This window comes from Dipodomys spectabilis, unplaced genomic scaffold (assembly GCF_019054845.1).
Source record: "Dipodomys spectabilis isolate Male_0828 unplaced genomic scaffold, ASM1905484v1 ptg000227l, whole genome shotgun sequence".
Classification (NCBI taxonomy): Eukaryota; Metazoa; Chordata; class Mammalia; order Rodentia; family Heteromyidae; genus Dipodomys; species Dipodomys spectabilis.
The window spans coordinates 2,626,825-2,698,913 of NW_024870904.1; the positions used below are offsets into that span (position 1 = coordinate 2,626,825).

Sequence of the window (72,089 nt, forward strand, 5' to 3'; positions counted from 1 at the left end):
GACCCTAAAGGGAAGTAGAAGAAAAGCACAGCAAGGGGAAGATGTTGCTAGCTTCCCTTGCCTATTACAAAAATTGTTGCTACTTCCCTTAGCTCCAGATTCACCTGGTACTCTTTCCTATACCACTGTCAATCACTTTGTGTTGTTGCAAGATTTAAACTAATTTCCAGGAATTGTGATGCGCTGGACTGACGAATAAGCCAGAGCCATGTTATGAGAGGGTACCTGAGGCTGTGGTTTGGGATGGTGGGGTAATTGTTATGACAAAGTATCTATTAATTTAGTAATCCCTAATCCTCTTCTTGATAGTTTATTCAGCCTGTTACCACTATGATTTTTAGTGTGCCAACTTATGTTAAATGTCCCATCTAAGGATTTGCTAATGCTAGCTCTTATTGGTTGGTTGTGCCTGGTAGTAAAGAAAGTTTTGGTCAGGGAAATTTGGCCTTAAAAGAAAAATCACTGAAGAAAACTTGAGGTAATATGTCTTACTCAAGGTTGTATGCTTTGTAGGTGTTGCTTATCTTCAGGTGTGTCACTCCTATATGGAGTATTTTATGTTGTGTCTTTAGGATGGTCAGGGTTCTTTCCAAGACTGTTTAGGGAAATGAACATTAGGGACTTCTCAAACCTGGGTTTGCCTCATCTTTACTCATGTCCCTTTGGCCAAAGCATGTTAAATGGAAACTGCAAGTCATTGCATAGGTGTGCAATGGGTACAGTGAAATGTGCCATTTGACAACCATTGTTGAAATATTATAACACAAGAAATATATTCTGTAGACATTTTTTCTCTAAATTGGGTGAAAACTACTGTGCTACATCATACATGCTTTCCCTGGTGTTAAAATATGTAAATGAATGAGGTAGAACACAAATTCCAATGGATTCCTAGGATACCTTTGCATTAAAAAAAGCAGTTCCTACATACCGAAGTATATTCAGTAATAAATACTTTTAGTGGAAATGTGATATGTTTTTGCTTTCAAGTATTCAATAATATTTGTGGGAACATTCATTTTTTCGAATTTAATGTGTACATAAACATAGAAAATAGTTGGTTTAATAATACCTATCTGTCAGGAAATGGACTGCATTTGTGTTTCTTGGAAACTTTAATGCTCTGCCTGAGACATTAAAGATTCTTCTAAGACAGCTTTATGGTTTTGCAGCCCATGTATCATGTTTGCAAGAGAAAAGTCTGGACCCCAAATCTCACAGATTCATTTCTGAATGTGTCATTTGCCTTATATCCCAGCCGTGCTTCTAGAGTCTTCTGTTCATTGTCAGCAGCAAGACAGAATGAATGGATCTCTGGTGAGTTTTTGTATTTCTCATTTGTTTTCCATTCCATTATATGAACCTAAAGATTTCCAAGAATTACAAACAATACCAACCACACAGATTCAGCCTCCGGAATGTATTCATAAATCAGAAAAAGATGGCTTGTAGATTAGGAGATAAAGATTACTTGTAGGTTTAGCAGATTAAATGGTTATATTCTTTCTAAATTGAATTCAGATTGGCTTCAGAATGTCTAGGTTTCAACTTGTCATAACATGTAGTCATACCTGTTACCTGATGTAGTGCCACTGAGCAGGTTACATCTCGTGGAAAGTGAAGGGTAGATTGCAACCAGATCTCATTCTCATGAGTAACATTAAACTATCTCAATGAAATTTTCCTGGAATTGCTGAAATTGTGTGGTCATACGCACCTTTGTGTGTTCTTAAGGAATGATTAACCTATATGTACTTAAATTACTCTCCATATATACTTCTTGGACTACTTCATGGTCTTGGTCTTACTTGAAGCTGAGGCTATATTTGTTGCTAAAGTTTATGTTCTTTTTTCAAAATCTTGTTTGTTTTCTAAAGTATCCTCACAAGATTTCTTTCCTCTATAATCTCTCTCTACTTTTGGTTTTCTACTCACTTTTGTTGGTTATTTTTCTCTTTCTCTCTCTTTGTATCTATCTTTGAATCATTTTTTCTTACTTTTCTCATTCTCTGTTTCCTCAGTTTTTTCTTTTCTTCAATGATCTATCTGGGAACTGGTTTTTCTTAGTGATCAGCTTTATGTTGCTGACATGGCTCTTAAGATTGACATTTTTCATACCCACTGTATAGGAAAATTGTTGCCTAGAGAGTTCTACAGGATTCCAGAAACAAAGAAAATTAGGGAAACACAAAAACATAAACAGATAGACTTAGGGGAAACCAGGGTTCTGAAGCCTCTCTGGCACTTGGCCTCTGGTTGCCAGCAAGCAAGCATAGTTCCTTGAGTTCACACAGGGAAGATTACCATTGATAACATGCAAAACTGAAGTATCTATATTAATATTACAATCTGAGCCACAACAGGTTGTGAAGAAAACATGTTTCCTTATTCTCCTGAGACAGAAGACTGGCGCCCAGAGAAAATGCAGACATGAAGTTCACCTTACCTAGCCTTCAAGGTGAACAGCAGCTCAGTTTCAGATGCTATCTTTCCAACAGTAAGGAAAAGGCCGGAACTCCAATCTCTTAACCATCTCCAGAATTCTCTTTTAACCCTTCTGCGGCCAGCTCTCAGTTCTCTCAGTGCTGTCAGGCTGGAATTCCAACCTCTCAAACCTTTTCCCCTTCAGCTCAACTTCAGAGTTCCACACAGAAAAGTACATCCTTCCTCCAACTGATAAACTACAAGAAAATTTGATTTCACCTGATTCTGTTATCTTTGGTCTAACTTCATTTGTAGTGGTATTCAGTTTTGTTTTTCCATCCCACTACTTTTAAATATTTTCATTCACTGCCAGTATAAGATAGGTAGTTTTGATAAAAAAAAATAATACAGTGATGAGTTTTTCTCTATTAGAAATACCATTTGTTGTAAAATCTCACAGATATTTGCTAGGAATTGATTTTGATCTCTGAAGAATTTCACTATTAACTAACAAAAGTAGAAATATATCTTTAGGGATCTACTGGAGAAATGACTCAGGAATATTTAACACATTTGAGCATTTGGTCATATTTATCATTTTTGTCACCTTGAGTGTTCTTTGAGTCTATCTATTTGCCTCCACCTTCCATGAAGGCTTATTAAAATGAAAATCTTCTCAAGGTATATTTTATTCCCCTCCCACATATATTTTGTGTTGTAGAATGTAGGTAAAGTTTACAAACCTTCATTGTACCAGTTCTTTTTTACATAGGAAGAAATATCAGGGTATCTAAGACCAGATTTCAATATTTAGTATTTAAACCAAACATGGTTAACCTAGGATATTTTTATGTGGGAACTAAATCAAATCTTTTAAGGGCCCAATAAATCATTAGCTACTTTCTGGAGTACTGTTACAGTTTTTTAACATTCATGTGGACACTGCTTTTCTTTGATCTAGTAATGTTCTATGTTTTGTATGCCATGTGATATCCTGAATGTGTTCTGATTGCTTATGAGAGTACTTGTTAATAGAAGGTCTAAATAGGATTTATGGTGAAGCAATAAATGTAAATGCAGAGAAAATATTTGTTTAATTCATTGTTACCTACTGATATATACTAAAATTTTATCAAAAATAATAATATAATTTTTTAGACACCACCTTAGACTTAATGTCATCATGCCAGATTAATGTCTCCTTAGAATTTTTATCTTGTCTCTATTGCTAGCAGCAGAAATGTGTTTGCATGCATTAGGGAATCTGTAACTTTGTATTGGTCTTGGGGCCTGAATTCTCGGCCTGGTTATTGTCCATCAGCTCTTCAGGTCAAGGTGAGTGCTCTACCACTTGAGTCACAGTGCTACTTTCAGTTTTCTGGTGGTTTATTGGAGATAAGTGTCTCATGGACTTTCCTGCCTGGGCTGGCCATGAACCTTGATCCGCAGAGCTCTTCCTCCTCAATAGCTAGGATTACAGGCATAAGCCACCAGTGCCCTGCAAATCTGTGTATTTTAGTGGCCAGGTTTATGTATTGTCAAATATTTCTAATTTGCTATTTAATTTTCCCAGTGAAAAGATAACATAGCCAGCTGCAAACATTTTATGTAAGACAAAAGCCTACCTGCAGGATAATGACATTCCAGATTGGAATTCTCTTGACCCAGGTCTAATTTCTTGATGGAAATGTGCCATTACAGAAGCTGATGTCATTTGATGATGTGGCTGTGTACTTTACCTGGAAGGAGTGGCAGGATCTGGATCCTGGTCAGAGGACCCTTCATAGAGAAGTAATGCTGGAAACTTATAACAACCTAATGTCCTTGGGTGAGCAAAGGTCACTTTTATTTGGAAGATCAAGTGCTTTTATTTTAGTAGACATTTGACTATGTTATTTAGGTATAAGATTCCAGTCCATTCCCTTGTAAAAAAACTGCTAGTATAAAAGCCAGCCAAATTCAGGTCTGGGAGCTTGATGTTGTTTGCCTTTCACACTACTGCTTGAGCCACCACTCTATTTTGGCTTTTGTTTTGGGGTATATTCTGAATTTCCATGCCCAGGTTGGTTTCAAGCCTGCCTCTTCTGATCTTACCTCCTAAATGTAGGGTTAGAAATGTAAGCCTTTGGACCATTACATTTTGTTTAAAAAAAAAAAGATTCCAGTCCATGGGAAGTGTCATTTCTTCCTAAGGGAAACTTCAACTTCATTATGTGTAACTCATGAGCTAATTTTATTCTCAGTCTTTAAGATTTCTAATCAGTAGTTGGACAAAAGTTCTAAACTATGATCCACTAATAGGAGACTGACTTTCCAGACTTGGGGTGATTATTATAGGTGGATCTACACTCTAGATAGGATATACATTAGTACTGTCAGCATGATCTGGAAATCAGTAGGTGAAAGTGTGAAAGTGTGTATTTGTAAGCCAAACCTGACATAGGTTGCATTGTTTCAAGCTTGGAATTCTAGATACTCTGTAGGCTAAAATCTGAGGATTTTGGTTTAAAGCCAGCAACTGTAGAAAAATGAACATGAGACTCTTATCTCCAATAACCATTCATAAACTAGAAATGTAGCCAAGACACAAACTAGTAGAATGCTAGATTTGAGCAAAAGAGCTGAGTCCAAGCCACACATTGGGAAAATAAACCCAAAGCTGGGGGAAAGTACACCATGGAGCTGTTAAGAATTGAGAAACCATGGACTGGGAAGGTGGCTCAGTGGTAGAGCCCGTGCATTGCATGCTTGCGGCCCTGTGTTCGATTCCTCAGCACCAAAAAAGCAGAAAAAAAAAGCCAGAATTGGCATTATCGCTCAAGTGGTAGAGTGTTAGCCTTGAGTTTAGGAGGTGTGATACAGCTCCTGGGCTCAGAGTTCAGGCCCCACAACCGATCCCACCCCCCAAAAAATAAAACAATTGAGAAACCAGATTTAGGAGCAACCCAGTGAACAGGATGTCTGCAACATTACATTAATGATGACCCAGCAAGAGCAATAGTTCTCCACTCTTTCTTACTCACAGGGCACTGTGTTCCTAAACCTATATTGATTGTGAAGCTGGAGCAAGGTGCAGAACCATGGATGAGAGAAGACTCAGAAGAGAATTTCACAGGTGAGTTAAAGCATCTTGAATAGTGATGTTGGGTCCAGAGCCCAGTGGGTCTGTTTCTCTTGAGCTGTACAGAGCAATAGTATTCCTAGTGCCCTTCAGTCATGTATGGAAGAGAACTAGGTGATCCTTTGTCTCAAGGAATTGTCAATCCAGAATTCTCGTGGAGACAAACTGAATTTGATGTTCCAGTGTAGTTAATGTTAGCACTTCTCTTTGTCTGTAGAGAAATCATTCATAAAGAGAAAAAGACAATAAGAAATGTAGTAAAGAGATCTCATTTTAAACTAGTGTTTTGCAGGTAGGAGGAAAATAGGATCAGGACAATTTCTTATCAGTGGTGCTGGGCATAGAGGGAGATTCAGAATGGAAGCGTTAAGAGTACAGAGATGAATAATTTGAGTAAATATTTCCTTGAGTAAAATATAAAAATCTGAAATACAGAAAAACATTATTTTCCATTGTAAAATGTCAGTACTACTTTCTTAATTACTACATTGCAGAGAAATATATATATTCTGCATAAAGCAATGCTTTGATATTTCAAAATATTGTAACAGAATGTGAGGAAATATCTTTACATTAAGGAATATATGGATCGCATTTATGTTTTTGTTTATTTTTCTATTATTCATTTTAGATGTCCCAGAAATGGAGGATGTGATTAGCACCTGCCAGGAACGTCACAATAAATATCTCTCTGAAGTAGCAATCATGAATAGTAACCTAGGGGAGGAAAAAGTGAGACTTATAAGAAGTTTTCATTTGAGCTCCATACAGAAGTCAGAACTGATTAAGAATAATGGGAACTCCTTAGGGATGAGGATAGAAAAGGTCACTGGCTGTCAGAGCATGGGTATTTTCAGTGAACCTGGTAAGATGTGTGCTGCATATAGTACTCATGTGTCTTCTGTAGTTGACAAATGTAAACAGTGTGAAAAGTCTTTCACTGAGAAGAAACACCCTGTCGTCCCTCAGAGAAAACACACAGGAGAGAAACCTTATGAATGTAACATGTGTCAAAAGTCTTTCACCCAGGAATCAAAGCTTACTGTCCACCAGAGAACACACACAAAAGAGAAACCTTTTCAATGTAAGATTTGTGGAAAATCTTTCATATGCAAGGCATATCTTACTAGACACCAGAGAACACACACAGGAGAGAAACCTTATGAATGTAACAAGTGTGGAAAGTCTTTCACCGAGAAATCAAAGCTTACTGTCCACGAGAGAACACATACTAGAGAGAAACCTTATGAATGTAACGTTTGTGGAAAGTCTTTCATCCAGAAATCAAAGCTTACTGTTCACCAGAGAACACACACAAAAGAGAAACCTTTTGAATGTAACATTTGTGGAAAGTCTTTCTCCTGGAAGGAATATCTTACTAGACACCAGAGAACACACACAGGAGAGAAACCTTATGAATGTAACATGTGTGGAAAATCTTTCACCTCGAAGACATACCTTACTGTCCACCAGAGAACACACACAGGAGAGAAACCTTATGAATGTAACATTTGTGGAAAGTCTTTCTCCTGGAAGGCATATCTTACTCTCCACCAGAGAACACACACAGGAGAGAAACCTTATGAATGTAACAAGTGTGGAAAATCTTTCACCCAGAAATCGATGCTTACTCTCCACCAGAGAACACACACAGGAGAGAAACCTTATGAATGTAACATGTGTGGAAAATCTTTCACCTCGAAGACATACCTTACTGTCCACCAGAGAACACACACAAAAGAGAAACCTTATGAATGTAACGTGTGTCGAAAGTCTTTCACCGAGAAATCAAACCTTACTCGCCACCAGAGAACACACCCAAAAGAGAAACATTTTGAATGTAACATTTGTGGAAAGTCTTTCTCCTGCAAGGAATACCTTACTCTGCACCAGAGAACACACACAGGAGAGAAACCTTATGAATGTAACATGTGTGGAAAATCTTTCACCAAGAAATCAAATCTTAATCTCCATCAGAGAACACATACTAGAGAGAAACCTTTTGAATGTAACAGTTGTGGAAAGTCTTTCTCCTGCAAGGCATATCTTACTCTGCACCAGAGAACACACACAGGAGAGAAACCTTATGAATGTAAGATGTGTGGAAAATCTTTCACCAAGAAATCAAATCTTAATCTCCATCAGAGAACACATACTAGAGAGAAACCTTTTGAATGTAACATTTGTGGAAAGTCTTTCTCCTGCAAGGCATATCTTACTCTGCACCAGAGAACACACACAGGAGAGAAACCTTATGAATGTAAGATGTGTGGAAAATCTTTCACCAAGAAATCAAATCTTAATCTCCATCAGAGAACACATACCAGAGAAAACTTATGAATGCAACTTGTGTCGAAAGTCTTTCACCCATAAAAGAAACCTTACTGTGCACCAGAAAACACACACATTAGAGAGACCTTATGAATGTAACATGTGTGGAAAGTCCTTCTCTTGGAAGTCAAGCATCAATGTCCATCAGATAATACACACAGGAAAGAAACCTTATGAATGTAACCTGTGTGGAATGACTTTCACCAGGAAGTCAAACCTCACTGTCCATCAGAAAAAACACAGGAAAGAAACCTTATGAAAGTCATGTTTGCGGAAAGATTTTCAGCCAGAAGCTACAACTTACTATCCACCAGAGAGCACACACAGGAGAGAAATTTTATGAATGTGACCTATGTAGAAAATCTTTCATGCAGAACATACACCTTTTTGTCCATCAGAAAAAAACCAACCAGAGAGAAATATTATGTATGTAGCAGGCATGGAAATTCTTTCACCTGGAAGGCCCAACTTAACATCCATCACAGACACAAGGAGAGAAACCTTATGAATGTGACCAATGTGGAAAGACAGCTTAACACACATAAGTTGATTCACACAAATGAAATAACTTAGGATTGTACCAAATGGGAAAGTCTTTGATCTGTAAGAAAATTGAAATTGCAATACAGAACCAATACAGGATACAGACCTTATGATATAGCAGATGTGGAGTCCTCGAACTACAAGACACAGCTCAGGGTTCATCACAGAACACACAAAACACACAGACACACATACACCCTCACACACAAAGAGGAGAAAAATCATATGTAGAAAAATTGGAAAGGTTTTCTAGAAAAAGTCATAACAGTAGTAAAGTCTTTCTTGGAGGGGTAACAATGCTTGATAGAAAATGTATTAATGACCTAACTCATATAATGGTATAACCAATCGATACAATATCTTTACAATAAAATATATATTTAAAAAATATGATGGATTAATAAAGACTAGAATCTCTGCATTTTTTTGGGGGGAGGTTCGGTCGTGGGGCCTGAACTCTGGGCCTGGGCGCTGTCCCTCAGCTCTTCAGCTCAAGGATAGCGTTCTACCACTTGATCCACAGCACCACTTCCGGCTTTTTTTTTCTTTTTGCTTATGTGGTGCTGAGGAATCGAACCCAGGGCCTCAAGCATGCAAGGCAAGCGCTCTACCACTGACCCACCTTCGCAGCCCTGCATTTTGTCTTGGGGGAGAACCCCAAAGTGTCTTCAGTGCTTGCACTTTTCTTTAATTAATCACTGGTGATGAAAAACTTGTGACTGATTCACTCTTAGCCCATTTATTTGTTCTGCTGAGTGAGCTATAATAAAAGACCAGTGTGGACGATGTGTCGCACCTGTGTTATCTCATAGAAGGCCAAAGTAGATATGACATTAGGGGAAATAATCAAGCACACAAAGATATTGATCAATCTCTCACAAAAATTGAAGTTAAAAAAGGAATAAAACCATCTGCCACTTGAGCTACAGCATCACTTCTAGACCTGAGAGAAAGGAAGGAAGGAGTAGGGAAGTGAGAGATGGAAAGAGGAAGGGAAGGAATGAGGAAGAAGGAAGAAATAAACTATTCAAAAGAAGAATGTTTAATTTTTGGTGAATGTGAGAATTATTGTTTCAGAGGTGGAGCTCAAGAAATATGGCTTTTACAAAAAGCAAATATTTGAATGTTTACAAAACGATAAAGAGGATGTAACATTTTATAAATTGATTTAGTAATACAGTAATATTAAGTAAGGAGGTCAGGTGTGGCTGGGGCCCTATTGGCCACATGGTAGATGGTGGGGTCAGGCATCTTGTTTTCATGCAGGGGGAAGGAAATGCCCCATCCATCACTTACCTCCCAACTGATGGGTGTGGCTGGATCCCTGGAAGCAGGCATGGGCATTTGGCTGATGTTACTCAATCTGAAAGTCCAGTGCCTGGAATGGGAATTTCCTGTAGGCCTTCCTCCTGCTTAGGCCCTATTTAGGCCGGACCAGCAGTGGCACCAGATGCCATGCCACATGTCTCTGTAATCATGTCCTGTGTGCTTTCTCCTGGCTTGTCTCTCGTCATCTGGTGTCCCAATTCATCACTTTCTTGGTGCTGATTGGTTTCTCGGTGCTGTTTTTATTCTCTCCCCCCCTTTCTGTCCTATTTCCAAGCTGTCTAAGTGTATTTGTGGACTGCAAGTCTTTGTTAGAACAGGCTGCTTGCAGACTGCTAGCTGTGAAATCCACTCCAGTATTCCATCTACCATAATGTGGCTTTGAACAAATATAGTGTCTTCTTTTACAGAAACAGAAAGGTTGACCTAAATTTAGAATTTCTAGAGCCAAGATCGATGCCACTGTATAGTTATGTAATTAAAGATATCCTGCAGGTATTTAGAAACAATTTCTGTTACATCAGAAAGAGCTTAATTAATAAACCAAGACCAAGGCTCCAGATCCTATATAAGCCAGTCATTCTAGATATGTCTAGAGCTGTTTGGTTACATGAAGAGCAATACTTTCACACATTCATGAAGGAACGTTATTGTGCCAATATGAGGTTTTGAACTCAAGAACTGAGTTGAAGCCAGCCAGAGCTGGCTTCAAAGGAGATTCTCTCATCTTGGCCTCCATAAAAGCTAGCCCTGTGGGCTGTTCTGAAGAAATCTGTCTCTGGGAACATGAGGTTTCCTTCAGTGCTTCAGTTCAGGCTTCCTGTGGCTTCAACAATTTCAGTATTTATTTCAACATTTCAAAAATAATAACTCTTCTTCACAGTATTTTCAGAATAAAAAAAGGAATCCTTAAATCCTGCCTATGATTCCATTTACAAGATAAGGACAGTGGAGTTCACATTGCAAGATTTAGCTAGTTGCTCGCTTAACGCCTTCCATCACACTGTTCACCCTTCTACTTTTTTGGGGTGGGGGGTCCGGGCTTGTGGCCTGAACTCTGCGCCTAGGTGCTGTCCCTCAGCTCTTCAGCTCAAGGCTTGCACTCTACCACTTGAGCCACAGTGCTACTTCCAGCTTTTTTTTTTTTTTTTGCTTATGTGGTGCTGAGGAATTGAACCCAGGACCTCATGCATGCATGGCAAGTGCTCTGACACTGAGCCACCTTCCCAGGCAAACGCTTCTGCTTATCTACAGAGGCCTAGTAAAAAAAATGGGATTGGGACGCACCTGTGCCCTTGGCCTTCCTATTTGTACCACACACACACACACACACACACACACACACACACACACACACACACACACACACACACGCACACACACACACTATCCATTTGGAAATCGCTCATTCTCCCATGTTTACAAACTGTATGCTTTCTGAGAAGGGATGGTTAACAGACTGGAGTCCTACCTAGGCCTGTTATATACCTCAAATTATGAACCAAAATACCACGTTCATTAAAAGTATGCCTGATGATAACATATTTTATTAATGTTTTGTATTATTTTTGTTATTATCATTTGGCCAACACTTTGCTTGAATTCAGAAGTAAAGGGACTTAATGCTCACTGAATTGGTAAAGTACCCTTTCCTCTTTTAATTTCAGACCAGCAATTAAAAATGAGCAATTACACTCCCTCATGTGTGGAATCCTAACTACTCAGGAAGCTGAAATTAGATAGTTTTGTAGGCCATCCCATGCAAAAGCTCCATGAAAATGGTATCTTAGCCAATAAAAGCATGGCTCTGGTTATATGTACCTGCCTTTTTACTACTTCTGATATGTAATTATAAAATTAATGTATGGAAAGGTCCAGGCAGAGAAGCAAGACCCTAAGGTGAAAAATCAGTGATACAAATGGTCATCTTCTATAGAAGGTAAAGGAAGCCTCACAAGTTTTTGCCCCTGAATTCGACCTGAGGACCAATAATGAGGTACGTGTAACCAATACATTCTTCCAAATATTTAGTGGAAGAATTTGGGTGTGGTTTACCCAATGATAGGTAAACAGTCCTTTACCAAGTGATTGCAAAAGGACCTTTGCATATGGCTATATGATGTTATGAATTTTATATCCTGTTATGTGGACACCATGAGTCCTGTTTGGATCAAGTAATTAAGATCTCCTGATCTAACAGGGCACTCGTGCTTCACATCGGGATTCTTACTTGCTCAAGAGCATGAGGTTTAAAGATCACAATTGAAAGGCAAACAAGGTAGGAATAGCTGTAAAAGTGTTATGGCCAATTATCACCAAATTTCCCACAAGTAATGCTGTGAATGAAGTTGATAGACTGTCAACACTTTTGTTCCTTTATTACCAAAGCTCAGGGACAGTACCCGGGCCCTGAGTAGAAAGAACTCCAGGGCCAGGGAAGATATTCTGGAAAATGGGTTTTTGGCCCTCGTGCAGAAAAGTTACCATTCTTGTTTAAGCCTAAAGTCCTCGATAGTGTATAGTCATTGTCCTCAATTGAGGTTGATATTGAAATGTCTTATAAGCCAGGGTAATGATAGATTGTACGAATATTTTGGTTTCTTTTGTCAAGTGAATCCACATGCACATACCTTTATGTTTCTGACTAGTTCATAAGTCCTTGTAGAGGTTCAAGATACTATGCAGGACAATGTGGTCCACGTCTGTAAAGTGCAGAATGAGACATTCAAAGAGAGATCTCAACATATAAAATGTGGCCAAATATTGCAGTATACTTGAAACAGTATCATAAGAAAAGAAGTATCAAGTAGTGATGATTTAAGGTCCCAGAATACCAATATATTTGAACGATAAGATTGGTCTATGCCAGAACTCAAAATGAAAGGTACAGGAAAGAAAAGTTTGGTAAGGAGCCAGCTGAGGAGAGGAGGGCAGTGCCAAAGTCTTCATGCAATAGGCAAACCTGGCAAGTCCCTTGGGACAGGAGTGAGAAGCCCAGAGCAGGGTGTGTGCTACCCATCAGTCCACCACCAGCACAGCATGGCACCTGCAGCATGAGCCAAGTTGCACACGTGTTTCCTGCAGGGCTGACTGTTGACACAGGGACCTGTCAGAGAAGTCAGTGGCCTAATGTAATAGTCTTGTCCTATGTAGATGATACAATTACTTGTGGACTAGAGAATTGGTAGTAAAACATTGCTAGATGAACTAGTAAAAATTCTTCAGGATGTGTGTGAATGTGTGTGCCCTAAGAAGAAAAGAAATTGAAAAGTAGTTCAGAGAGAACTTCAATGACAAGTGTGGGACTTGAGTGCACAGCAAAATAGATCCATTACTATCACAACAAATAGGTGAAAAGGCAGGGTTTCCTTCACTTATTTTTACCAACCCTTACAAATCCCATTGTGTTCAAAATAATAAGAATAGAAATGTATGTGTTGATGCTTAATGTTGTACAACAGCTAGTTTATAAATGACAGCAGAGGCCTAGGGTCTCTTCTGTGTGCTGTCCCTGAACTCTCTGTAAAGGAGGACAATACTATTGAACGTGAACTTATGTCACTTTTAAGTTTGTCGTTTAAATTCCAGAGGAATATTGGCTAATTTAAATGAGCAGACTTTTTGTTTTGCGGTCTTTAGGCTTGAACTCAGGGGACAGGTGCTGTCCTTGAGCTGCTTTTGCTCAAGGGTAGCACTCTACCACTTGAGCCACAGCACCACTTCTGGCTTTATCTGTGTTTGAGAATCTGAGGAATAGAACCTATCTCCTCATTCATGCGATGCAAACACTCTACCACTTAGCTACCTTCCCTGTCCTATAAGCAGACTTTTTATGTTAAAAGAAGAAAGAATAGGTTGCTATGTAGGATCCACTTTCCATGTGCAAGTCTGAAGGTTCAACCCCTCAAATTGAAAGGAAGAAAGTAGAAAATGGAGTGACAGGAAGTATTCAGTTACAACTACAAAGAAAATTAGAACAAAGGCAATGAGCAAGTAATTAGGTTTTTGTTTGGGATTGTTTCTTTATTCTTTCAATTGTTAGCTATGGGGTTTGAACTCAGGGAGGGCCTGGCATATTCCCTAGGCTTTTTACTAAAGGCTGGCATGCTACCACTTCCAGCCAGAATGTCACTTCTAGTTTTCTGGCATTTCATTGGTGATAAGTCGCAATGAATTTTCTGCTGATGTGGTGCTGAGGAATGGAACCCAGTGCCTCAGGTATGCAAGGCAAGCACTCTACTACTGAGCCACACTCCCAGCATGCCTCCTTTCTTAAAACAGTGTGGTTGGGGCTGGCAATGTGTGTTAGTGATAAAGTACTTGCCTAGCAGGCATGGAACACTATGTTTGATATTTCAGTACCTAATAAACAACAACAGCCCCCAAGTACCCCTAGAAGCACTGGTGCTGTAGCTCAAATGGTAGAGTGGTAGCCTTCAGCATAATGAATTTCAGGAACAGTTTTCAAGCCCTGAGTTCTAGCCCCAGGAATGTCAAACAAGAACAACAAAAACAAGATGAAATGAGCAAAAGAAAACAAAAAACCTAATGTCAGCAAGTTTCATTGATAAACACAACACACAAACACACACATAGACACACATACACAAATACACTTTTATCAAACCATAATCCTTTCCTTTACCATGTCTGCTCTCCGTTCCTGCACCAAGTGGTACCTACATCCACTGGAGAACTTACTCTGTGTTTCTCTGTTTTTGCATTCTTAAAAAAATTTATTGTGAAGATTAAAATATAAAAGTAGTAGCAATAGTCCTGAGAAAAATTCCAATCAAAAGTACAATAAAATAACCATTTCATACATGTTAGTGTGGCCATAGTTTTAAACAAAACAACAAAATCCTTCCAAAGTCTAACAAAAGCTAGGAAAGATGTGACAATTATGTGAACTTGGTGCATTTCTCTCAGGTGTGTAAAACTATCAAAGATGGGACAAAAAGTCCTAAAAAGAACTGAATATAGAATTACATAGAAATATGGTCCAGCACTTCTACACTTGTACATAACTTAGAGAAAAACAAAGATTTCTATAAATACCATCAAATACGGAGTAAGTTTCAAGAAAGACAAATACCACAAAGAAGTCCAAGAGTATTAACAGACATTAATTGAACTACTTATAACACACTCAGTCCTGTACAGCAGTCAAAATTACGTTTGACCACACTTTTTCAGCAAATCCATTAAAACTTCATTAGGATAGTCTCATGTTATTTTTGTGGATGTGATGTCTGATAAGATTCTAGGCAACCTTTACCTTCCATGAGAAGTTCCTTCTAGGTGTCATTGAATCACAAAAAAGTGAGGCAACATTGTGCTTAAAGTAAAAAATGAGAAGCAAACTAAAGCAAATCTGAACTTAACTTAGAAGCCAAGATTTGATCATCTGTTAAATCTACAAGCCATCTTTAGCTTTTTTAGAAACCTGTTCCTAAAGCTGAATCTGTTTTTTTTCTGTTTTTCAATCTTGGACATAGTTAGGTTCATAACATGGAATGTCAAACAGAGTGAGAAATAAAAGAATCTCATCAGAGATCCTTTCATTCTTTCTTGCTGTTGACAGTGAGTAAAGATTCTGGAACCATGGCTTGGAGAGAAGTCATATGAGAGTCAGAAAAGAACCTGTGTGATTTTACCCTCGAAGTTTCTGGTCAGAACATGATACTTGGACTGGTAAAGCATAAAGCCTTCATATGGGAGAAGAAACATTCCTGAATCATGTAGAGCATTAAAGTCTCCACTAAAGACAAATCCACAGAAGAGTGAAGTCTTATGTGTTACTAAACAATATTAACAGAAAATACACTACAAATGTAGATCCATAAAATTAAAGAGAAACAACTTATATAGGTATGTGCTTTTGCTTATACTTGTTGGTTGATTACACAGGAAATTCTTTTATCCAGCATTCTGGTTTTTCTTATACTTACCCACAATGGTAATTGTTAATATAAAATGCATGAACTTTGCAGTGACATTCACAAAAAAGAAAATCAATTCTGTTTACTTCAGTAAGGTATTTTTGATAGAAAGACAATATGAATCCTTTAAAAGTAGTGTTTGCACATTAGTACTGGGTTTTTCTAATTCACAAGAATGTTTTCTTACTTTGAAAAACTTAAAGAGAATTTATTATAGGCTTAGTGTTCACATTCACAATACTTAAGATGAGGAGTGTTACAAATTTCAAGGTGGCGAATTTTCTGTTTGTTTTGGGATTTGGACTGTCCTCATCCACATTAGCGAATGAATATCTTGCCTTAAAATTTTTCAAGTTTTCTATTTCATATTATTTTTTTAGGATATAATCTGAATTTAAAAGAGGACATTGTAACTGGGCTTTCATGTTTAATGGCTGTAATCTTTGCTACTTAGAAGGCTGAGAGCTGAGGAAAAGTTTGTATCCCCACTTTTGCTCCTTAGCTCCACCCAGACCTGAGCTCCTTCCAGACCTAGAGTTCCCTCCATACTGCTTACCACTCCCTCTCTCTACCCACACCTACCTGAGCATGCACCTACCTAACTTCCTGCTCCCCAGCTCCTGTGACTACCTGAAGAAAGACAGATGCATGTGCTCTGTCTCCTGGGAAATATGGTCCTTCTAGTAAACTTTATAATAATCTTTCTCCTGTGCCTGCTTGTGGTCCCCTGGGATACACATGAAGGATCCCTACAAAGATCACAAAATAAATCCATGGATAAAAGAACATCCGAGACACTTATCTCCAATAAAGTAGCCAAAGTAGCTAGATGTTGAGATGTGGCTTATGTGGTACAACATTATCATTGAACCAAATAATTTCATGATCATTTTCCAGACCTTGAGTTCAAGAATCAGGACAAGCACACACATATCTAGGGCATTGTATTTTATTCAAATTCTATTTTATCAATTGATTAGGAACACATAATCAGGAAGTCTCTCATTTTTTTTTTTGGTCGGACATGGGGCCTGAACTCTGAGCCTGGAGAACTGTTCCTCAGCTCCTAAACTCAAAGCTAGCATTCTACCACTTGAGCCACAGTGCACTGCAAGCTTTTTCTACCTATGTGGTTCTGAGGAATAAAACGTGGGACTTATTCACGCAGGCAAGCACTCTACCACTGTATCACTTGCCCCGACAGACTCTATTATTTTAAGCGATGGATTATAGGCCAATTATATTAGTGGAGAAATTGTAGTGTGTCAGAACAGACACATAAAGTGGAGAATATCTGTGCCAGCAACATTTTGAAATTTTCAAAAGCCATAGGAAGTGCAGAGGGTCAAAAGGGGATGAATATGTTTATATAAGACATTTTCAAGGAATGTTTAAGATTCATTGGCTTCAATTCACAAAAAGCAAGTTTATAAAGTCACATGGGTGAGTACCAGGATCTGTAGGTTCAGGAGTATAAGCGCACAACTCCTGACTCTCCTTGTCTAGAGGACCAGAGGTTTGTGAGCCAGTTTCTGGTACCCAGAGGAACAAATGCTAATGGCAGCACATAAAATATCATCAAACCCAGACTGGGGAAAGACTCTCCCTAGGATCCTCAGATGGCTTCAAGTTACACCTCCCAAGAAGACAAGCTGGGCTTCTACCTCTTGGCTCTGACTATGGAGTGCAAAGCTGTACTTAAGAGCACTTCCAGCAGCAAGACAAAAGGAAAGAAACCCGAATTTGCAAACTGAAAACACCAACAGTGACCAAGGAGGCATTGGCCTCTTTTCTCCCCTTTCCTTCAAACACACTTTCAAATGATCTGTGTCCTGATAGAAACTACAATTCCCATAATGGGATGCATTCACCTAGAGGAAGTGGGCCTGCTACAGGGTTTTCACTGGTGCCAGACACTTGGTCCTAAGTGTGCATGGATGCATGGGGAACTTTCTCTCCCATCTATGGGAACTAAGGTGAGTTGCTCCTTGAAAAATCAGTTTACCTCCTGAAACTTTGTAAGATCAACCAAAAGAAAGAAATGTATTAGGAGCATTAGCTAATTTGGCCTTTTAATTCTTAGTTCTATTAATGTAATTGAGGTTATGAGACTCCATGGTTTTGTTGTTATTATTGTTAAAAATGTGTGTTCTGGTACATTTAAATTATGTCTCTTTTGCCTTAAAATTTTGAATATCTCCCCTCTCGCATTAAAAATGTATTTGTAGCTGTGTGCCAGTGGCTCATGCCTGTAATCCTAGGGACTCAAGAGGCTGAGATCTGAGGATGTTGGTCCAAAGCCAACTCGAGCAGGAAAACTCATGAGCTTTCTCTCCATTAAACCACCAGAAAAATGCAAGTGGCCTTGTTGCTCAATTGGTGTAGAGCTCCCCTTGATCTGAAGAGATCAGGGATAGTGCTCAGGCCCAGAGTTGAAGTCACACAATCAGGTATTTACAGACATTTAACCAATTGATTCTGGGATCATTTCCCCCTGCTCTCTCTCTCTCTCTCTCTCTCTCTCTCTCTCTCTCTCTCTGTATATATATATATATATACGTATATATATATATATATACTGAAATAAGTTAGCAGGATTTTAAGGCAGACATACTTTATAATCTTTGAATTAAATTGATTTGTCAAACTCTCCTCATTACTTTCCCAGAAACTCCCAAATTCCATCTATGAAATTTCAAGGAGTTTTTGGTTATTTGTGTCTGAAGTTTTCCTTTCCTTAAAAAGTTTGTTCCCTCAATTTGTTGTTGGTCCTGTGGCTTGAACTCAGAGCATGAGCAGTGTCATTGAACATTTGCTGTGCTCTACTTGCCTTTCTTTTATTAATTGTTTCAGGGAACTAGTGAAAAGTTTCCTCCCAGGGTTTCTTAGAAAATGGTACTCCTTCCCAAGACTTCAAAAAATGCTTGTCTAGGAAGATTAGGTTGAATGTGGGTGGAGGTAGAGTTTAGGGTAGGTCTATGTTCATGTGAAGCTTGATTACTTGCTCCAAACCAGTCTGTTTTTACTTTTCTGTTTTGCATACCCTGTTTTGTTTTGATTTTCTACCTCTTCTCTGATCCTAGAAGTTTCTGGCAGCAACTGTAGGCTACATATCTAGGAAGACTTGTCTTCCCAGACTGTATGCATTACACTGTGGAATAAACCTTTTGCCTCTCTCCCTCATATCAAAGCTGTCTCTTAAGGGTTTATTGTGATTGTTGATGATCCTTTCCCCACATCATGACTGGGAAGGCTTGTGTAGGAAATATTCATGCCTGATATTCAGTCCTCCAGTGCATAGGTTCTCCATGCCTCTTTTAGTGGAATGGAGCTCTTCCTCATGAAAATGCAGATCATGAGGCACATTTGGATGTATAGATGGTAACATTGGAGCACCTATAAAATATGAAGCAAAAATAATTCTTTCTTTCTGTAAAAGTTAAAAGTAAGTTCCTGAGAGGCAAGGAGATAAGGATCAGGTAAAATTGGCTGCTTCCTAGATTAGCTGTGTCCCATAGTTTTCATTGTTCAAGGTTACATTTTTCAAACACTCATTTCTAAGTATTATGTTTATTGTACTAGTATAAATAGAATTGACTTCCTACATTATTTTTGAATTGTTCATTGCTCACAGACTTGTCTGACTGTTTCTTATACAAATATTATATCCTCTTATTGCATTGATCTCAATTATTGAGTGCTGTAGATCCTGAGGTAGAAGGTACAAGTATGGAAAGGTATTCAGGGATAGATTATGGCTCTGATTTCCTCTGGAAGAAAAGGTGAATGAATGGAAAATATATGGAGCTTATGCATAGCACTTGTAGAATTCCTTTGGCAGGAGATGTGCTACACCCTACTTGGGTTCCACTATTCTTAGAGATTCCTTTGTTGGTGATGATCCACCACCATAGAGGGCCTGTGGACTTCACTTCTTGTCCGCTGTTCTGGTGTTAGGATCCTCCCAATATTCACCGCAGGACTGGTCTCAGAGGAGTGACATGATCAGTGGTAACTTACTGGACCTCATGTTTGTCAGCCTGTGTGGACCAGCTCACCCTGACATTGTAGACTTTATGCTGCCTTGAGGCCTATTTGCATGAATACCTGTCTTGATTCCATACCTCTACTTCAGAGACCTGTTTTGTTTCATGATTCTTTGATCACTTACAGTGCAAGCTTGTGTTATGTATCTGTACAGGCTGGTAATTGAGCTGCGTATTGTTTTCAAGGGGGGAGTGGTGTTTCATGCCTCCTGCAGTAACAATTGTATTTTCACTAACCTTATAAATCCTCTGGGATTACTATTCAATTACCTTAACTTATGTTGCCTGTTTAGTTCATAGAACAATGATGGTAGATTAAGTTTGGGTCTCTGTTTGCTATTGAGCTTTAGAGGGCTCTTAGCCATTGCTGCCAATTTTTGGGAATATTGGTTGCCAACCTTATTGTACCACAACTCTTCTTGCTAGTGCTACTGCTTCTGCTGTGAACCTTATGCAAACCATATATACAGCACAACATGTTAATTCTTTAGCTTGATAAATTTCTGGTGCCCTGGGATGCAGGTGGGAGTAGATAAAAAGATTGTGATAAGTTTTATGATTTGGAAACAGCAGTGATGTATGTTGATAATCAGGTGGACCTGCTAACGGTTTGGTTAAAAATGATGTGTCATGCTAATGGTCAGTACATCTGTGTTATCTTTCTTAAATATGATGGAAATATGACTTGGACCACTATCCAGTGACTTATTTGAGGAATCTGGTCCTTTGATAATTTAAGCTTAGACATTATGCAGCTTCAGGGTCAGATATCTGATATTGGTCACTCCACCATATAGGTAGCACACATCCAGAATTATCTGCATCACTTCTCCATTACCTGCAGGGATTCAACCTGGATAATAACACACCTTTTGCTATTTCTTACACATTTTGCTCTTCCTTCTTTTCGTATGCCTTTTTCTTCCATTCTTCCTGAGATATATGATCAGCTGCTTTTTCAAAGTTCAGGCTGATAGGCCCTTGCTCAATTTACAAAATGATAAAGGAGAGACATTGGAGACCCAGTGGTGCCAGGAGCTGGCAAGGTGTGAGCAAAATCTCCACAACCACTGCCCTATTCATAGGAAGGCGTTTTCCTATTACTTCTGGCCTTGCAGGCTTACCTGTAGAAATTTGGTGGACAAAGGTTGAACGAGAATGAGGAAGCATGAATATGATCTGTGCTTGCTGGCACATTGTGTCCTACAACAATGTGATGCAAGGATTGTGCAGATATAGAAAATGTCTATAACTAAGGTCATTGCTGGAATAAAGAGAAATTCATGATTGGCCTTGTCTCTGTCTCTTCCATTATCATCCCCTTGTTCTTCTGGAGCACTGCTGGAGTTGTGGCTGGCCCCAGCAGTGGTAGTATGCTTACCTAGCATGCATGAAGCCCTGGGTTCAAGTCCTCAGTACCACATACAGAGAAAAAGCAGAATGTGGAAATGTGGCTCAGGTAGTAGGGTGCTAGTCTTGAGCAAAAGAAGTTCAGTGACAGTGTCCATGCACTGAGTTCAAGCCCAAGGTTGGGACAAAAAACAAAAGAAATGTGTGTGCTGGGTGCTGGAGCCTCATGTCTGTAATCCTCACTTTTCAATAGGCTGAAACTGAGGATCCCAGTTCAAAGTCAGACTGGCCAGCAACATGTGTGAGACACTTATCTGCAGTGACCACTAAAAATCCGGAAGTGTGTTGTGGCTCACATGGTAGAGCACTTGAGCTCAGTGATGGTTCCCAGGCTCAGAGTACAAGTGCCATGACCAAACAACAAACAAAAAAAGGATAAAAGTATAAATAAATGCATCAGAAATATAGGCTTGAAAAGTGAAAACTACACTTCACAGATAGTCTTGGAAGCACTCCAGTGTTTCCTGATCCTTTTCTCCTTGCCTCTTAGGAATTTACTTTTACAGAAAGAAATTAGCTTTTCTTTATATTATTAGAGGTGCTTTTCAGTTGAAGTGTATAATCCAAATATGGCCTTTGATTCCCAGTTTTCATGAGGAATAGTTCAGTTCCACAAAATGGACATGCAAAACCCATACACTGGAGAAATAAAATCAGGTAAGAAAGTTTCCAATCCAATCCATCCCAATTATGTTGTATGTAAAGGATCACCAAAAATCACAACAAACTTTAGGAGACAAGTATAGGATCTCTGATTATGAGAGACAGAGAGAAGGAGAGAGAGAGAGAAAGAGAGAGAGAGAGAGAGAGAGAGAGAGAGAGAGACTTACAGACCCTGTGTTGCCTACAGGAGCAGGCAAAATGGGAGCAGAGGCTTCAGGGCTATTGACTCCCACCCTCAGGACTGCAAGTCCTTGCCCTTTATGGTTTGAGGAAGTGTGTGTTCTAGCTGATTGGCCTGGGGCTTTAAGTGAAGGGAAGCTTTGGTGGAAAACATAGATTGAAATAGAATGAGGAAAGAAGTTTGCTGTTTGCCCTTTTTGGCAGAGTGGGCTTAGACCAATATTACACAAGCATTTGAGAGACATAGCAGAATTGTGCCATCAGCCCACTCTCTGTCTCCTTAATTATCATCCCATTGGCCCACAGAAGTCTTGCTTGTGCTCTGATGAGACTGGGGCAGGAGACAAAAGATTTATTCCACAGCTTAATGAATAAGATTTGAGAAGACAAGTCTGAGGTCCCATAGATATGTAGCCTAAAGGTACTGAGAGGAACTCTAAGTTTCAGAGAGGAGGTAAGAATATTAAAGAGATTTTCACATGCAAATATGAAAAGACAAAATCAGACTGGTTTGCAAGTGATTAAGCTTCACATCAACATAGACCTACCCTAAACTTCACTCTTCTAGACACCTGCATTCATTCTGACCCCCAAATCACTCTCTTTGTAGGAAAATCAGGGTAATGTGCCATGTGCTTAAGAATCCCTGTGAGGAAACTTTTCACTACTTACCTGAAGAAATTATTAAAGGACATGCAAATAGAGCACAGCAAATGCTCACAGATAGTGCACAAGCTCTGAGTTCAAGCCACAGGACCAATAGCAAAAACAACAATCATAACACCCTTAGATGAAAAGCAAACTTCAGAAACAATCTAAAAGTTCTTTCGATTTAATAAATAGAATTGGGGATTTTCTGGAAAATTAATTGTTAAATTTTTGGGAAATCCAAATCAACCGAAGGATTATGCCGCATATCCACTTAACCATCTTCCTATTCTAAGCCCTTGTGTACATCACAGCAATGGGAATTGACCTGGTATAAGTTCAGTGTCTGTGAGTACCTTTGTAAGATGAGAGGGGAGGTATTAAACAAGTTAAGGCAAAACAGAGATATAATTTACATTCAGCAGAACACAGGAATGGAACAAGAAGAAATGTATGAGCAACACAGTCACATAAACTCAATTTCATTATTAGAACTAAGAACCAAACAGTCAATGCATGCACTTGTCCCCATATATTTATCTTTTGTGGCGGGGTTCAGGAAGGAAATAGTGTTTTTCAAGTAAAATTCAGCTTAGCTCCTACAGCAGGGAGAGAAAGTCCCACTGCATTCAAGCACTCTTGTGACAATTGTCGTGCCGGGCATTGTGGGAATTGTAGTCTCCAAGAAGGACATTTTCTTTGAAAGTCCTGGGTTGTTTTTGTTGTTTTGGAGGGCAGAAGATCGTTTTGCGCATGCGTCTCCCCACCCACCACGGGCATTTTAAGTCGGCTTCTTCTGCGTTCTTTCCCTTTGCCTTGCTGCTGGAAGTGCCCTGAAGTAAAGTTTGGACTTCCATAGGTGGCAGCCACAAGGACGGCACCCAGCTCTGGGCAGTGGAGCTTGAGACCTGTAACTTGAAGGAATCTCAGGCTTTGGAACTGATGTCAGGTAGGTACTGTGCGATTGCTGCGGGAGTCTCCCCTCCACGGATATCTTTTTATTTTTCTGTTTCTGTTTGGTCGTTGGTGTGGCTTAAACTCTGGGCCTGCAAGCACCATTCCTGAGCTCGTCAGCTCAAAGCGAGAGCATTATGCTTCAGTTAAAGCTCCTACTGCCCCCTCCACACTTTTCTCCAGTCTGGAGTTGATAATTTGCTTGAGGTTCAGGAGTTTGTGCTGTCATTAGGCTCTGGGCCCTGAGGTGCAAGAACCTGGTTCCCAAATATCTGAGAGCAAGCTGGGTGATTCTGCAGATGAGGAGAGCCCAAGAGCTGTGCATTTGTCCTCCAAGACCAAGGGATTCTTCTATTAACCCATATGACTTTATTTGCTTTGCCTAGGTGTAAGAGGAGTAGAGGAAGAATTCTAGTGAAATTGTGAGGTGTGTGACGGCCTTGAGTCTTCTTACATTGAAGTTGAATTTATTGCTTCTGTGTTGTTTCTCCTAGAGATATTTTAATCTGTTTGGCTTGAGTTTTTAATCTCCTGGCTTGATTTCACATGTGTTTGTATTCGACTCTGTTTCTAGAGACAGTTGTACATGGGATATTGGATATTGGTCCTATTTTTAGGAATGAAGCCTAGCAATGTTTAAAGCAGAGCACCCTATGAATAGGAATCTCCATCATAAATGGACAGACCCTGTCAATTCTGAGAAGCCCTAAAGGGAAAAACAGAAAAGCACAGGAAGGGGAAGATGTTGCTAGCTTCCTTTGCTTTATGCAAAAATTGTTGCTACTTCCCTGAGCACCAGATTCACGTGGTACTCTTTCCTACACCACTCTCAATCACTTTGTGTTCTTGCAAGATTTAAACTAATTTCTAGGAGGCGTGATGAGCTGGATTGAGGAATAAGCCAGAGCATAGTTATCAAAGGATATCTGCGGCTGTGGTTTGGGATGTTGGAATAATTGTTATGACTGAAAGTATCTATTCATGTTGTAATCCCTAATCCTCTTCTTGCTAAATTATTCAGCCTGTTAACAATGATTTTTAGTATGTCATCATGCAAACTTACATTAAGTGTGCCATCTATGGATTTGCTAATGCTAGCTCTAATCAATTGGTTGTGCCTGGTAGTACAGAAAGTGTTGGTCTGGGACATGTGGCCTAAAAAGAAAATTCACAGAAGAAAACTTGAGGTAATATGTTTTACTCAAGATTGTATGCTCTGTAGGTGTTACTTATCTTCAGGTGTGTCACGCCTATATCGATCATTTTATGTTGTATCTTTATGATGGCCAAGGTTCTTCGCATGACTGTTTAGGGAAATGAACGTTAGGGACTTCTCCAACCTGGGTTTACCTCATCTTTACTCATGTCCGTTTGGACAAAGCATTTTAAATGGCAAATTGCTAATCAATGCATAAGCGTGCAATGGTTAGAGTGAAATGTGCCATTTGACACCCATTATTGAAATAGTATAACATAAGAAATATATTCTATATACATTTTTCTCTTTAACTTTGGGTGAAAATTACTGAGTTACATCATACATGCTTTCCATGGTATTTAAATATGTAAATGAATGAGGTAGAACAAAATATCCAATGGATTCCTAGGAAACTTTTGCATTAAAAAAGCAGTTCATGGGCTGGAAAGGTGGCTCAGTTGTAGAGTTCTTGCCTTGCAAGCATGAGGCCCTGGGTTCGATTCCTCAGTACTACATAAGCAGAAAATGCTGGAAGTGGTGCTGTGGATCAAGTGGTAGAGCATGAGCCTTGAGCTGAAGAGCTGAGGGACAGCGCCCACGCCCAGAGTTCAAACACCAGGACTGGCAAAAAAAGGAAAAAAAAAGGAGTTCATACATCCCGAAGTATATTCAGTAATAAGTACTTTTAGTGGAAATATGTTATGTTTTTGCAATTATTCAATAATTTCAGTGGGAACATTGATTTTTTTTGAAATTAGTGTGTACATAAACAGAGAAATTAGTTGGTTTAATAATATCTATCTATCGGGAAATGGACTGGATTTGTGCTTATTGGACACTTTAATTCTCTGCCTGAGACATTACAAATTCTTCACTTATAAGAAGGCTTTACGTTTTCACAATAATAAATAAATAAAAATTTATAAAAAGAGAAGGCTTTATGGTTTTCCCGTCCATGTTTCGTGTTTGCAAGAGGAAATTCTGGGGCCAAAATCTCACATATTCATTTCTGAATGTGTCATTTCCCTTATATCCCAGCCATGCTTCCAGAATCTTCTCATTGTCAGCACAAGACAGAATGAGTGGATCTTTGGTGAGTTGATTTTTTTATTTTTCATTTGTTTTCCATTCCATTATATGAACCTAAAGATTTCCAAGAATTACAAACAATACCATCCACACAGATTCAGCCTCAGGAACATATCCATAAATCAGATAAAGAAGGCTTGTAAATTAGCAGATAAAGATTGCTTGTAGGTTTAGCAGATTAAATGGTTATATTCTTTCTAAGTTGAATTCAAATTGGCTTCAGAATATCTAGGTTTCATCTTGTCATAACATGTAGTCATACCTGCTTTGTGATGTAGTGACACCGATCAGGTTACATCTCATGGAAGGCGAAGGGTAGATTGCAACCAGCTCTCGTTCTCACGAGTAACATTATACTATCTCAATGAAATTTTGCTAGAATTGCTGAAATAGTGTGGTCATACGCACCTTCGTGTGTTCTTAAGGAATGATTAACCTATATGTACTTAAATTACTCTCCCTATATACTTCTTGGACTGCTTCATGGTCTTGGTCTTACTTGAAGCTTAGGCTATATTTGGTGCTAAAGTTTATGGTCTTTTTACGAAATCTTGATTATTTTCTAAAGTATTCTCACAAGATTTCTTTCCTCAATCTCTCTCTACTTTTGGTCATATACTCACTTGTGTTGGTTATTTCTCTCTTTCCCTCTCTTTGTATCTATCTTTGAATCATTTTTTTCTTACTTTTCTCATTCTCTCTTTCCTCCATATGTCTCTCAGTTTTTTCTTTTCTTCAATGATCTATCTGAGAACTAGTTTTTCTTAGTGATTAGTTTTACTTTGCAGACATGGCTCTTAGGATTGACAGTTTTCTTACCCACTGTATAGGAAAATTGTTGCCTAGAGAGTTCTATAGGATTCCAGAAACAAAAAAATTAGAGAAACACAAAAATATAAACAGATAGACTTAGGGAAACCAGGGTTCCAAAGGCTCTCTGGCACTTTGTCCCTGGGTGCCAGCAAGCTAGCAGAGTTTCTTGAGTGCATACAGGGAAGATTACCATTGATAACATGCAAAAATGAAGTATCTATATTAATAGTACAATCAGAGCCACAACAGGTTGTGAGGAAAACATGTTTCCTTATTCTCCTGACACAGAAGATTGTCGCCCAGAGAAAATGCAGACATGGAGTTCACCTTACCTAGTCTTCAAGGTCAACAGCACCTCAGTTTCAGATGCTATCTTTCCAATTGTTAGGAAAAGGCCTGCACTCCAGTCTCTTAACCCTCTCCAGAATTCTCTTTTAACCCTTCTGCAGACAGCTCTCAGTTCTCTCAGTGCTGTCAGGCTGGAATTCCAACCTCTCAAACCTTTTTCCCTTCAGCTCAACTTCAGAGTTCCCTACAGAAAAGCACTTCCTTCTACCAATTGATAGACTACAAGAAAATCTGTTTTCTCCTGATTTTGTGTTGGTCTAACTTCATTTGATGTGGTATTCAGTTTTTTTTTTCCATCCCACTACTGTTGAATATTTAAATTCACTGCTAGTATAAGATTGGAACTAGTGTTGAAAAAAAATCATACAGTGATGAGATGTATTCTATTAGAAATATATCACTTGCCACAAAATCTCACAGGTGTTTGCTCACTAATTGTTTTTGATCTCTGTGGTATTTCACTATTAACTAACACGAGTGAAAATACATCCTTAAAGATCTACTGGAGAAAGGACTGAGGAATATGTGATGCATTTGAGCATTTGGTAATATTGATCATTTTTGTCATCTTGAGTGTTCCTTGAGCCTCTTGATATTTGCCTTCACCTTCCATGAAGGCCTATTCAAATGAAAACCTTGTCAAGGAACATTTTTTCCCTCCACCATATTTTGTATTGTAGAATGTAGGCAAAGTTTACAAAATTTCATGGTAGCAGTTGTTTTTTACATAGGAAGGAAATATCAGGGTATCTATGACCACATTTCAATATTTAGTATTTAAACCAAACATGGTGAACCACAGATATTTTCATGTGGGAACTCAATTAAATTGTATAAGGGCCTAATCAATCATTAGTTACTTTCTGGAGTACTGTTACTGTTTTTTGAACATCCATGTGGACACTGCTTTTCATAGATCTAGCAATTTCCTATGTTCTGTATTCCATGTGATATCCTGAATGTGTGCTGCTTGCTTTTTGAGTACTTGTTAATGGAAGGTCTAAATAGGATTTATGGTGAAGCAGTATGTGTAAATGAAGGAAAAATATTACTTTAATTCATTTTTACCCTGGTATGTACTGAAATTTTATCAAAAATGATAATATAATTTTTCAGCCACTTCCTTACACTTAATGTTATCATGCCAGATTATTGTCACCTTAGAGTTTTTATCTTGTCTCTATTGCTAGCAACAGAAATGTGTTTGCATGCATTATGGAAACTGTAATTTTTTATTGGTCTTGGGGCTTGAATTCTGGGTCTGGTTGTATTCCCACAGCTCTTCAGGTTAAGGTGAGTGCTACCACTTGAGTGACAGTGCTACTTTCATTTTCTGGTGGTTTAATGGAGATAAGTGTGTCATGGACTTTCCTGCCTGGGCTGTCCTTGAACCTTGATCCTCAGACCTCAGCCCCCTGAATAGCTAGGATTACAGGCATAAGCCACCAGTGCCCTGCAAATCTGTGTATTTTAATGACCAGGTTTATGTATTGTCAAATATTTCTAGTTTGGTGTTGAATTCTCCCAGTGAATAAATAATAAAGCTAGCTGCAAACATTTTATGTAAGAAAAAAGCATACCTGCACCATAATAAAATTCCAAGTTGGAATTCTCATAACCCAGGTTTAATTTCTTGATGGAAACGTGCCATTACAGAAGCTGGTGTCATTTGATGATGTGGCTGTGAAATTCACCTGGAAGGAGTGGCAGGATCTGGATCCTGGTCAGAGGACCCTTCATAGAGATGTAATGCTGGAGACCTATAGCAACCTCATGTCCTTGGGTGAGCAAAGGTTATTTTTACTTGGAAGATCAAGTGCTTTTATTTTAGTAGACATTAGACTATTTATGTTATTTAGGGAGAAGATCCAGTCCATTCTCAGGTAAAAAACTGCTAGTAAAAAAGCCAGTCTAAGTTGAGTCTGAGAGCATGGTCTTGTATGTCTTTCACACTAGTGCTTGAGCCACAATTCTATTTTGGCTTTTGTTTTGTGGTATATTCTGTGTTTACATGCCCAGGTTGGTTTAAAGCCTGCCTCTTCTGATCTCACCTCCTAACTGTAGGATTACAGGTGTAAGCCTTTGGACCATTACATTTTGTAAAAAAAAAAAAAAAAAGATTCCAGACCATGGGAAGTGTCATTGTTTTCTAAGGGAAACTTCAACTTCATTATATGTAACACAAGAGCTAATTTTATTCTCTTTTTTTAAGAAGGCAAATCAGTAGTTGGACAAAAGTTCTAAGCTATGATCCACTAATAGGAGACTGACTTCCAAGACTTGGGTAATTATTATAGGTAGATCTACAGTCTAGAATAGAGCATACATTACTACTGACAGTATGCTCTAGAAATCAGTAGGTGAAAGTGTGTATTTGTAAGCCAAACCTGATACAGGGTTTAGTGCTTCAAGCTACGAATCCTAGATACTCCGGAGTCTGACATCTAAAGGTTTCAATTTGAAACCAGCAGCTGGAGAAAAATGACCATGAGACTCTTATCTCCAATTAACCATTCAAAAACTAGAAATGTAGCCAAGACTCAAACTAGTAGAATGCTTGCTTTTGGCAAAAGAGCTGAGTTCAAGCCACACAGTTGGCAAAATAAACCCAAAGTTGGATGCTGCTCCACCATGGAGCTGTTAAGAATTGAGAAACCATGGACTGGGAAGGTGGCTCAGTGGTAGAGGAATTGCCTTCCATGCATGAGACCCTGTGTTCGATTCCTCAGCACCACATAAGCAGTGGGAAAAAAAGCCGGAATTGGCGATGTGGCTCATGTGATACAGTGCTAGCCTTGAGCTGAATATCTGCCAGACAGCGCCTAGGCCCAGAGTTCAGGCCCCACAACTGGATCCCCACCCCCCAAAAAACAATTGAGAAACCAGATTTAGGAGCAACCTTGTGAACAGGATGACTGCGACCTTACATTAATGATGACCCAGCAAGAGCAATAATTCTTCACAATTTCTTAACCACAGGGCACTGTGTTCCTAAACCTAAATTGATCATGATGCTGGAGCAAGGTGAAGATCCATGGATAATAGAAGCCTCAGACAAGAATTTTACAGGTGAGTTAAAGCATCTTGAATGGTGAAGATGGGTCCAGAGCCCAGTTGGTCTGTTTATCTTGAGCTGTACAGAGCGATAGTATTCCTAGTGCCCCTGAGTCATGTATGGAAGAGAACTAGGTGATCCTTTGTCTCAAGGAATTCTCAATCCAGAATTCACATGGAGGCAAACTGCATTTGGTGTGCCAGTGTATTTAATGTTTACAATTCTCTTTGTCTGTAGAGAAGTCATTCATAAAGAGAAAACGACAATAAGAAATGTACAAAAGGAGATCCCATTTTCTTTTAAACTAGTATTATGCAGGTAGGAGGAAAATAGGAGAATGGTAGTGCTGCTATTCTCTCATCAGGACAATAGCTTATGAGTTGTGCTGGGCATAGAGTGACGTTCAGAATGGAAGCATTAAGAGTTTGTTGAAGAATAATTTCAGTAAACATTTCCTAGAAAAATCTGAAATACACAAAAACATTATTTCCCATTGTAAAATGTCAGTACTACATTCATAGTTAGTAAGTTGCAGAGAAAAGTTTATATTCTGCATAAAACAATGCTTTGATATTTGAAAATGTTGTAAGAATTAAAATGTGAGAAAATACCTTTACAGTAAGGAATTTATGGATCTCATTTATGTTTTTGTCTATTTTACTGTTATGCATTTTAGATGTCCAAGAAATGGAGGATGTGATTAGCACCCGTCAGGAAAGTCACAATAAATATCTCTCTGAAGTAGCAGTCATGAATAGTAACCCAGGGGAGGAAAAAGTGAGACTTATAAGAAATTTTAATTTGAGCTCAAAACAGAAGTCAGAACTGATTAAGAATAATGGGAACTCCTTAGGGATGAGGACAGAAAAGGTCACTGGGTGTCAGAACATGGGTGTTTTCAGTGAACCTGGTAAGATGTGTGCTGTATATAGTCCTCATGTGTCTTCTGTAGTTGAAGAATATAAACAATGTAAAAGGTCTTTCACTGAGAAGACATACCCTATTGTCCCTCAGAGAACACACACAGGGGAGAAACCGTATGAAAGTAAAATGTGTGGAGAGATTTTCACTAGTAAGTCATATCCTACTGTCCACCAGAGAAGACACACAAATGAGAAACCTTTTGAATGTAACATGTGTGAAATGTCTTTTACCTCGAAGTCAAACCTTACTCTCCACAAGAGAACACACACAGGAAAGAAACCTAATGAATGTAACATTTGTGGAAAGTCTTTTTCCTGGAAGTCAAGCCTCACTGTCCACCAGAGAACACACACAGAAGAGAAACCTTTTGAATGTAACATTTGTGGAAAGTCTTTCACCTGCAAGACATATCTTACTGACCACCAGAGAACACACACAGGAAGAAAACCTTATGAATGTAACTTTTGTGGAATGTCTTTCACCCAGAAGTCAACTCTCACTGTCCACCAGAGAAGACACACAGGTGAGAAACCTTTTGAATGTAACATGTGTGGAAATTCTTTCACCAAGAAGTCAAACCTTACTGTCCACCAGAGAAGACACACAGGCGAGAAACCTTTTGAATGTAACATGTGTAAAAAGTCCTTCACCAAGAAGTCAAACTTTACTGTCCACCAGAGAAGACACACAGGAAAGAAACCTTATGAATGTAACATTTGTGGAAAGTCTTTTACCAGGAAGTCAAACCTCACTGTCCACCAGAGAACACACACAGAAGAGAAACCTTTTGAATGTAACATTTGTGGAAAGTCTTTCGCCTGCAAGACATATCTTACTGACCACTAGAGAACACACACAGGAAGAAAACCTTATGAATGTAACTTTTGTGGAAAGTCTTTCACCCAGAAGTCAACTCTCACTGTCCACCAGAGAAGACACACAGGTGAGAAACCTTTTGAATGTAACATGTGTGGAAATTCTTTCACCAAGAAGTCAAACCTTACTGTCCACCAGAGAAGACACACAGGCGAGAAACCTTATGAATGTAACATGTGTGGAAAGTCTTTCACCCAGAAGTCACAACTTACTGTCCATCAGAAAACACAGAGGAAAGCAACCTTATGAATGTCATATGTGTGGAAAGTAATTCAGCCAAGAGCTATACGATACTGTCCACCAGAGAGCACACACAGGAGAGAAATTTTATGAATGCAAGCTATGTGGAAAGTCTTTCACCCAGAACATACACCTTTCTGTCCATCAGAAAAAAACCCACCAGAGAGAAATGTTATGTATATAGCAGGCATGGAAATTCTTTCACCTGGAAGGCACAACTTAACATCCATCACAGAACATAAGGAGAGAAACCTTATGAATGCAACCAGTGTGGAAAGACCTGGAGATCACAGCTTAACACACATAAGTTGATTCACACAAATGAAATAACTTAGGATTGTACCAAATGGGAAAGTCTTTCATCTGTAAGAATATTGAAATTGCAATACAGAACCAATACAGGATAGAGACCATATGATATAGCAGATGTGGAGTCCTCCAACTACAAGACACAGCTCAGGGTTCATCACAGAACACACAAAACACACAGACACACAGACACACACACACCCTCACACACATAGAGGAGAGAAATCCTATGTAGGAAAAATAAATGGAAAGGTTTTCAAGAAAAAGTCCTAACTCAGTTTGCATCAGAGAACAGGCATGGGTGAGAAAATACAAATGTAACAATTTTGGAAAGTCCTTTACCAAGTATTCATGGATCCAAGTTCATAGGACACACACAGTGGAATAATCTTAAAAGTATTACAAATGTGAATAAGGGAAACCATGGGACCTATTATTTGCAATATCAAGTATATGTATGAGTCAAGGAGAAAAGGTCAGATAATGTGATGTTAGGAAAATGAACCCTTAGCTATGTATTTAAATGTTTTTTTTTTTTTTTTGTTTTATGCATTTCTTTCTAATGCATTTATAAGATTATTTCTTTGTTGCTTTGTATGTCCCTCTCCCACAGTATAATCCCTGCTTTAACTATATTTGATATCGGTATAATTTGTGGAGGAGAAGGTGAAAAACAAGTCGTTTAAAGATACAGGTGGACCCATTGCAACAATGAGAATTACAAGTCGTCATGACAAAACCGAACTTTACAACTTTGGTGAGGGGGGTGGGGAGGATTGGGGGTGGGGCCTGGGGGAGGATGGGAAGGGATGGGAAGGGGAAGCAAAGGAGAGGCTACAAGGCTTGATAAGAAATGTACTCATTATCTTGCCCATCTAATTGTAACCCCTCCGTACAGTATTTTCACAATAAAAAATAAAAAGAGAAAATGTAGTCAAACTTGTTATGTGATGTAATGACATGGAGGAGGTTACATCTCATGAAGGTGTAGGATAGATTTGAACCAGATCACATCCTCATTAGTAACATTAAACTATCTCAACAAAATTTTCCTGGAATTGCTGAAATAGTGTGGTCACACTCACTTTCGTGTATTCTGAAGGAATCATTTACCTATATGTACTTAAATTACTCTCCATATGTACTTGTTGGACTACGTCATGGTCTTGGTCTTACTTGAAACTTAGGTTGTACTTTATGCTGAACTTTAGGTCTTTCTACTAATTTCTGTGTGTTTTCTAAAGTACACTCACAAGATTTTTTTCCTCTATTTTCTCTCTTTATTCTTGATTTTCTAGTCACTAGTTTCGGTTATTTTTCTCTTACTCTCTCTTTGTATCTCTATTAATTTTTTCTTACTTTCCTCATTCCCTCTTTCTTCCATATGTCTCTCAGTTGTTTCTTTTCTTGAAATCACCTATCTGGGAACTGGTTTTTCTTAGTGATCAGTTTTAATTTGCTGATGTGGTTCTTTTTTTTCCTTGTGAAAACACAGTACTTTTATGGTTGACATTTTCCCTACCCATTGTATAGGAAAATTTTTTGCCAAGAGAGTTCTAGAGGATTCCAGAAACAAAGAAAATTAGAGAAACACAAAAACATAAACAGATAGACTTAGGGGAAACCAGAGGTCTGGAGGCTTTCTGACACTTGGTCCCTGGGTGCCAGCAAGCAAGCATAGTTGCTTGAGTTCACACAGGGAAGGTTCCCATTGATAACATGCTAAAATGAAGTATCTACATTTATTTTACAATCAGACCCACAACAGTTTGTGAGGGATACATGTTTCCTTATTCTCCTGAGACAGAAGACTGCTGCCCAGAGAAAATGCAGACATGAAGTTCACCTTACCTAGCCTTCAAGGTCAACAGCATCTCAGTTTCAGCTGCTATCTTTCCAAAACTAAGGAAAAGGCCTGTAATCCGGTCTCTGAACCCTCTCCAGAATTCTCTTTTAAGCCTTCAGCTGCCAGCTCTCAGTGCTCTCAGGGCTCTCAGTGCTCTCAGGCTGGAGTTCCAACCTCTCAAACCTTTTCCCCCTTCAGCTCAACGTCAGAGTTCCTTACAGAAAAGTACGTCCTTCCCCCAATTGATATACTACAAGAAAATGTGATTCTCCTGATTGTGATATTTTTTGTCTAAGTTCATTTGATGTAGTATGGTTTTGTTTTTCCATCCCACGACTTTTGAATATTTTCATTCACTGCCAGTGTAAGATAGGAACTGGTTTTGATATAAAAAAATAATACAGTGACAGGTGTTCTCTATTAGAAATATCACTTGTTGCAAAATCTCAGAGATGTTTGCTCAGTAATTGATTTTGATCTCTGAGGAATTTCGCTATTAACTAACACAAATGGAAATATATCCTTAGGGATCTAGTGGAGAAATAACTCAGGAATATGTGCCTCTTTTGATCATTTGCTCATCTTTATCATTTTTGTCATCTTGAATGTTCCTTGAACCTCTATACATATGTATGTATACATATATACATATGGGTATTTATACATATATATGTATGTCAAAGTTCCATTACCAGGTATTCATTTCATTACTTGATTGATTACTCGATTGATTTCATTACTTATTGAACAATATGCATTTTTGCACAATTCTACCCACTTTTTAAAAAGCATTTATTTCTATATATCACAGTAAAACATACTAATATTAGGTATTGATCTCATGGTCCCAGTGCTGTCCCTGACCATCTTTTATCTTAAGGATTTATCACGAGCCATCTATCAATTTCTACTTCTGGATTTTTAGGTGATTAATTGTAGATAAGAGTTTCATTGACCTTTCTGAAAGGGCTAGCTGAAATTAAGTCCTCAGGTCTCAGGTTTACCAACATGAGACCCTTGTGTATAGCACCTTTAAATATTATTATATGCACTATGTTATTTGTGGTATGTTTTTTCTTTTCATCATGCACATGGCTTGATCTCTGGGCCTGGGCTCTGTCCCTCAGCTCTTCAGCTCAAGGCTACTGCTCTACTACTGGACACAGAGCACCACTTCCAGATTCCTCTGTTATGTGGTCCTCAGCAACCTAAACCAGGGCCTCATGCATGCAAGGCAAGCACTCTCCACTGAGCCACCTTTCCAGCCCCTACAGTAGCATTTTCAAAGGAATATATTAGGTCTTACATATTTGTTTGTTGCACAGATTCAACAAACCATAGAACCAAAATACTTGGAAAAGAATGGCACCGATAGTAAACATGCAGCCTTTTAAAAAACTGGCATTATCCAATGAACAATGCATTGTAACAACTATTTAGTAGGATTAAAATTGTAATAGGTATCAGAGGTGATTTAGAGTGTATAGAAGATTCCCTGGAGATTATATTAGAGCTGATTTGCACTGTATAGAAGAATGTGTGCAGGTTACATGAAAGCAAACTAAGAAATACATATCAGATGAGACAAACATAATAAATAGCAAAGTAATCACTAAAATGAAACCATGTTAATATTGTAATATAAAAATAATAAATATATCAGGTACTGTCTGATTTGAACAGAAGAAAACATACTAAAACAGAAGAAAACATACTAAAAAAATCAATAAACCAATGAGATATACATTAATTATCAAGAAATAAAAGTAAATCAATATAAACATACCATAAGCAATAATCAATACTAAAAAATACAAGTAGTCATAATATGAAAGGAAAAGAACCTCAGCACAAATTGTGCTACCAAAGATATAGAGCATTGATAATAACAGCCAAATTATAAATCTGTATAACAAAAGTTCTATTCTGAAAACCAAAGCTACATAGACATGATTAAAAGGCCAAAGAATGATAATTTCTTTAATCTATCATTATGATTGGAGAAGTAATATTCCTCTAATGACTGAATAACTAGATAAACGGTCACTAGAAACACACACATGGATGGCATTATCTTTACTAAATGCTGCTTAGAAAGCACTATGCTGTTATATTTACCAAGACAGACATACTGAGAATAGATCTGAAGACAAATTTTCTTGAAATCAGTATGACAAATAAATCTATGATATAAGTACAATGAAATCCAACAATATGTTGCTAATAATCTAACAGTAAAACAAACAGAAGGAAACTAGAATGGATATGTAAAAATATATGTATGCTCTCATTGTGATTTATTCAATATTAAAGGGAGCTACTTTCTTATTTCACTTGTGAAATAAAAACAATTGCCTTCAATTACTTATGGTGTATTCACATGTATACCTTCTGGTGGGTGTGGCAGAGCCATAGAATGTGAGGGAAATAGGGTGATGAAAGTGAAATATACAACTCAAGAGTAGAGATAGGAGGGAGGGATTAGGAGAGAATGAAAACATGGAAGACACTGTATGAAAGGAAGGGTATTTTTACCTCACTCATATCATTATATCTCTCTATACATCACCTCCACAATAACATTAAATTGCATTAATTATAAAACAATACCTCCAGCATAAACGATTTGCTTAGTGAAGAAAATCTACCACAGTTAGAACAGTTACAATTGTTAGAAACACATTACAACACTTAATTTGAAAGATAAACTATTTCAGTTTAGGTTGCATATTAATTCTACATAAACCAGTAACAATAAACTGTTTCATTGTAGTTTCCAATTAAGTGTTAATGTTAAATGTTGAGGTAAGAAAAATCAAGGCAAGTACTTCCTGCTCAAGACTGTCATTTTAGCCTAGCTAGTAAGGAGGAAACTGAGGTCTGGAAGCCAGCCTGGATAGGCAACTCAAACTAAGCAGCTAATGAACAGGTTAGAGGTATGGCTCAAGTGATAGTGCCAACAGTGAGTGAGGAAGTTGACTGACTGTGAGACCTGCAGTTCAAGCTCCAATAGTAGCTCAAGAAAACCATGAGGTATGTGAATTACATGTGTTTCTAAGTTAGAAACCTAACTGTAGTGATATGAGCACGTCTTCATCTCAGATATAAAGGGAAAAGAAGATGAGTGGAGAAGGTGGGGAAGGGAAGCAAAAGGTTAGGGAAAAGAAGGAAGAAGAGAGTGGTGGAGAGGAGGGGAACAGAGGGAAAGGGAAAAGAAGAGAAGAAGAGAGAAGGGGAGGAATACTTCATGGCATCAGATTTGACAGTAACTGGTCTGGGAAGATTGCTCAGTGGTAGAGTGCTTGCTTAGCATGCATGAGGCCCTGTGTTTGAATCCTCAGCACCACATAAGCAAAAATGTTAGAAGTGTTCTTTTGCTTCAGTTTGAAATGTACTCTCCTTGAGCTGAAGAGCTGAGTGAAAGCACCCTGGCCCACAGTTCAGGACCCACGACTGCGGAAAAACGAATAAGAAAGCAAGATTTGACAGTAACCCTATAAATAGAACTCCAAAAGTACATCATGGAAAAAACAAAGAATCAAGCAAACAATGTGAGTCTCTGGTGGATCACACTTGTAATCTTAGGTACTGAAAAGGTGAAATCTGAAGATCGGGTCTCAAAGTCAGCCTGGGCAGGTATAGCTGTGAAACTCTTACTTGCAGTAAATCACCAGAAAACTGGAAGTAGTACTGTGGCCAAAGTGGTAGAGTGCTAGTCTTGAATTGAGGAGCTGAGGGACAGCATTCAGGCCCAGAGTTCAAGCCCCATGTCCTACAATATATAAATAAGTAAATAAGTAAGTAAATAAATAAATAAATAAATGAGTAATAAATACAAACGAAAACCTTGTATGTTGAAAAACACTACCAATAAAGGAAAAAAACCATGGTATGAGAGAAGTATTTGCATATATCTCTAAATGGATTTTTAACCAATATGAATTAGAAAATATAAGGATAATCCTTCTAGAAACACCTACACCAAAAAAATCTAATTTTAAAATGGGAAAAAGATTGAAGAGACTTTTCTAAAAAGGACATACACATGTAGTACATTAAAATATAAAAGTAGTTTAATATCAGTAGTCATGAGAAAAATTCAATCAAAATTCTTCTAAAATAACTATTTTATACATGGTAGTATGGATATAGTTTTAAATAAAACCAACAAAAACACTCTCAAAGTCTAAAAAAAGCTAGGAAAGATGTCAAAAGAATGTGAACCTTGGTGCATTTTTCTTGGGTATATAATACTATCAAAGATGAAGCCAGTCGCCCATGGCTCACACCTGTAATCATAGCTACTCAGATGGCTGAGATTTGAGGATCACGGTTCAAAGCCAGTATTGGCAGGAACATCTGTGAAATTCTTATCTCCAATAAAACCATCAGGTAGCTCCAGTGGTAGAGCGCTAGCCTTGAGCTAAAGAGCTGGGGGTCTACGCTCAGGCCCGGAGTTCAAGCCCCTTGATCAACCAAACAAACAAACAATCAAAGATGGTACGAAGAGTCCTAAAAAGAACTAAATATAGAATTATATAGGAATATGGTCCAGCATTTCTATACTTGTACGCAACAGCAGATAAAGCAGGGAGTACAACAAATGCTTGGAGAATCACTTCTCAAACTCTACTCACAATAAGGAAAACATTGAAGCATGTAAAACAATAAATGTGTTCAAAGGAGAAAACTTTACTACATTTTATGGCAGGGATGAACTTTAAGTAAAATAAGCTAAATAAAAGACACCAGAGTCCCTGTATTGTTTATTTTCACAACCAGCTTCTATCTTATAATATCAGTGAATGCAAATATGCAAGCAGAGCAAGAAGAAAAAGGAAAACTGCAGGAACCACAGCAAGTGAGGTTAAACCAGAGAAAGATAATAGAATCTGGAAACTCAAATTATTTTATGTTTAGCAACAATTTTCCTGTATAATGAGTGAGAAAAATGTCAATTTTAAGAGCCTCGTCACCAAAAGAAAACTGATCAGTAAGAAAATCTACTTCCCAGATAAACCATTTGGAGAAAAGTAAAATTAGGAGAAAAATGGAGGAAAGAGCAGCTGAGAGAATGAAAGAGAAAAAGAGACAGAGAAAAAAATAGACAATGAGAGAAGAAAGAGAGAAATAAAGCTAGTGAAGCCACATGGTGGTGGCTCATGCCTGTAATCCTAGCTACTCAGGTGGCTGAGATCTGAGCATAGAGGTTCAAAGCCAGCCCAGGCAGGACCTTCTGTGAGATGCTTATCTCCAATTAACCACTAGAAAACTGGAAGTGGCGATGTGGCACCAGTGGTAGTGTACTAGCCTTGAGCTGCAGAGTTTAAGTATAGCGCCTAGGCCCAGAGTTCCAGACCTACAACTGAAAAATAAAAAAGAAAGAAGGTATGGTAAAGGGAAACAAAGTGGAAGGCAACAATGCTTGATAAGAAATGTACTCACTATCTTGCCCATGTAATTGTAACCTCCCTGAATAGTATTTTCACAATAAATAAATATAATGCAAAAGAAAGAAAGAAAGCTAGTAAACATGAAAAATAGAATGAATTGGGAAAATAGGTAAGAGAACTCCTATGAGAGCACCATAGAGAAAAACAGAGATTTCTATAAATACCATCAAACTCAGCCTAAGTTTCAAGTAAAAAAAAGACCACAAAGCAGTCCAAGAATATTTGCAGAGATTAATTGAAGTACTTATAGCTCACTCAGTCCTGTAGAATATTTGAAGTTATGTTTGACCACACTATTTCAGCAAATCCAGTAAAATTTCATTAGGATAGTTTACTATTCCATATGAGGATGTGATGTCTGAGCAGTTGCTAGCCATCCTTCACCTTCCATGAGAAGTCATCTCCTAGGTGTCACTGAATCACATAACTAGTGGGACAACATTCTCTCACACTAGAAAAAGTAGAAACAAACAAGCATATCTGCACTTAACTTGGCATGTCAGATTTTATAATCTGCTAAATCTCCAAGCCATCTTTAGCTTTTTTTTTTTTGGTCAGTCGTTGGGCTTGAACTCTGGGCTTGGGCGCTGTCCCTGTGCTCTTCAGCTCAAGGTGAGCGCTCTACCGCTTGAGCCTCTGCGCCACTTCCCCTTTTCTAGTGGATTATTGGAGATAAGAGTCTCACAGACTTTCCTACCCTGGCTGGCTCTGAACCCTGATCCTCAGCTCTCACCTCCTGAGTAGCTAGGATTACAGGTGTGAACCACAGGCGCCTGGCTACATCATTAGCATTTTTAGGAACATGTTCCTGACACTGAATCTTTTTTTTTTTCTTTTCTTCAATCTTGGCGCCCTTTGGTTCATAAAATGGAATGTCAAACAAAGTGAGAAATAAAAGAATCTCACTAGAGATCCTTTCATTCTTTCTTGCTGATGAAAATGAATAAAGATTCTGGAACCATGGCTGACTATGGAGTGCAGAGCTGTACTTCAGAGCACTTCCAGCAGCAAGGGAAAAGCAAAGTAACCTGAATTTGCAAAATAAAAACACCAACAGTGGGCAAGGAGGGACTGGTGCCTCTTCCTCCCTCCATACCCCATCCCCTCCGCCCGCCCCCCCACTTTCAAAGTATCTATGCCCCAATAGAAACTACAATTCCCAGAATGCAATGCACAATTCACCTAGAGGAAGTGGGCTTGTTACAGGGTTTTGACTGGCACAAGGCACTTGGTCCTAAGTGTGCTAGGATGCATGGGGACCTTTCTCTCCCAGCGCCTGAAACTTAGGTGAGTTTCTTCTTGAAAATTCAGTTTACCAACAGAAATATTGTGAGACCAATTAAAAACACAAATATATTAGGAGCATTGCATAATTGGGCTTTTTAATTCTTAGTTCTTTTAATATAATTGAGGTTATGAAACTACGTAGTTTTTATATTTGTTTCTGTTCAAAAAGTATGTTCTGCTGAATGTAAATTATGTCTCTGTTTTTCCTTAAAGTTTTGAATATCTCCCCTCTCACTTTACAAAGGTATTTGCAGCTGGGTGCCAATGGCTCATGCCTGTAATCCTAGGTCTCAGGAAGCTGAGATATGAGGATCCCAGTTCAAAACCAGCCTGGGCAGGAAAGTTCATAAGCCTTATCTCCAAGTAACTACCAAAACAATGGAAGTGGCCTTGTGGCTCAAGTGGTAGAGAGCTCACTTTGAGCTGAAAAACGCAGAGACAGTGCTCAGGCTGGGTTCAAGCCACAAGATTGATCAAAAAAAAAAAAAAAAGTACTTGCAGACAGTAAACTGATTGATTCTGGCATCATCTTCCCCTGCTCTAATATATAAATATTATATATATATATTATTATATATATATTGGAATAAAAAAACAGAATTTAAAGACAGATGTACTCTATAATCTTTGAATTAAATACAGTTCTCAAAATCTACTCATGACTTTCCCAGACACTCCCAAATTCCATCTATGAAATTTTAAGGAGTTTTTGCTTATTTGTGTCTGAAATTTGCCTTTCCTTAAAAAGTTTTTTTTCCCTCGTTTTGTTGTTGGTCCTGTGGCTTGAACTCAGAGCTTGAGCACTGTCTGTGAGCATTTGCTGTGCTGTACTTGCCTTTCTTTTATTAATTGCTTCAGGGGAATAGTGAAAAGGATCCTCCCAAGGGTTTCTTAGAAAATGGTACTCCTCCTCCAAGACTCTTCAAAAAAAAATGGTTGTCTAGGTAGATCAAGATGAATGTGGGAGGAGGTAGAGTTCAGGGCAGGTCCAGGTTCATGTGAAGCTTGATTACTTGCTCCAAACCAGTCTGTTTTTATTTTTCTGTTTTGCATATCCTATTTTGTTTTGATTTTCTACCTCTTCTCTGAACCTAAAAGTTCCTGTCAGCAAGTCTAACCCACATATCTAGGGGACTTCAGACTTGTCTTCTCAGACTGTATCCATTACACTGTGGAATAAATCTTTTGCCTCCCTCCCTCATATCAGACATCCTAAGCTTGTCTCTTAAGGGTTTGTTGTGATTGTTGATGATCCTTTCCCCACATCATTACTGGGAAGGATTGTGTAGGAAATTTTCATGCCTGATATTCAGTCCTCCAGGGTAAGGGTTTTCCATCCCTCTTTTAGTGGACCTTAGCTATTCCTCATGAAAATGGAGATCGTGAGGCACATTTGGATGTATAGATGGCAACACTGGAGCACCTATAAAATATGAAGGAAGAATAATTCTTTATTTCTGTAAAAGTTAAAGTAAGTTCCTGAGAGGCAAGGACATAAGGATCAGGTAAAAATGGCTGCTTCCTAGACTAGCTGTGTCCCATAGTGGTCATTGTTCTTGGTTACATTTTTCAGACATTCATTTCTAAGTTTTATGTTTATTGTACTAGTATAAATAGAATTTACTTCCTATATTATTTTTGAATTGTTAATTGCTCACAGACCTAAGTCTCATTATTATAAAAATAATATATCCTTTACTTCATTGATCACAGTTATTGACTATTGCAGATCCGGAGGTAGAAGGTACAAGTATGGTAAGGTATTCAGGGATAGATTATGGTTCTGACTTCCTCTGGAGGAAAAGGTGAACCAATGGAAAAAGATGGAGCTTATGCATAACACTTGTAGAGTTCCTTTGGCAGGAGATGTGGTGCATCCCTCTTGGGTTCCACTATGCCCAGAGATTCCCATGGTTGTGATGATCCATCACCCTGGAGGGCCTGTGGATTTCACATCTTGTCCACTGGTCTGGTGGTAGGAGTCTCCCAGTATGTAAGGTAGGACTGGTCTCAGAGGAGTGATGTGATCAGTGGTACCTTGCTGGCTCCCATGTTTGTCAGTTTGTGTGGACAAGCTCACTCTGACAACTTGAGCCTGACTGCTGCCATGAGGCCTATTTGAACTAATGCCTCTCACCATCATACCTCTGTTTCAGAGACCTGTCCTGTTTCATGGTTTTGTATCATTTACTGTGCAAGCTTGTGTTATGTATCCATACATGCTAGTAGTTGGGCTGAGTATGGTTTTCCAGGGTGGGGTGGTATTTCATGCCTCTTGCAGGAACAATTATGTTCTCACTAACTGCATGAGTAATCCTAGCTTACTATGCAATCCCCTTAACTTACATTGCATGTTCAGTTGATAGAACCATGGTATAATAAGTTTGGGTCTCGGTTTGCTATTGAGGTTCAGGGGACTCTTAGCCATTGCTGCCGATTTTGGGGACTATTTCTTGCCCACATGATTGCTACCCAGACGCTTATTGCTAGTGCTACTGCTTCTCCTGTGATCCTTGTAGAAACCATATATACAAAAAAAATATTAATACTTTAGTTTGAAATGTTTATGGTCCCCTTGATATTTGATTGTGATATGTTTTATGATTTGGAAACAGCAATGATGTATGTTGATGATCACATAGACCTGCTAAAGAGCCAGTTAAGAATGATGTGTCATGCTAATTGTCAGTACATCTGTGTTTCCCCTCTTAAATATGATGGAAATATGACTTGTTCCAATATCCAGTGACATATTTGAGGAATGTTGCCCTGTGATCATTTAAACTTAGGCATTATGCAGCTTCAGGGTCAGATATCTGGTATTGGTCACTCCACCACTCAGGCTTTGCTGTATCACTTCTCCATTACCTGCAGGGATTCGCCTGGGGAAATAGCACTCTTTTTGCTATTTCTTAGGCATTTTCCTGTTTATTGTTTTGGTGTTTTTTTTTCTTCCATTCTTCCTGAGATGGATGATCTGCCGATTTTCCAGGTTCAGGCTGATAGACACTTGCTCAATTTACAAAATGAAAAAGGGGGAAGTGGTGCAGACCCATAGGTGCCAGGAGCAGGCAAGGTGTGAGCAAAAGCTCCACAACCATGGACTCCAATCTTCAGGGCTATAAGTACTTGCCCTTTTTGTAGGAGGGAGTGTTCCTTGTAGCTTCTGGGCCTAGGGGCTTACCTCTAGGTGTTTGTTGGAAAAAGGTTGAACTAGAATGAGGAAAGATGCATATGGTATGCACTTGTTGACACAGTGAGTACTAGAAAAATGTGATGCAAGCACTGGACCGATCTAGAAAGTGTCTATAGCTAAGGTTATTGCTGGAATAAAGAGAGATTCATCATTGGCCTTCTCTCAGTCTGTTCCATTATCATCCCATTGCCCGTCCAGAGCACTGTTGTTGTTGTGGCTGTCCCGCAACAGTGGTAGAGTACTTACCTAACATGTATGAAGCTCTGGTTCAAGTCTTCAGTACCACATACATAGAAAAAGCCGAATGTGGAATTGTGGCTCCAGTACTAGGGTGCTAGTTTGGAGCAAAAATTTAGGGACAGTGTCCACGCACTGACTTCAAGCCCCAAGGCTAGAACATAAAAAAAAAGAAATGCAAGCTGGGTGCTGGTACCTCATGTCTTTAATCGTATCTATTCAAAAGGCTGAAACCTGAGGATCGCAGTCCAAAGTCAGCCTGGGCAGCAATGTCTGTGAGACACTTATCTCCAATAAAAACCAGAAAACCAGAATTGGTGCTTTAGCTCACAATGTAGAGCACTTGGCTTGAGTCGAAGGGCTAAGGGATGGTTCCTAGGCTCACAGTTCAAGTGGGATAACCAAAAACCAAATCAAACAAAACAAAAGGATAAAGGAATAAAGAAATTCATCACAAATGTAGGCTTGAACCATGAAAACTATATTTCAGGGATGGGAAGATGGTTCAGTGGTAGAGTGCTTGCCTTGCATGCATGAGGCCCTGGGTTCGATTCTTCAGCACCACATAAGCAGAATAAGCCAGAAGTGGCATTGTGGCTCAAGTGGTAGAGCACTAGCCTTGAGCTGAAGAGCCGAGGAACAGTACCTAGGCCCAGACTTCAGGCCCCATGACTAACAGAAAAAGAAAAGAAAAGAAAAGAAAACTATATTTCACAGGTCCTCTTGGAAGCACTCCAGTTTTATCTCTTTGTCTCTCAGGAATTTAGTTTTAGGGAGGATTTTTTTTTTTGGTTGTGGGGCTTGCACTCTGGGCCTGAGCACTTGTCCCTCAGCTCTTCAGCTCAAGGCGAGCTCTCGACCTCTTGAGCCACAGTGCCACTTCCCAGGAATTTAGTTTTAAAGAATGAAATTATTTTTTCTTTATATTGTTAGAGGTGCTTTTAAGTTGAAGTCTATACATTCAAATATGCTCATTGATTCCCATTTTCATGAGGAATAGTTCTGGTCTATATTAGGGACATGTTGAACCCATACACTGGAGAACTAAAATCAAAATTGAAAGTTTCCAATCCAATCTTTCCTAATTATTTTTTCTGGAAGGGATTACAAAAAATCACAATAAACATGTAAGAGACAAGGGTAGGTTCTTTGATAAGAGAGAGGGAGACTGTTGTAGACCCTGGGGTGCCTGCCAGGAGCAGACAAAATGTGAGCAAAGGCTTCAGGGCCATTGACTCCCACCCTCAGCACTGCAAGTCCTTGCCATTTATTGGTTTGAGGAAGTGTGTGTTCTAGATTTTTGGCCTGGGGCTTTAACTGTCTGGAGGCTTGGGTGGAAAAGATCTATTGAAATAGAATGAGGAAAGATGTGTGCTGTTTGCACTTTTGGGCACAGTGGGTCTAGACCAATATTACTCAAGCATTTGAGAAATATAGCTGAACTGTGTCATCAGCCATCTCTCTGTCTCCTTAATTATCATCCCATTGGCTCTCAGAGCCTTGCTTGTGCTCTGATGGGATTGCAGCAGGAGACAAAAGATTTGTAGCACATTTTAATGGGTGAGGTCTGAGAAGACAAGTATGAGGTCCCTTTGATATGTAGCCTAAAGCTACTGAGAGGAACTGTTAGGATCAGAGAAGAGGTAAGAAGTCTAAAGAGATTTTCACATGCAAAAGGAAAAGACAAAAGCAGACTGTTTTGCAAGTGATTAAGGTTCACATCAACATAGCCTTTCCTAAATTTCACTCTTCTATCCCTCCTGCATTCATTCCTGACACCCTAAACGACTATCTCTTTGAAGGGAAATGGAGGTGATATTCCATGTTCATAAGAATCCCTGTGAGGTAACTTTTCACTACTTACTTGAACAAATTCTTAAAGGAAATGCAAATAGAGCACAGCAAATGCTCACAGACAGTGCCCAAGTTCTGAGTTCAAGCCATAGGACCAACAACAAAACAAAACATAAAATCCTTAAATGAAATGCAAAATTCAGACAAAAACAGAAATTCATTTGATTTAATAGATAGAATTGGGAAGTTTCTGGAAAATTAATTGTTAGATTTTGAAAATCCAAATCACCAGAAGTATTATGCTGCATACTTACCTAACAATCTCACTATTTTATGTCAGTGTTTTCATTACAGCAATGGGAAATGACACAGGTATAAGTTAATGGTTGTGTATACCTTTTTTCTTTTTTTTTGGTGGTTGTGTGTCTTGAACTCTGGGCCTGGGTGCTTGTCCCTCAGCTCTTCAGCTCAAGGCGAGCACTCTACCACTTGAGATACAGCACCATTTCCGGTTTTCTAGTGGTTTATTAGAGATAGGAGTCTCATGGTCTCTCCTGGGTGGGCTAGCTTTGAACAGGGATCATCAGATCTCAGCCTCCTGAGTAGCTAGGATTAGAGGCTTGAGCCACCAGCGCCGGGCAATATCTTTGTAAAGTAGGAGGGGATATATTAAAAAAATTTAAGACAAAACAGAGATATAATTTACATTCAGCAGAACACAGTCATTGAATAAAGAGAAAGGTATAAGCAACACAGTCTCATAACCTCAATTTCATTATTAGAACTAAGAATCAAAAAGACAATGTAGCCAATTCTCCCCATATATATCCATTTTCTGGTTGGTCTTATGTATTTCAAGAGGAAACAGTGGTTTTCAAGAAGAAACTGAGCTTAACTCCCACAGCAGGGAGAGAAAAGTCCCAATGCACAAGAGCACCCTTGTTCCCAGGTATGTAGCAGGGTGGCACTGAGCATTGTGGGAATTGTAGTCACCAAGGAGGATATTTTCTTTGAAAGTCCTGGGTTGTTTTTGTTTTTTGGAGGGTGGAGGTGGGGCAGAAGATGCTCTTGTGCATGTGTCTCCCCTCCCACCACGGGCGTTTTAAGTCTGCCTCTTCCGGATTCTTTTCCTTTGCCTGGCTGCTGGAAGTGCCCTGAAGTACAGTTTGGCCTTCCACAGGTGGGAGCCAGGAGGCTGGCGCCCAGCTCTGTGCAGTGGAGCTTGGGAGCTGTAACTTGAAGGAATCTCAGGCTTTGGAACTGATGTCAGGTAGGACCTGTGTGATTGCCGCAGGAGTCTCCCCTCCACTGGTTTCTGTTTGTTTTTCTGTTTCTGTTTCTTTGGTGGGGCACGAACTTTGGGCCCATAAGCAGCATTCCTGAGCTCCTCAGCACAGAGGGAGAGCTTTATACTTGAGCCAAAGCGCCTACTTCCCTCTCCACGCTTTTTTCCAGTCTGGGGTTGATAATTTGCATGAGGCTCAGGAGTTTGTACTGCCATTAGCCTCTGGGCCTTCAGATGCAAGAACCTGGTTTCCAAATGTCTGAGAGTAAGCTGGGTCATTGTCCAGACGAGGAGAGCCCAAGAGCTGTGCATTTGTACTCCAAGACCAAGGGATACTTCTATTAACACATGTGATTTTATTTGCTTTTCCCAGGTGTAAGAGTAGTACAGGAAGAATTCTAGTGAAATTGTGAGATGTATGCCTGCCTTGAGTCCTCTTACATTGCAGTTGTATTTGGGGCTTCTGTGTTGTTTCTCCTAGAGATAATTTGATCTGTTTGGCTTGAGTTTTTAATCTCCTGGGTTGAGCTCACAAGTATTTGTACATGACCCTGTTTCTAGAGACAGTTGTACATGGGATATTGGAGTAGTGAGTGCTAGTCCTGTATTTTTAGGAATGAAGCCTAGCAAAGTTTGAAGCAGAGAACCCTATGAATAGGAATCTCCATCCTAAATGGACAGACCTTATCAATTCTGAGAAGCCCTAAAGGGAAGAAGCAGAAAAGCACAGGAAGGGGAAGATGTTGCTAGCTTCCCTTGCCTATTACAAAAATTGTTGCTACTTCCCTTAGCTCCAGATTCACGTGGTACTCTTTCCTATACCACTGTCAATCACTTTGTATTGTTGCAAGATTTAAACTAATTTCCAGGAATTGTGGTGCGCTGGACTGTGGAATAAGCCAGAGCCTAGTTATGAGAGGGTACCTGAGGCTGTGGTTTGGGATCGTGGGGTAAATTGTTATGACAAAGTATCTATTAATGTAGTAATTCCTAATCCTCTTCTTGCTAATTTATTCAGCCTGTTACCAGTATGATTTTTAGTGTGCAAACTTATATTAAATGTCCCATCTAAGGATTTGCTAATGCTAGCTCTTACTGGTTGGTTTTGCCTAGTAGTACAGAAAGTATTGGTCAGGGAAATTTGGCCTTAAAAGAAAAATCACAGAAGAAAACTTGAGGTAATATGTCTTACTCAAGGTTGTATGCTTTGTAGGTGTTGCTTATCTTCATGTGTGTCACTCCTATATGGAGTATTTTATGTTGTATCTTTAGGATGGTCAAGGTTCTTTCCAAGACTGTTTAGGGAAATGAACATTAGGGACTTCTCAAACCTGGGTTTACCTCATCTTTACTCATGTCCCTTTGGCCAAAGCATGTTAAATGGCAAATTGCAAATCATTGCATAGGTGTGCTATGGATACAGTGAAATGTGCCATTTGACAGCCATTGTTGAAATATTATAACACAAGAAATATATTCTGTAGACATTTTTTCTCTAAATTGGGTGAAAACACTGTGCTACATCATACATGCTTTCCCTGGTGTTAAAATATGTAAATGAACGAGGTAGAACACAAATTCCAATGGATTCCTAGGATACCTTTGCATTAAAAAAGCAGTTCCTACATCCCGAAGTATATTCAGTAATAAATACTTTTAGTGGATATGTGATATGTTTTTGCTTTCAAGTATTCAATAATATTTGTGGGAACATTCATTTTTTTGAATTTAATGTGTACATAAACATAGAAATTAGTTGGTTTAATAATATCTATCTGTCAGGAAATGGACTGCATTTGTGTTTCTTGGAAACTTTAATGCTCTGCCTGAGACATTAAAGATTCTTCTAAGACAGCTTTATGGTTTTGAAGCTCATATATCATGTTTGCAAGAGAAAATTCTGGACCCCAAATCTCACAGATTCATTTCTGAATGTGTCATTTGCCTTATATCCCAGCCGTGCTTCTAGAGTCTTCTGTTCATTGTCAGCAGCAAGACAGAATGAATGGATCTCTGGTGAGTTTTTTTTTATTTCTCATTTGTTTTCCATTCCATTATATGAACCTAAAGATTTCCAAGAATTACAAACAATACCAACCACACAGATACAGCCTCCCGAATGTATTCATAAATCAGAAAAAGATGGCTTGTAGATTAGGAGATAAAAATTACTTGTAGGTTTAGCAGATTAAATGGTTATATTCTTTCTAAATTGAATTCAGATTGGCTTCAGAATGTCTAGGTTTCAACTTGTCATAACATGTAATCATACCTGTTACCTGATGTAGTGCCACTGAGCAGGTTACATTTTGTGGAAGGTGAAGGGTAGATTGCAACCAGATCTCATTCTCATGAGTAACATTAAACTATCTCAATGAAATTTTCCTGGAATTGCTGAAATAGTGTGGTCATACGCACCTTGGTGTTTTCTTAAGGAATGATTAACCTATATGTACTTAAATTACTCTCCATATATACTTCTAGGACTACTTCATGGTCTTGGTCTTACTTGAAGCTGAGGCTATATTTGTTGCTAAAGTTTATGTTCTTTTTTCAAAATCTTGTTTGTTTTCTAAAGTATCCTCACAAGATTTCTTTCCTCTATAATCTCTCTCTACTTTTGGTTTTCTACTCACTTGTGTTGGTTATTTTTCTCTTTCTCTCTCTTTGTATCTATCTTTGAATCATTTTTTCTTAGTTTTCTCATTCTCTCTTTCCTCAGTTTTTTCTTTTCTTCAATGATCTATCTGGGAACTGGTTTTTCTTAGTGATCAGCTTTATGTTGCTGACATGGCTCTTACGATTGACATTTTTCATACCCATTGTATAGGAAAATTGTTGCCTAGAGAGTTCTACAGGATTCCAGAAACAAAGAAAATTAGAGAAACACAAAAACATAAACAGATAAACTTAGGGGAAACCAGGGTTCTGAAGCCTCTCTGGCACTTGGTCTGTGGTTGCCAGCAAGCAAGCAAAGTTCCTTGAGTTCACACAGGGAAGATTACCTTTGATAACATGCAAAACTGAAGTATCTATATTAATATTACAATCTGAGCCACAACAGGTTGTGAAGAAAACATGTTTCCTTATTCTCCTGAGACAGAAGACTGGCGCCCAGAATAAATGCAGACATGAAGTTCACCTTACCTAGCCTTCAAGGTGAACAGCAGCTCAGTTTCAGATGCTATCTTTCCAACATTAAGGAAAAGGCCTGAACTCCAATATCTTAACCATCTCCAGAATTCTCTTTTGACCCTTCTGTGGCCAGCTCTCAGTTCTCTCAGTGCTGTCCGGCTGGAATTCCAACCTCTCAAATCTTTTTCCCCTTCAGCTCTACTTCAGAGATCCATACAGAAAAGTACGTCCTTCCTCCAACTGATAAACTACAAGAAAATTTGATTTCACCTGATTCTGTTATCTTTGGTCTAACTTCATTTGTAGTGGTATTCAGTTTTGTTTTTCCATCCCACTACTTTTAAATATTTTCATTCACTGCCAGTATAAGATAGGTAGTTCAGATAAAAAAAAAATAATACAGTGATGAGTTTTTCTCTATTAGAAATATCATTTGTTGTAAAATCTCACAGATATTTGCTAGGAATTGATTTTGATCTCTGAAGAATTTCACTATTAACTAACAAAAGTGGAAATATATCTTTAGGGATCGACTGGAAAAATGACTCAGGAATGTTTAACACATTTGAGCATTTGGTCATATTTATCATTTTTGTCATCTTGAGTGTTCTTTGAGTCTATCTATTTGCCTCCAGCTTCCATGAAGGCTTATTAAAATGAAAATCTTCTCAAGGTATATTTTATTCCCCTCCCACATATATTTTGTGTTGTAGAATGTAGGTAAAGTTTACAAACCTTCATGGTACCAGTTCTTTTTTACAGAGGAAGAAATATCAGGGTATCTAAGACCATATTTCAATATTTAGTATTTAAACCAAACATGGTTAACCTAGGATATTTTTATGTGGGAACTAAATCAAATCTTTTAAGGTCCCAATAAATCATTAGCTACTTTCTGGAGTACTGTTACTGTTTTTTTAACATTCATGTGGACACTGCCTTTCTTTGATCTAGTAATGTTCTATGTTTTGTATGCTGATATCCTGAATGTGTTCTGCTTGCTTATTAGAGTACTTGTTAATAGAAGGTCTAAATAGGATTTATGGTGAAGCAATAAATGTAAATGCAGAGAAAATATTTGTTTAATTCATTGTTACCTACTGATATATACTAAAATTTTATCAAAAATAATAATATAATTTTTTAGACACCACCTTAGACTTAATGTCATCATGCCAGATTATTATCTCCTTAGAATTTTTATCTTGTCTCTATTGCTAGCAGCAGAAATGTGTTTGCATGCATTAGGGAATCTGTAACTTTGTATTGGTCTTGGGGCCTGAATTCTCGGCCTGGTTATTGTCCATCAGCTCTTCAGGTCAAGGTGAGTGCTCTACCACTTGAGTCACAGTGCTACTTTCAGTTTTCTGGTGGTTTATTGGAGATAAGTGTCTCATGGACTTTCCTGCCTGGGCTGGCCATGAACCTTGATCCGCAGAGCTCTTCCTCCTCAATAGCTAGGATTACAGGCATAAGCCACCAGTGCCCTGCAAATCTGTGTATTTTAGTGGCCAGGTTTATGTATTGTCAAATATTTCTAATTTGCTATTTAATTTTCCCAGTGAAAAGATAACTTAGCCAGCTGCAAACATTTTATGTAAGACAAAAGCATACCTGCAGCATAATGAAATTCCAGATTGGAATTCTCTTGACCCAGGTCTAATTTCTTGATGGAAATGTGCCATTACAGAAGCTGATGTCATTTGATGATGTGGCTGTGTACTTTACCTGGAAGGAGTGGCAGGATCTGGATCCTGGTCAGAGGACCCTTCATAGAGAAGTAATGCTGGAAACTTATAACAACCTAATGTCCTTGGGTGAGCAAAGGTCACTTTTATTTGGAAGATCAAGTGCTTTTATTTTAGTAGACATTTGACTATGTTATTTAGGTATAAGATTCCAGTCCATTCCCTTGTAAAAAAAATGCTAGTATAAAAGCCAGCCAAATTCAGGTCTGGGAGCTTGATGTTGTTTGCCTTTCACACTACTGCTTGAGCCACAACTCTATTTTGGCTTTTGTTTTGGGGTATATTCTGAGTTTCCATGCCCAGGTTGGTTTCAAGCCTGCCTCTTCTGATCTTACCTCCTAAATGTAGGGTTAGAAATGTAAGCCTTTGGACCATTACATTTTGTTTAAAAAAAAAAAAAGGTTCCAGTCCATGGGAAGTGTCATTTCTTCCTAAGGGAAACTTCAACTTCATTATGTGTAACTCATGAGCTAATTTTATTCTCAGTCTTTAAGATTTCTAATCAGTAGTTGGACAAAAGTTCTAAACTATGATCCACTAATAGGAGACTGACTTTCCAGACTTGGGGTGATTATTATAGGTGGATCTACACTCTAGATAGAATATACATTACTACTGTCAGTATGATCTGGAAATCAGTAGGTGAAAGTGTGAAAGTGTGTATTTGTAAGCCAAACCTGACATAGGTTGCATTGCTTCAAGCTTGGAATCCTAGATACTCTGTAGGCTGAAATCTGAGGATTTTGGTTTAAAGCCAGCAACTGTAGAAAAATGAACATGAGACTCTTATCTCCAATTAACCATTCAAAAACTAGAAATGTAGCCAAGACACAAAGTAGTAGAATGCTAGATTTGAGCAAAAGAGCTGAGTCCAAGCCACACATTGGGAAAATAAACCCAAAGCTGCGGGAAAGTACACCATGGAGATGTTAAGAATTGAGAAACCATGGACTGGGAAGGTGGCTCAGTGGTGGAGCCCGTGCCTTGCATGCTTGCGGCCCTGTGTTCGATTCCTCAGCACCAAAAAAGCAGAAAAAAAAAGCCAGAATTGGCATTGTGGCTCAAGTGGTAGAGTGCTAGCCTTGAGCTTAGGAGGTATGATACAGCTCCCAGGCTCATAGTTCATGCCCCAAAACCGATCCCACTTCCCAAAAAATAAAACAATTGAGAAACCAGATTTAGGAGAAACCAGTGAACAGGATATCTGCAACATTACATTAATGATGACCCAGCAAGAGCAATAGTTCTCCACTCTTTCTTACTCACAGGGCACTGTGTTCCTAAACCTATATTGATTGTGAAGCTGGAGCAAGGTGCAGAACCATGGATGAGAGAAGACTCAGAAGAGAATTTCACAGGTGAGTTAAAGCATCTTGAATAGTGATGTTGGGTCCAAAGCCCAGTGGGTCTGTTTCTCTTGAGCTGTACAGAGCAATAGTATTCCTAGTGCCCTTGATTCATGTATGGAAGAGAACTAGGTGATCCTTTGTCTCAAGGAATTGTCAATCCAGGATTCTCGTGGAGAGAAAATGAATTTGATGTTCTAGTGTAGTTCATGTTAGCAATTCCCTTTGTCTGTAGAGAAGTCATTCATAAAGAGAAAAAGACAATAAAAAATGTAGTAAGGAGATCTCATTTTAAACTAGTATTTTGCAGGTAGGAGGAAAATAGGATCAGGACAATTTCTTATCAGTGGTGCTGGGCATAGAGGGAGATTCAGAATGGAAGCATTAAGAGTACAGAGATAAATAATTTGAGTAAATATTTCCTTTAAAAAAATATAAAAATCTGAAATACAGAAAAACATTATTTTCCATTGTAAATGTCAGTACTACTTTCTGAATTACTACACTGCAGAGAAATATATACATTCTGCATAAAGCAATGCTTTGATATTTGAAAATATTGTAAATGAATGTGAGGAAATATCTTTACATTAAGGAATATATGGATCTCATTTATGTTTTTGTTTATTTTTCTATTATTCATTTTAGATGTCCCAGAAATGGAGGATGTGATTAGCACCTGCCAGGAACGTCACAATAAATATCTCTCTGAAGTAGCAATCATGAATAGTAACCCAGGGGAGGAAAAAGTGAGACTTATAAGAAGTTTTCATTTGAGCTCCATACAGAAGTCAGAACTGATTAAGAATAATGGGAACTCTTTAGGGATGAGGATAGAAAAGGTCACTGGCTGTCAGAGCATGAGTATTTTCAGTGAACCTGGTAAGATGTGTGCTGCATATAGTACTCATGTGTCTTCTGTAGTTGATGAATGTAAACAGTGTGAAAAGTCTTTCACTGAGAAGAAACACCCTGTTGTCCCTCAAAGAAAACACACAGGAGAGAAACCTTATGAATGTAACATGTGTCAAAAGTATTTCACCCAGAAATCAAAGCTTACTGTCCACCAGAGAACACACACAAAAGAGAAACCTTTTCAATGTAACATTTGTGGAAAATCTTTCATATGCAAGGCTTATCTTACAAGACAGCAGAGAACACACACAGGAGAGAAACCTTATGAATGTAACAAGTGTGGAAAGTCTTTCACCGAGAAATCAAAGCTTACTGTCCACCAGAGAACACATACTAGAGAGAAACCTTATGAATGTGAGGTTTGTGGAAAGTCTTTCATCCAGAAATCAAAGCTTACTGTTCACCAGAGAACACACACAAAAGAGAAACCTTTTGAATGTAACATTTGTGGAAAGTCTTTCTCCTGGAAGGCATATCTTACTAGACACCAGAGAACACACACAAGAGAGAAACCTTATGAATGTAACATGTGTGGAAAGTCTTTCTTCTGGAAGGCATATCTTACTAGACACCAGAGAACACACACAGGAGAGAAACCTTTTGAATGTAACATGTGTGGAAAGTCTTTCTTCTGGAAGGCATATCTTACTAGACACCAGAGAACACACATAGGAGAGAAACCTTATGAATGTAACATGTGTGGAAAATCTTTCACCTGGAAGACATGCCTTACTGTCCACCAGAGAACACACACAAAAGAGAAACCTTTTCAATGTAACATTTGTGGAAAATCTTTCATATGCAAGACATATCTTACTAGACACCAGAGAACACACACAGGAGAGAAACCTTATGAATGTAACATGTGTGGAAAGTCTTTCACCCAGAAATCGATGCTTACTCACCACCAGAGAACACACACAGGAGAGAAACCTTATGAATGTAACAAGTGTGGAAAGTCTTTCACCTGGAAGACATACCTTACTGTCCACCAGAGAACACACACAAAAGAGAAACCTTTTGAATGTAACATTTGTGGAAAGTCTTTCTCCTGGAAGGCATATCTTACTCTCCACCAGAGAACACACACAGGAGAGAAACCTTATGAATGTAACAAGTGTGGAAAGTCTTTCATCCATAAATCAATGCTTACTCGCCACCAGAGAACACATAATAGAGAGAAATCTTATGAATGTAACGTGTGTCGAAAGTCTTTCACCGAGAAATCAAACCTTACTCGCCACCAGAGAACACACACAAAAGAGAAACCTTTTGAATGTAACATTTGTGGAAAGTCTTTCTCCTGTAAGGAATATCTTACTCTGCACCAGAGAACACACACAGGAGAGAAACCTTATGAATATAAGATGTGTGGAAAATCTTTCACCAGGAAATCAAATCTTAATCTCCATCAGAGAACACATACTAGAGAGAAACCTTTTGAATGTAACATTTGTGGAAAGTCTTTCTCCTGCAAGGCATATCTTACTCTGCACCAGAGAACACACACAGGAGAGAAACCTTATGAATGTAAGATGTGTGGAAAATCTTTCACCAAGAAATCAACTCTTAATCTCCATCAGGGAACACATACTAGAGAGAAAACGTATGAATGTAACTTGTGTTGAAAGTCTTTCACCCATAAAGGTAACCTTACTATGCACCAGAAAACACACACATTAGAGAGACCTTATGAATGTAACATGTGTGGAAAGTCCTTCTCTTGGAAGTCAAGCATCAATGTCCATCAGATAATACACACAGGAAAGAAACCTTATGAATGTCATATTTGCGGAAAGATTTTCAGCCAGAAGCTACAACTTACTATCCACCAGAGAGCACGCACAGGAGAGAAATTTTATGAATGTGACCTATGTAGAAAATCTTTCATGCAGAACATACACCTTTCTGTCCATCAGAAAAAAAACAACCAGAGAGAAATGTTATGTATGTAGCAAGCATGGAAATTCTTTCACCTGGAAGGCACAACTTAACATCCATCACAGACACAAGGAGAGAAACCATATGAATGTGGCCAATGTGGAAAGACAGCTTAACACACATAAGTTGATTCACACAAATGAAATAACTTAGGATTGTACCAAATGGGGAAAGTCTTTGATCTGTAAGAAAATTGAAATTGCAATACAGAACCAATACAGGATAGAGACCTTATGATATAGCAGATGTAGAGTCCTCGAACTACAAGACACAGCTCAGGGTTCATCACAGAACACACAAAACACACAGACACACATACACCCTCACACACAAAGAGGAGAAAAATCATATGTAGAAAAATTGGAAAGGTTTTCCAAAAAAAGTCATAACAGTAGTAAAGTCTTTCTTGGAGGGGTAACAATGCTTGATAGAAAATGTATTAATGACCTAACTCATATAATGGTATAAACAATCGATACAGTATCTTTACAATAAAATATATATTTAAAAAATATTATGGATTAATAAAGACTAGATTCTCTGCATTTTTTTTTGGGGGGGGGTCCGGTCGTGGGGCCTGAACTCTGGCCCTGGGCACTGTCCCTCAGCTCTTAAGCTCAAGGCTAGCGCTCTACCACTTGAGCCACAGCACCACTTCTGGCTTTTTCTTTCTTTTTGCTTATGTGGTGCTGAGGAATCGAACCCAGGGCCTCGAGCATGCAAGGCAAGCGCTCTACCACTGACCCACCTTTGCAGCCCTGCATTTTGTCTTGGGGGAGAACCCCAAAGTGTCTTCAGTGCTTGCACTTTTCTTTAATTAATCACTGGTGATGAAAAACTTTTGATTGATTCACTTTTAGCCCATTTAGTTGTTCTGCTGAGTGAGCTATAATAAAAGACCAGTGTGGACGATGTGTCGCACCTGTGTTATCTCATAGAGGGCCAACGTAGATATGACATTAGGGGAAATAATCACGCACACAAAGATATTGATCAATCTCTCACAAAAATTGAAGTTAACAAAGAAATAAAATCGTCTGCCACTTGAGGTACAGCATCACTTCTAGACTCTGAGAGGAAGGAAGGAAGGAGTAGGGAAGTGAGAGATGGAAAGAGGAAGGGAAGGAATGAGGAAGAAGGAAGAAATAAACTATTCAAAAGAAGAATGTTTAATTTTTGGTGAATGTGAGAATTATTGTTTCAGAGGTAGAGCTCAAGAAATATGGCTTTTACAAAAAGCAAATTTTTGAATATTTACAAAACGATAAAGAGGATGTAACATTTTATAAATTGATTTAATAATACAGTAATATTAAGTAAGGAGGTCAGGTGTGGCTGGTGCCCTATTGGCCACATGGTAGATGGTGGGGTCTGGCATCTTGTTTTCATGCAGGGGGAAGGAAATGCCCCATCCATCACTTACCTCCCAACTGATGGGTGTGGCTGGATCCCTGGAAGCAGGCAGGGGCATTTGGCTGATGTTACTCAATCTGATAGTCCAGTGCCTGGACTGGGAATTTCCTGTAGATCTGCCTCCTGCTTAGGCCCTATTTAGGCTGGCCCAGCAGTGGCACCAGATGCCATGCCACATGTCTCTGTGATCATGTCCTGTGTGCTTTCTCCTGGCTTGTCTCTGGTCATCCAGTGTCCCAATTCATCACTTTCTTGGTGCTGATTGGTTTTGTGGTGCTGTTTTTATTCTCTCCCCCCCCCCTTTCTGTCCTATTTCCAAGCTGTCTAAGTGTATTTGTGGACTGCATGCCTTTGTTAGAACAGGCTGCTTGCAGACTGCTAGCTGTGAAATAGACTCCAGTATTCCATCTACCATAATGTGGCTTCGAACAAATATAGTGTCTTCTTTTACAGAAACAGAAAGTTTGACCTAAATTTAGAATTTCTAGAGCCAAGATCAATGCCACTGTATAGTTATGTAATTAAAGATATCCTGGAGGCATTTAGAAACAATTTCTGTTACATCAGAAAGAGCTTAATTAATAAACCAAGACCAAGGCTCCAGATCCTATATAAGCCAGTCATTCTAGATATGTCTAGAGCTGTTTGGTTACATTCATGAAGGAATGTTTTTGTGCCAATATGAGGTTTTGAACTCAGGAACTGAGTTGAAGCCAGCCAAAGCTGGCTTCAAAGGAGATTCTCTCATCTTGGTCTCCATAAAAGCTAGGAATCAAAGCATGAGGCCTGTGGGCTGTTCTGAAGAAATCTCTCTCTGGGAACATGAGGTTTCCTTCAGTGCTTCAGCTCAGGCTTCCTGCGGCTTCAACAATTTCAGTATTTATTTGAATTGTTCAAAAATAATAACTCTTCTTTACAGTATTTTCACAATAAAAAAAGGAATCCTTAAATCGTGCCTATGATTCCATTTACAAGATAAGAACAGTGGAGTTCATATTGCAAGATTTAGCTAGGTGCTCACTTAACCCCTTCCATCACACTGTTCACCGTTCTACTTTTTTGGGATGGGGGGTCCGGTCTTGTGGCCTGAACTCTACGCCTAGGTGCTGTCCCTCAGCTCTTCAGCTCAAGGCTTGCACTCTACCACTTGAGCCACAGTGCCACTTCCAGCTTTTTTTTTTTTTTTGCTCATGTGGTGCTGGGGAATTGAACCCAGGACCTCATGCATGCATGGCAAGTGCTCTGACACTGAGCTACCTTCCCAGGCAAACCCTTCTGCTTATCTACAGAGGCCTAGTAAAAAAAATGGGATTGGGAGGCACCTGTGCCCTTGGCCTTCCTATTTGTACCACACACACACACACACACACACACACACACACACACTATCCATTTGGAAATCGCTCATTCTCCCATATTTACAAACTGTATGCTTTCTGAGAAGGGATGGTTCACAGACTGGAGTCCTACCTAGACCTGTTATATACCTCAAATTATGAACCAAAATACCACATTCATTAAAAGTATGCCTGATGATAACATATTTTATTAAGGCTTTGTATTATTTTTGCTATTATCATTTGGCCAAGACTTTGCTTGAACTCAGAATTTAAGGGACTTAATGCTCACTGAATTGGTAAAGTACCCTTTCCTCTTTTAATTTCAGACCAGCAATTAAAAATGAGCAATTACACTCCCTCATGTGTGGAATCCTAACTACTCAGGAAGCTGAAATTAGATAGTTTTGTAGGCCATCCCATGCAAAAGCTCCATGAAAATGGTATCTTAGCCAATAAAAGCATGGCTCTGGTTATATATGCCTATCTTTTTACTACTTCTGATATGTAATTATAAAATTAGTGTATTGAAAGGTCCAGGCAGAGAAGCAAGACCCTAAGGTGAAAAATCAGTGATACAAAAGGTCATCTTGTATAGAAGGTAAAGGAAGTCTCACAAATTTTTGCCCCTGATTTCAACCTGAGGACCAATAATGAGGTACGTGTAACAACTACATTCTTCCAAATATTTAGTGGAGGATTTGGGTGTGGTTTAGCCAATGATAGGTAAACAGACCTTTACCAAGTGATTTCAAAAGGACCTTTGCATATGGCTATATGATGTTATGAATTTTATATCCTGTTATGTGGACACCATGAGTCCTGTTTGGATCAAGTAATTAAGATCTCCTGATCTAACAGGGCACTGGTGCTTCACATCAGAATTCTTACTTGCTCAAGAGTATGAGGTTTAAAGATCACAATTGAAAGGCAAACTAGGTAGGAATAGCTGTAAAAGTGTTATGGCCAATTATCACCAAATTTCCCACAAGTAGTGCTGTGAATGAAGTTGATAGACTGTCAACACTTTTGTTCCTGTATTACCAAAGCTCAGGGACAGTACCCGGGCCCTGAGTAGAAAGAACTCCAGGGCCAGGGAAGATATTTTGGAAAATGGGTTTTTGGCCCTCGTGCAGAAAAGTTACCTTTCTTGTTTAAGCCTAAAGTCCTCGATAGTGTATAGTCATTGTCCTCAATTGAGGTTGATATTGAAATGTCTTATAAGCCAGGGTAATGATAGATTGTACGAATATTTTGGTTTCTTTTGTCAAGTGAATCCACATGCACATACCTTTATGTTTCTGACTGGTTCATAAGTCCTTGTAGAGGTTCAAGATACTATGCAGGACAATGTGGTCCACGTCTGTAAAGGGAATGAGACTTTCAAAGAGAGATCTCAACATATAAAATGTGGCCACATATTTCAGTATCCTTGAACCAGCAACATAAGAAAAGAAGTATCAAGTAGTGATGATTTAAGGTCCCAGAATACCAATATGTTTGAACGAGAAGACTGTGATCTTGTGATGTGTGCACATAGATGTAGGAGAAAACCTCTTTTCAATCTGAGCTCTTCAGATGTGTTTAAGCATTTTTGTTGTTTTTCCCTTTCTGATTGCACTTTATTTCAAGGCCACTCCCAGGGGTGAATGACAGGATATTTAGTTTCAGCTCATTCTAAAAGCTATGTCCTCAGAAGAGAAGTGGTGAACCATGACTTAGGTACATATTCACCCTAGACACAATCACGAAGAGTGGGTTAAGTTACATAAGTTTTCAGAATGTCAAGGGTCCTACCACATGGTTCATCCTGTAGCCCTTTTCAAAATTAGGCTTTAGAAGAGTTCTGCCTTTGTATGAAGATTTCAGCTCTAAATTAGATTATTTTCAATAGCCATTCAGTGAATGTTACTGAATAAAGTATACAAATGAAGTCATATTTATTTTAGAGAAAATTCTGATATCATCAGCAGGGGCAGGTAATATGTCTCAAAGTCAGGACCCTGAAGAGTTTGCTCTCCAGAGATCTCAGTATTTAACCAAGAACCTCCATTTCCCAAGCAATCTTGATCCCGATAAGAGAACAAGATGTTAGGAGAGCCCTTGTTTCTTCCTCAGGTTAACCTGGAATGATGCACCTCAGAGTGACTGGAAGGGACAGAAGCTGGGATACAGAACACACTGGGTACTGATCAAGGCTATCATAGGATTTTCACTAGACCCTCAGGGACCACCCAAGGTCCTCTTGCATTACCTTGAGCACTTATATCTTTATGTTTGTCCAGCTCTAGGTCATTTTTCCTCCCATAATTAGCTTAACATTAAGTGTATATTTTTTTCTGTTCCCTCAATGAATTGAGAAGTTCTTTTAAATTTTTTTCTTTCATTTTTCTGGATCACTTACACCCTTGTATGAAGTCCCTGTTATAGAGGTCCCAGTACTTTGAGTAGATGACTACCTGGAGCATCCACAGCCAACCATCTTTGCCTCATTTGTGTATGGGACCTGAGAAAAACCCAGCCAAAACTTTATATGTGCATTTTAACTTAAATGTTTGTTACCAAACGTTTGATGTGGAGACTTCATCTGATGTGGTGGAAGTTGGTTGGGCTCACAGTCTATGCCTGAACTCAAAATGGAAGGTACAGGAAAGAAAAGTTTGGTAAGGAGCCAGCTGAGGAGAGGAGGGCAGTGCCAAAGTCTTCATGCAATAGGCAAACCTGGCAAGCCCCTTGGGACAGGAGTGAGAAGCCCAGAGCAGGGTATGTGCTACCCATCAGTCCACCACCAGCACAGCATGGCACCTGCAGCGTGAGCCAAGTTGCACACGTGTTTCCTGCAGGGCTGACTGTTGACACAGGGACCTGTCAGAGAAGTCAGTGGCCTAATGTAATAGTCTTGTCCTATGTAGATGACACAATTACTTGTGGACTAGAAGAATTGGTAGTAAAACATTGTTAGATGAACTAGTAAAAATTCTTCAGGATGTGTGTGAATGTGTACGTCCTAAGAAGAAAAGAAATTGAAAAGTAGTTCTGAGAGAACTTCAATGACAAGTGTGGGACTTGAGTGCACAGCAAAATAGATCCATTACTATAACAACAAATAGGTGAAAAGGAAGGGTTTCCTTCACTTATTTTTACCTACCCTTACAAATCCCATTGTGTTCAAAATAATAAGAATAGAAATGTATGTGTTGATGCTTAATGTTGTACAACAGCTAGTTTATAAATGACAGCAGAGGCTTAGGGTCTCTTCTGTGTGCTGTCCCTGAACTCTCTGCACAGAAGGACAATACTATTGAAAGTGAACTTATCTCACTTGTAAGTTTGTTGTTTAAATTCCAGAGGAAGCATTGATTAATTTAAATGAGCAGACTTTTTGTTTTGCTGGTCTTTAGGCTTGAACTCAAGGGTCAGGTGCTGTCCCTGAGCTGCTTTTGCTCAAGGGTAGCACTTGAGCCACAGCACCACTTCTGGCTTTTTCTGTGTATGAGAACCTGAGGAATAGAACCCAGCTCCTCATTCCTGCGATGCAAGCACTGTACCACTTAGCTACCTTCCCTGTCCTATAAGCACACTTTTTATGTTAAAAGAAGAAAGAATAGGTTGGTATGTGGTATCCACTTTCCATGTGCAAGTCCAAAGGTTCAACCCCTCAAAGTGAAAGGAAGAAAGTAGAAAATGGAGTGACAGGAAGTATTCAGTGACAACTACAAAGAAAAATAGAAGAACAAACGCAATGAGCAAGTAATTAGGTTTTTGTTTGTTTGGGATTGTTTCTTTTTTCTTTCAATTGTTAGCTGTGGGGTTTAAACTCAGGGAGGGCCTGGCATATTCGCTAGGCTTTTCACTAAAGGCTGGCATGCTACCACTTCCAGCCAGAATGTCACTTCTAGTTTTCTGGCATTTCATTGGTGATAAGTCACAATGAATTTTCTGCTGATGTGGTGCTGCGGAATGTAACCCAGTGCCTCATGTATGCAAGGCAAGCACTCTACCACAGAGCCACACTCCCAGCCTGCCTCCTTTCTTAAAACAGTGTGGTTGGGGCTGGCAATGTGGCTTAGTGATAAAATACTTGCCTAGCATGCATGGAACATTAAGTTTGATATCTCAGTACCTAATAAACAACAACAGCCCCCCAAAACCCCTAAAAGCAATGGTGCTGTAGCTCAAATGGTAGAGTGGTAGCCTTCAGCATAATGAAATTCAGGAACAGTTTTCAAGCCCTGAGTTCTAGCCCCAGGAATCTCAAACAAAAACAAGATGAAATGAGCAAATGAAAACAAGAAACCCACTATCAGCAAGTTTCATTGATAAACACAACACACAAACACACATATAGACCCACACACAAATATACTTTTATCAAACCATATTCCTCTCCTTTACCATGTCTGCTCACCCTCCCTGCTCCAACTGCTGCCTACATGTACTGGAAAATTTATTCTATGTTTCTCTTGTTTTTGCATTTAAAAAAATTTATTCTGAAGATTAAAATATAAAAGTAGTATCAATAGTCATGAGAAAATTCCAATCTAAAGTACAATAAAATAACCATTTTATACATATTAGTGTGGCCATACTTTTAAACAAAACAACAAAAATCCTTCCAAAGTCTAACAAAACCTAGGAAAGATGTGACAATAATGTGAACTTGGTGCATTTCTCTCAGGTATCTAAAACTATCATAGATGGGACAAAAAGTCCTAAAAAGAACTGAATATAGAATTACATAGAAATATGGTCTAGCACTTCTACACCTGTACGTACCTTAGAGAAAAACAAAGATTTCTATAAATACCATCATATAAGGACTAAGTTTCAAGAAAGACAAATACCACAAAGAAGTCCAAGAGTATTTTCAGAGAGTAATTGAAGTACTTATAACACACTCAGTCCTGTACAATAGTCAAAATTATGTTTGACCACACTTTTTCAGCAAATCCATTAAAACTTCATTAGGATAGTCTAATGTGTGTATGTGGATATGATGTCTGACCAGATTCTAGCCAACCTTTTCTTCCATGAGAAGTTACCTCCTAGATGTCATTGAATCACAAAAAAAGTGAGGCAACTTTGTCCTCACATTAAAAAACTAGAAAGAAACTAAAGCAAATCTGCATTTAACTTAGAAAGCAAGATTTGATCATCTGCTAAATCTACAAGCCACCTTTAGCTTTTTGAGAAACATGCTCCTAAAGCTGAATCTGCCATGCCTACTCCGATGGAGTCTGCTTAGCATGGGAAACCTGCTTTTAGACCTGAGAATGGAGCTTCACAGAAGCCTATCTCTGAGAATGGGACTTCACCGAAGTCTACCTCAGAGATGGAGGCTTCAAAGAGGCCTACCTCCTGGAAAGGCTGGCAAGCCCCTGGGAAAGATGTGTTTCTGTTCCTGTTTTTCTTTTCTTCACTGCATAGGAGTGCCTATTAATCTTTTACTGTTCCTGCTGCTCATTGTACTTACTCATGCTTAACGTTCCCTTATTCAAGGCTCTTTCTTAAAAGTATTGACGACTCCCAACATCCAATGAGTGTCCTGAGAATATGACTAACTCACCAGAGTTAAATGCTACCCTGAAAGCCCCTCTTGTGGAGGCTAGTAGACAAGTCATAAGTAAATATAAAAGTATTGGGGGTTTTATGACATCACTTCAGCAGAAGGAATTGTTTGTAAGAGATTTATAAGAAGCTGTGGGCACAGAGCAGAAAGAGTGAGTGTATGGCTACTGGAGACTTTCCTTTTTCCTAAAGCATATACAATAGACTCATATAGATATCCTATAGATAAGAAAGATGTAGAGGGATATTTAGACCAAAAGCTAAATAAAATTCCTAAAAAGTTGGTAGATGGAAGGTGGCAATGGCTTATCAGAGGAAAATGTTGGGATCCTCCATTATCTAGAGGACCCCAAAGACTTCCCCCAGATCCATAGCCTTTAACAAGTGTGTATGATAAGGATGGCAACCGTTGGAAAAACTACTTAGGAGAAAGAACTTCCTATTAGTCTCTTTCATTTACTGAGAGACTTGCTAGATCTAGGTCTCCTTGGTGCTTACTATTAAAGAAGGAACAAGAAAGATCTTATGAGACAGTTAAGGCCTCTATGGAGAAGAGTAAACGATTATGTGAAAGGGTTACAAAAAAGACACTATGAGCTTAAATTTGATATATGGCCAGATTTAACTAAGTATACTGAATATCATGATTTTTGGCCACAAATTGGGAACCCTCTAAGTACAATTGCTTAGAAAAGATTTGAAACGTATAAAGTACAAAACTAAACAAAAGTAACTATGAAGTACTAGAGTTCATGCCTTTCTGTTCAGCACCTTGCCCATATGCTCTGGTTAATGGTTAATTGGTGATAAACATCGAAACCCATTGTATTTCTTAAAAATAGAGGTAAAGCCGAAAACAAGTGCCTATCGTCATAGCTCGTCATCCAAAAAACAAGATCAGGCGACCAGCTGGTGACTACCCAAGAACAAAGCCTTCCAGCAAGATTGTGTAACCTTTTGCCCTTTCTCATCGACACTTTTGCTATAAAAGCTTGTTATCCTCTGCAATAAATCGCACTCAGCACTCACTCCTCTTGTGTGTGAGTTGTCTGTTTGCCATCTCCCCACCTATTCCAGTTCCTCCACTAGGTGTCCTCCATCATCCCAACAGAGCCGGTCTGAGACATGAATCTATTTTTTTTTTCTGTTCTTCAATATGGGACACAGTTAGGTTCATAACCTGGTATGTCAAACAGAGTGAGAAATAAAAGAATCTCATCAGAGATCCTTTCATCTTTCTTGCTGTTGACAGTGAATAAAGATTCTGGAACCATGGCCTGGAGAGAAGCCAAATGAGAGAGTCAGAAAAAAACCTGTGTGATTTTACCCTAGAAGTTCCTGGTCAGAACATGATAGGTGGACTGGTAAAGCATAAAGCCTTCTTATGGGAGAAGAAACATTCCTGAATCAAGTAGAGCATTAAAGTCTCCCCTAAAGACACATCCACAGAAGAGTGAAGTCTTATGTGTTACTAAACAATATTAACAGAAAATACACCCCAAAATGTAGATCCATAAAATTTAAAAGAAACAACTTATATAGGGATGTGCTTTTGCTTATACTTGTTGGTTGATTACACAGGAAATTCTTTTATCCAGCGTTCTGGTTTTTCTTACACTTACCCACAATGGTAATTGGTAACATAAACTACATTAACTTTGTAGTGACATTTACAAAAAGAGAAAATCTATTCTGTTTACTTCAGTGAGGTAGTTTTTGATAGGAAAGACCATATGAATCCTTTAAAAGCAGTGTTTGCACATTAGTACTGGGTTTTCCCACATCACAAGAATGTTTTCTTACTTTGAATAACTTAAAGTGAATTTATTATAGGCTAAGTGTTCACATTCACAATACTTAAGATGAGGACTGTTACAAATTTCATGGTGGGGTATTTTCTGGTGGGGCATCATCTTCCCCTGCTCTAATATATATACTGCAATAAAATAACAGAATTTAAAGACAATATACTTTATAATCTTTGAATTAAATTGATTTGTCACATTTTACTGATTACTTTCTCAAACAATCTTCTTTGTAGTCTTAGGTTTTTTCCAGAAAATTGGCTTAGTCTGACCACCATAGCCACTCTGCTTCCTGTCATAATGATGCTTTCCCTTAGCATACAGAGAATCCTTGCCCTTCTTGTATTGTGTTACTTTGTGAGGTTGGTGCTTGCCACACTTCTTACAAAAAGTAAGGCAGGTTTTAGAAACGTTATCCATGAGGCAGGAAGCCTGCAGCAGCGCCAAAAGACTTCATGGTTTTCATGAGCTACTATTGGAGCTTGAACTGCAGGTCTCACAGTCAGTCAACTTCCTCACTCACTGTTGGCACTATCACTTGAGCCATACCTCTAACCTGTTCATTAGCTGCTTAGTTTGAGTTGTCTATCCAGGCTGGCTTCCAGACCTCAGTTTCCTCCTTACTAGCTAGGCTAAAATGACAGTCTTGAGCCAGAAGTACTTGCCTTGGTTTTTCTTACCTCAACATTTAACATTAACAATTAATTGGATACTAAAATGAAACAGTTCATTGTTACTGGTTTATGTAGAATTAATATGCAACCTAAACTGAAATAGTTTATCTTTCAAATTAAGTGTTGTATTGTGTTTCTACCAATTGTAACTGTTCTAACTGTGGTAGATTTTCTTCACTAAGCAAATCGTTTATGCTGGAGGTATTGTTTTATAATTAGTGTAATTTGATGTTATTATGGAAGTCATGTATACAGAGATTATAATGGCATGAGTCAGGTAATAAATACCTTTCCTTTCATACAGTGTCTTCCATGTTTTCACTCTCTCCCAGTCCCTCCCTCCTACCTCTACTCTTGAGTTGTATACTTCACTTTCATCACCCTCTTTCCCTCACATTCTATGGCTCTGCCACACCCACCAGAAGATATACATGTGAAAACACCATACATAATTGAAAGCAACTGTTTTTATTTCGCAAGTGAAGTAAAAAAGTAGCTCCCTTTAATATTGAAAAAATCACAATGAGAGCATACATATATTTTTACATATTCATTCTAGTTTCCTTCTGTTTGTTTTACTGTTAGATTATTAGCAACATATTGTTGGATTTTATTGTATAACGTACATTTATTTGTCATACTGACTTCTAGACAATTGTCTTCAGATCTATTCTCAGTGTGTTTGTCTTGGTAAATATAACAGCACAGTGCTTTAAAAACAGCATTTAGTAAAACAATGCCATCCATGTGTGTGTTTCTAGTGACTGTATGTCTAGTTATTCAGTCATTAAGAGGAGTATTACTTCTCCAATCATAATGATAGATTAAAGAAATTATCATTCGTTGGCCTTTTAATCATGTCTTTGTAGACTTTACCTTTCAGCATAGAACTTTTGTTATAAAAATTTATAATTTGCCTGTTATTATCAATGCTCTGTATCTGTGGTAACACAATTTGTGCTGAAGTTCTTTTTCTTTCATATTATCATTATTTGTATTTTTCAATATTGATTGTTGCATATGGTATGTTTATATTGAGTTACTTTTATTTCTTGATTATTAATGTATGTCTCTTTGGCTTATTGAGTTTTTTGAGTATGTTTTCTTCTGTTCAAATCAGACAGTACCTGATATAGTTACTATTTTTATATTACAATATTAACATGGTTTCATTTTAGTGATTACTTTGCTATTTATTGTGCTTGTTTCATCTGATATGCATTTCTTAGTTTGTTTTCATGTAACCTGCACACATCCTTCTATTTTTATTTATTTATTTATTTTGGGTCCGGTCATGGTGCCTGAACTCTGGGCCTGGGATGCACACATCCTTCTATACAGTGCAAATCACTTCTAATATAATCTCTATACACTGTAAATCACCTGTGATACCTATTACAATTTAAATCCTACTAAATAGTTGATACAATGCATTGTTTATAGGATAATGCAAGTTTTTTCAAAGACTACATGTTTACTATAGGTACCATGCTTTTTCTAGTATTTTGGTTCTAGGGTTTGTTGAATCTGTGCAACAAACAAATATGTAAGGCCTAATATATTCCTTTGAAAATGCTACTGTAGGGGCTAGAAAGGTGGCGCAGTGGAGAGTGCTTGCCTTGCATGCATGAGGCCCTGCCTTAGGTTGCTCAGCACCACATCAACTGAAGAAGCTGGAAGTGGTGCTGTGGATCCAATAGTAGAGCAGTAACCTTGAGCTGAAGAGCTGAGGGACAGAGCCCAGGCCCAGAGATCAAGCTGCATGAATGATGAAAATAAAAAACATACCACAAATAACATAGTGAATATAATAATATTTAAAGGTGCTGGACACAAGTGTCTCATGCTGGTAAACCTGAGACCTGAGGATTGAGATTTCATCTAGCCCTTTTAGAAAAGTCAATGAAACTCTTATCTACAATTAATCACGTAAAAATCCAGCAGTAGAAATTGATAGATGGCTCCAGTGATAGATCCTTAAGATAAAATGGTCAGGGACAGCACGCAGACAATGAGATCAATACCTAATGTTGGTATAATTTACTGTGATATATGGAAATAAATGCTACTTTTAAAAATTGGGTGGAATTGTGCAAAAATGCATATTGTTCAGTAAGAAATGAAATGAATGAAATCAATCGGGTAATCAATCAAGTAATGAAATCAATACCTGGCTTATGGAACTTTGACATACATATATATGTATATATACACATATGTATATACATACACATGTACACACATATGTATATCTAGACATATATGTGTATGTATATATACATACATGTGTATGTATATATCACCTTAACAATAATGTTTTAAAAATGCAAAAACAACAGAAGCATATAATAAGTTCTCCTATGGATGTAGGTAGCATTTGGAGCAGTGAGGGTAAGCAGACACGGTATAGGAGGTGAATATGGTTTTAAAAAACTGTGTGTGTGTGTTTGCATGGTATGTTTATCAGTGATACTTGCTGACATTGGATTTTTTGTTTTCATTTGCTCACTTGTTATTGTTGTTTGACATTCCTGGGGCTTGACCTCAGGGTGTGAGAACCGTTCTTGAATTTCATTATGCTGAAGGCTACCACTCTACCACTTGAGCTACAACACCAGTGCTTCCAGGGGTGTTTGCTAGTTGTTGTTTATTAGGTACTGAGAAATCAAAACCTGTGCTACATGCATGCTAGGCAAGCACTTTATCACTAAGCCACATTGCCAGCCCCAACCACACTGTTTTAAGAAAGGAGGCAGGGCTGGGAGTGTGGCTCAGTGGTAGAGTGCTTGCCTTGCTACATGAGGCACTGGGTTCCATATCTCAGCATCACATCAGCAGAAAATTCATTGTGACTTTTCACCAATTAAATACCAGAAAATGACAAGTGACATTCTGGCTGGAAGTGGTAGCATGCCAGCCTTTAGTGAAAATCTCAGGGAATATGCCACGCCCTCCCTGAGTTTAAGCCCCACAACCAACAATTAAAAAAAAAAGGAAATCAAGAACAAACAAACACCTAAATACTCACTCATTGCCTTTGTTCTTCTATTTTTCTTTGTTCTTGAAACTGTATACTTCATATCATTGCATTTTCTACTTTCTTCCTTTCACTTTGGGGGATTGAACCTTAGGATTTGCACATGGAAGATGGATACTACATACCAACCTATTCTTTCTTCTTTTAACATAAAATGTCTGCTTACAGGACAGGAAGGTAGCGAAGTGGTACAGTGCTTGCATTGCATGAATGAGGAGCTGGGTTCTATTCCTCAGGTCCACATGCACAGAAAAACCTAGAAGTGGTGCTGTGGCTCAAGGGGTAGAATGCTACACTGCAAAAGCAGCTCAGGGACAGCACCTGGTCTCTGAGTTGAAACCTAAGGACCAACAAAACAAAACATCTGCTCATTTAGTCAATGCTTGCCCTGCAATTTAAAAAGACAAACTTACAAGTGACTCTAGTTCACTTTCAATACTACTGTCCTCCTTTCCAGTGAGTACAGGGGCGGCACACAGAAGAGACTCTATGCCTCTGCTGTCACTTGTAAACTAGCTGATGTACAAAAGTAAGCATCAACACATACGTTTCTGTTATTATTTTGAACAGAATGGGATTTGTCAAGGTAGGTAAAAATAAGTGAAGGAAACCTTTCCTTTTCAATTATTGGTTGTGATTGTAATGGATCTATCTTGCTGAAGAATTAAGTTGGACACTCTTGTCATTTGAGTTCTCTCTGAACTACTTTTCAATTCGTTTTCTTCTTAGGACACACACACACACACACACACACACACACACACACACACAAATATCCTGAAGAATTTTAACTAGTTCATCAGACAATAGTTTTACTACCAATTCTTCTTGTCCACAGCAATTGTATCATCTACATAAGACAAGACAATTATATTGGGCCACTGGCTTAACTTGACTAACAGGTCCCTGTGTCAACAGTCAGCCCTCCTGAAACCTGGGCACACCATGTCCCATGCTAGAGGTGCCATGTGGTGCTGGTGGTGTACTGATGGGTAGCACAGGCTCTGATCTGGGCTCCACACTCCTGTTCCAAGGGGCTTGCCAGGTTTGCATATTGCATGAAGACTTTGGCACTGGGCTGCTCTCCTCAGCTGGCTCCTCACCAATCTTTTCTTTCCTGTATCTTCCATTTTGAGTTCTGGCCTAGACTACAAGTCCAGCCAACTTCCAACACACCTGATAAGGTCTCCACATCAAACTTTTGGTAACAAACATTTAAGTTAGAATGCACATATAAAGTTTTGGCTGGGTTTTGCTCAGACCCCATGGACAAGTGAAGAAAAGATGGTTAGCTGAGGATTCCCCAGGTAGTGATCTTCTCAAAGTACTGACAACTCTATAACAGGGACTTCATACAAGGATGTTTCTGATCAAGAAAGCTGAATGAAAAAAATTTAAAAGAACCTCACAATCCATAGAAGAAACAGAAAAGAGAGGTAAAGATAAGATGTTTCTCAAAGGAGCAGGAAAAATGTACACTTAATACTATGCTAATTATGGGAGGAAAAATGACCTAGATGTGGACAACAATAAAGATATAAGTGCTCAAGGTAATGGAAGGAGGCCTTGGGTGGTCCCTGAGGTTCTAGTGAAAATCCTATGATAGCCTTGTTCAGTACCCACTGTGCTCAG

General features: G+C 38.7%; 3 protein-coding genes across 3 annotated transcripts; all 3 read left to right on the forward strand.

Moving 5' to 3' along the window:
- Positions 1 to 6,355: 6,355 nt before the first annotated feature.
- LOC122123315 (zinc finger protein OZF-like) lies at positions 6,356 to 8,135 on the forward strand. The gene is made up of 2 exons (XM_042697669.1): positions 6,356 to 7,810; positions 7,977 to 8,135. Exons 1-2 carry the CDS (start codon positions 6,356 to 6,358, stop codon positions 8,133 to 8,135), a joined length of 1,614 nt encoding a protein of 537 aa, XP_042553603.1.
- Positions 8,136 to 31,213: 23,078 nt separating this feature from the next.
- On the forward strand, positions 31,214 to 32,077 carry LOC122123316 (zinc finger protein 2 homolog; the record flags this gene model as incomplete). The annotated part of the gene is given in 1 exon segment (XM_042697670.1): positions 31,214 to 32,077. A coding segment is annotated over 1 exon segment (864 nt), but the record flags the coding sequence as incomplete, so codon positions are not given.
- Positions 32,078 to 55,170: 23,093 nt separating this feature from the next.
- LOC122123317 (zinc finger protein 2 homolog) lies at positions 55,171 to 56,349 on the forward strand (the record flags this gene model as incomplete). The annotated part of the gene is given in 2 exon segments (XM_042697671.1): positions 55,171 to 55,320; positions 55,405 to 56,349. Coding segments are annotated over 2 exon segments (1,095 nt in total), but the record flags the coding sequence as incomplete, so codon positions are not given.
- Between the last annotated feature and the right edge of the window lie 15,740 nt (positions 56,350 to 72,089).

Excerpts from the sequence above, each read along its gene's own strand:
- LOC122123315 (XM_042697669.1), top strand. The coding sequence starts at position 6,356 with ATGAGGATAGAAAAGGTCACTGGCTGTCAGAGCATGGGTATTTTCAGT. Across the intron at positions 7,811-7,976 it reads AGAAACCTTATGAATGTAAG|ATGTGTGGAAAGTCCTTCTC; the intron begins ATGTGTGGAAAA and ends TATGAATGTAAC.